The 72,089-nt window shown below is 37.3% G+C and overlaps 2 protein-coding genes and 1 long non-coding RNA gene across 3 annotated transcripts; 2 read left to right on the top strand and 1 right to left on the bottom strand.

The window, feature by feature from the left end:
• Positions 1–14,184: 14,184 nt before the first annotated feature.
• LOC104111624 (uncharacterized) lies at positions 14,185–15,928 on the bottom strand. Its single transcript, XR_689831.4, has 2 exons — positions 15,352–15,928; positions 14,185–14,890 (listed from the first exon to the last, which is right to left on the bottom strand). It is a non-coding gene; the product is annotated as an uncharacterized lncRNA (long non-coding RNA).
• A 31,836-nt stretch (positions 15,929–47,764) lies between these two features.
• On the top strand, positions 47,765–48,160 carry LOC138909184 (uncharacterized). Its single transcript, XM_070200369.1, has one exon. The coding sequence runs from the start codon at positions 47,765–47,767 to the stop codon at positions 48,158–48,160; it is 396 nt and encodes a 131-aa protein (XP_070056470.1).
• Positions 48,161–57,611: 9,451 nt separating this feature from the next.
• LOC104112131 (villin-3) lies at positions 57,612–71,792 on the top strand. Its single transcript, XM_009622297.3, has 23 exons — positions 57,612–57,762; positions 59,733–59,883; positions 60,073–60,172; positions 60,311–60,379; positions 60,458–60,694; positions 60,777–60,954; positions 63,961–64,093; positions 64,323–64,479; positions 64,553–64,700; positions 64,780–64,880; positions 64,957–65,115; positions 65,887–65,955; positions 66,031–66,099; positions 66,202–66,339; positions 67,851–67,979; positions 68,364–68,511; positions 68,623–68,633; positions 68,720–68,860; positions 68,945–69,070; positions 69,641–69,703; positions 70,260–70,551; positions 70,956–71,170; positions 71,253–71,792. Exons 2-23 carry the CDS (start codon positions 59,828–59,830, stop codon positions 71,364–71,366), a joined length of 2,853 nt encoding a protein of 950 aa, XP_009620592.1. The 5' UTR covers positions 57,612–57,762; positions 59,733–59,827; the 3' UTR covers positions 71,367–71,792.
• Positions 71,793–72,089: the final 297 nt, after the last annotated feature.

The raw sequence follows: 72,089 nt of genomic DNA, 5'->3' as shown, positions 1-72,089 counted from the left end.
TTGCCCATTCACCAATGCCCCGATTAGTGAAACTGAATTGTTATCACAGTCAACCAAAATATTTCATCATGCTAATATTTCTCTTTGTTTAAATGTCTTAAGGCTACCAAAGTTTGAGTCAGAAAATTGTAGAGGCATAACATCAGCTAATTGAGTCAAGAGTGGATTGAGGCCATGTTTAATGAGATTCAAAATGCAACATGTTTAGAAAGCTAAAGTAAACAGTTCAAAATACCAAACAGAGTCCGTAGGACCAGTAGAACGGACATTGTTACCCCTTTCCTAAACCAACTTCCTAGGAGCAAAAGCAATATATATATATATATATATATATATATATCACAAAGTTTCCCTAATTATTAACATTTTTTGAAGTTGCACAATCATGCCTTCGCGATTGAAATTCCATTTAATCTATTGATGGGCATGAAGAAAGAGGACGAAAATCAAATTACTACCTGAAGAAATCCATATATGTGTAAAACAAATTGGGAAAAACTAAGGCCAAATAAACATAAAATAAGGAGAGAATAAAACTCACCAGATAATTGTAGCAACGAATTTAGCGAATTTCGTACTACAAATGGAGGCCAAGGTACCCTCCGCATATGGATCTCGACTTTGTAATGCTGATGTTGCTCACTCCGATAAGATGGATGGGGAATTAGACACTTCCCCTAGCTACTTCATTTGTATCATATAATTAATATCATCTTTTTGAAAGGTATGCACGCAGTTGTGTCAGAGCCATTACTTGGTATATACCATGGCTGATTACTATTTACAACCAAGGAGTACTTTACAAGGATTCGGGAAGCATATGTAGCTACTATTGCTACAACTTACTTTTTAGGTTATTTACTCTATGCCTAACTTCTAAATTGGCAAGTTGTACCATCACAGTCATGAAATCTTTAGGAAAAGAAATAGTATGACATAAAAGATCTGCTTCACATACATCATTATATTGCAAACTGCACCTCACCACCTCTAAGCAGAGACAGGCACAAAAAAAAGTGATGATGTGTGTTTTCCTATACTCCCACTTCTTACATCATCAACTGATATCTTCTTGGGCATTAGCAAAGTCCTCAAAGTTTGTCATATTTATGACAACACAAAAACAATATACGTTCAGCTTATAGAAACAAATTGAAGTGCGATTAGAGAAAGCGAGTAGCAATTAAAAATACTACAAATTTAAGCTTATTTCAAATAAATAACCAACAACATAAAAATAAAAATAAAAGAGAAAAGACAATATACAGTGCAGGAAAAGCAGTTCACAGGTGTAGTGAGAGAAGAATCCAATAAAAAGATAAAATCTAAGTAAAGTTAGAGAAATACAAAATCTCAACTCAAAATATGAAGAGCAGTTTCATTCAAGATCAACAGAAACCAAAAGTTTGTGATCCTGACATTTATTAGATTTTGTTTATTTATTATCCTACATAAAGCTAATTAAAACAAAAGGCTAGCATTTTAAACATCCAATACGAAAAATCTATTTTATATGTGTCACATATACATGAGCATAGTCTGAAGCAGATAGACATGTATTCAACAAAGTTCAAGATTCATTGCTCCCGAGCTTTAATCACCACAATTCGAGGGTTGTCTTAAAGGACGACAATTGTCACAAATTGTCTAAGCTTCAAAATTTCAAAGCAAAGGGGGTCTAATGAGCCCTATCAATGGCAATAATTATCTCAAATTAAAATAAATTAGAGATACACAGTGATCGTATAAAAGAAGGATTACCTCCTACAAGCATAAATCTTACATTCTTGTGAGTTCTTCAGCCATGAGTCAAATTTAATGTTACATCTAATCTGATCTCACATCTAAGCCAAAACTAATCCCTTTACCTACAACCATCAATCAACCAAGTCAATACACACACAAAAAAATAGAGAACATTAATCCATTAATTTCACCTCAATCTTAACTCAACTAATTAAAATAATAATATAATTCAGGAAACAGAAGCATTTTGAATCGCAATTTGTTAATTACAGGCAATAACAAAAATTACTTAGTTCGTGCAAACCTTGAATAGAAATTGAATTGCAGAACTCACAATGAAACTTAGCAAAAGTTACATAAAATAAATTATTAACCTAGAAAAGAGCCAATCACGATCACCCAGAAATGCTTAGGGCTGCCGGAACCACCAAAAATCAAACTGGGAACGACATGCATTGTAAAAATTAGAAACCCAAAAACATAACAAAAACATGAAACATGGAAAATAATAAGATCAACATGCATTAATTAAGAAAAATATTCTCTGATTGAATTGAAGAAAGTCAAGAAAACAAAAAAGAGTCAAAGAGGTATATAAATGCATATATTCCAAGCACACAAGAAAAAAACTTTTGTTCAATACAGTTTCATTCTAGTAGGGCAAGCAAGGAATATGAAGAGTGCGAATAAAGAAGGACAAAGGGAAAAAACTTACCGCAACTCAGGTATACAACAACACAAGACAATCTCGAACCAAATAAGAGAAATTTGAAAACTATGACCAGTTAGTGAGTCGCGAAGGCTATAAGCAGATAAGGGAAGGAAACAAAATGACGTTTGTGTGAGAGAGATAATAGAGCTCTGGAATGTGTTCTACAATTAATCGATATGAAGTATGAACGAAGAAAACATATTTACAGGATAGGTGTAATTTTAGTAACTAATTTGCCCCAAATAAATATTGAAATTACAGGTTTGCCATTGTTCGTCCTTTGTTCGTCCTTCTCAACTTCCATTTCTAAATAGTAGTAATAAGGGGTCTTTACACGTACGGGTTATAGATATATTATAATTTGTTGGTTATTTTTGTTTAACCAGTTGACAACAACAACAACAACGACCCAGCGAAATTTTATTAGTGGGGTCTGGGAGGGTAATGTGTACGCAGACCTTACCCCTACCCCGATCAGTAGAGAGGTTGTTTCAGATAGACCCTCAGTTCAAGAAGGCGAAAAGAATACGAAAAGAGGCAATATATCAGTACAATCAATAGAAAACATAGAAAAAATAGCAGCATCACAAGACCCAGCAAATAGATTAAAAGCAAAACAATAACTAGTAGATAAGGCCCGACACTATAAAAAACGGAAGAATAGTGTGAACACAACATTAACCACTAGCAGTCTAAGATAAAATCCTATCAGACTAGCCTCACACTGGTGCGAAGTAGAAATATGCACAACTACCTCCTAATCTACAACCTTAATGCTTGACCTCCACAATTTCTATCAAGGACCATGTCCTCGATAATCTGAAGTCACGACATATCCTGCCTGATCAGCTCTCCCCAATAATTCTTAGGCCGACCTCTACATCTCCTCGTACCCATCAAAGCCAGCTGCTTATACCTCCTTTACGAGGCATATGGGCTTCTCCACTAAACGTGCCCGAATCATCTGAGTCTCACTTCTCACAGCTTGTCATCCATGGGGTCACACACACCTTCTCCCGAATATCCTCATTCCTAATCTTATCCATCATAGTTTGCTCCACATCCACCTCAACACCTTCTTGTTTAAACGGTTGAGTGAACGATTATTAAGGTTAATTCTTTTATTAATTTTGACTCTGCTCCTGGACCATCACGCGCAAGACCTATTTAACGAAGTCAAAAGTTGACACAATTTGCAAGGTTTAAGAGGGCAAATTGATTGATATAACTAAATGAGACGGTCATTTTGCCGGTAAAACAAAACATTGTGTGTATCGATAATAACTGCACTCAAAAGTACAAAGGTATGATGTCTTAATTTCTACTACTTGATAAAGTATGATTTTGTTTGGATAAAATTTAAGGGAAACTATTAGCTATGTTCATTAATAAGTAGTTTATTATAAAATTGACAAATTTATTAAATATTATTAATATCAGTTAAATGTTATCAATATTAGCCAATAAGCTATTTGTAATAAAAAGGGGTCAATTCCTTTTGATTTCATTTAATAGGTGTTATTAGAATAGATTAGGTACATCTTAAGGAGTTTGAATCTCAGTTTTGGGATGATTTGGTGGAGATTTGAGGTGGTTTGAATTGAAAATTTAATGTAGAAGATGAAATATGAAAAAAAATAATATGTGTATCACATTGTATATCATTTATGTATTACATATGTATCATATTTGTATCATATGTATATCCATATATACATGTGTGTGTGATACATGCGTGATACATGTTTGATACATGTATCGCAAAAGAATACTTTTAACTAGATTCAACTACGAATTTTGATACCAAATCACCTCCAATCTTTCTCAAAAATTTTATATTGACTCATCTATATGTTTTCAATAAATTTCAACTTACTCATTGAAAAAAATCCTTTTTTTGCTTAGATTTTTGGAATCTTGTATATATATATATATATATTTTTTGTATTTCATCACCTTGTTTTCTACCTTATCCATGAAATTTTCTTTCCATCTTGCATCTAATGTTGCTGATTATATGGAAGGATATCTTTGCGTGTGATTCTTGGAGAAAAAGAACCTTATTTATTTGAATTTTAAATTTTTATATGTGCTTGACTAGTTTTAGTAAGTGTAACGACCCGACTTGTCATTTTGAGTAATTACTCTCCTTTCTACTATTTGAAGTCTTGAATAGTTTCAAATGATGTATTATGAGTGTGAATCGTTGGTTTTTATTTTCAGGTGTTTCGAGATTAGTTCGGAAGAATGAATTTCATGTTGGAAGCTTAAATGAAAAGGGTTGACCGGGGAGTTGACTTTCTGATATCGAGGTCGGAATCATATTTTGGAAATTGGAATAGCTTTTTTATGTAATTTATGACTTGTACGCAAAATTTGAGTTTATTCCGACTTGATTTGATAAGTTTTGTCATCGAACCTAGAATGTTCGATGTCGATTTTTCAAGAATACGTGGTATCACATTAGTATGATATGCTCCAAATTTGGTTTTGATTGAAGCATTAGATCCGTATTGAAATTACGGAGCCATAGCCAAAAAGAATCGTCGAATTCGGACATCGTATGAGAGAGTTATGCCCATTTTCGTGTCAAGAACGATTTTTTATCGCCGTCAACGCCCAGGGTAGCGTGGGGTGTTATCCATGGCGTTGGGACTGCTGGAAGTACTGTAAAGGGCACCACAGGCAGCGCCCCACACCACATGTGGCGCCACAGACGTAAAACCCCCATAAAACGGGAAGTTTTACTATTTTTACTCATTTTTTAGTTTGGGGAGCTCGGTGTAGGCGAGGTTTGGGCGATTTTCACGGAAAAACATTGGGGTAAGTGTTCCTTATCCTATATTGATTATATTTCATGATTCCATATTCATTTACATCATGAATCCGTAAATTTATGGAAGAAAAATCAGATTTTTATAAAATCTTCCAAAAATGTAAAATGAAGATTTGAAGGTCAATCCGATGTCGGAATTTGATAATTTTTGTATGGTTAGACTCGTATCGAAATGGGTATTCGGATTTTGTGAGTTTTGTAGGATTCTGAGACATGGGCCCCACTGTCGATTTTTCGAGTGGAGTTGGGAATTTTTGTAAATTGTTAAATTGTAAGCATTAGAGTAAGTTGTGATTAATTTGCACGTTGTTTGAATAGATACGAGGTGTTAGGCTTGAATTGAGAAGATAGGAAGGCGTATGTAGGTTGATACGCGCGGAATGGAATTTTCGGAGTATTATACATCTTGCTCGGTATTGGATTTGGCTTGCTCGAGGTAAGTAACTCGTCCACTCTTGGAGCTGAGGGTATAAACCTTGAATTATACGTGTTATGTGTTTGGTGTTGAGGTAACGCACATGCTAGGTGACGAGCGTGTGGGCGTGCACCGAGGGGATTATGACTTGGTTTGTCCCGGAAAACTATAAAGTTGAATAATTTGTTGTTAGCTATATGCCCTCTATGTGTTGATAAAATTTGACTGTAAATCATGTTAGAAATCATGCTTAGGCTATGTGATAGTACTGTTGGGACCCACAGAGGTCGTGTACTTGTTGAATTGCCTGCTAAATGCTATATTTACTCAGTCTTAGTTTTTACTTGCACATTTTATCTCAGTCTCTGTTATTATTATTGATACATCATATCATTGTTGTTTCAGTTGATTCATGATTATTTAGAGCCCGAGAGACTGGAGAGATTTATGACTGAGGGAGGCCGAGGGCCTGATTATGAGGATATTTTATGGATCGGGATTGCCCGCCTGCAGCAAGCCTTATTGGCTTATTATTGCACGTGAGTTGGCCGTACGGATACTTATATTATTATTGCACGTGAGTTGGCCGTGCAGCACGTGAGTTGGCCGTGCGGATCCAGATATTTATATTATGGCACGTGAGTTGTCCGTGCAGCACCTGAGTTGTCTGTGCTTATAGATCATGTTGTGTTTTGGACTCTTGTTCCAAACAACCATAAAGATGTATGTATTTTAAAACTTAACAATGATGTAACAAAATGAAATGACATAGTGATGTGTGTGTGTGTGTATATATATATTTGAGGTTGGGGCATGACAATATATACACACACACACATCACTATGTCATTTCATTTTGTTACATCATTGTTAAGTTTCAAAATACATACATCTTTATGGTTGTTTGGAACAAGAGTCCAAAACATAACATGATATATATATATATATATATATATATATATGATCTCTATATTGTTTAATCAGTGAAAACATGCCTTCTCGTGATCATAAGTGCGTCAGGTAGAAAGTGTCTAACAGACTTGCTCGACCGTTCCACTCGGTTGAGCGCCGGTAGCGCTCCCTGAGGTTGGGGCATGACAATATTTGAGTTTTAACATCAAAATAGTGAGAATCAAAGTGAAAAATTAGGGATTTTGTCTAATTTTCAAAAATATGAAATTTCTTGATTTGAGAGTCAAATTGAACTCCGACTTGAAAATAAATCACGTATTTGAACTCGTAGGGCTATGGGTAATCGAAATCTACCTCTCGACTCAGGTTTTGATAGGGCGGGCCCACGGTTGACTTTTGTTGACTTTTTGAAAATTGTATAAAGATCATAGCTTTGTTAATTGAAATTATTTTCTCTTGCATTGTTTGACGAATTTAAGTCGTCTTTGACTAGATTGAGCTGAGCAGAAGTGAAATTGTAAAGGAAAAGCTAATTTGAGTTTTGATTTGGCCGAATTGAGGTAAGTATCTTTCCTAACTTTGTGTAGGGAAAACCACCCCTTAGGATTTGAGATGATTGTGTTATTCGTGTTGTGTTAATCCGTGTACGCGAGGTGATGAGTGGGTACATGGTGTATATGTGGTATTTGACCGATTTCTAGTATCTAAACACTTTCCATGCCTTTAATTGAAGTGTCATAACCTATAATATCTTTCATTGTTAATCTACTCTTACATGCTCTACTTGACGTTATTAGAACTTGTTCTTCCTCTTACTTGGTATTTTGCACTTATATGCTTAATTGAAGTTGATGCCTTCCTTATTGTCTTGTGCCCTCGTATTTCTTGCGTTCCTTGATTTTTACGTGATTCCTTCATTACCGTATACTCATATCCTATGATTGTAGAAATTCTTGTAAATTGAGTATTAGATTGTTAATGTTATTGATTTATTTATGGATCGGGTTGCACGCCGCAACAGTTGGAATAAGGGAGGTTTTATATTGATATAGTGGGATCGGGTTGCGCGCCGCAACAGGTGAAATAAGGGTGGATTGATATGGTAAAATAAGGGAGAATTATGATATTGACTCTGGTTATATATATATATATATATATATATATATGTGTGTGTGTGTGTGTGTGTGTGTGTGTGTATACATACATACTCATTACTATTAATATTTACATGGTGGAATAACGGAGGATCATGTTTGTATGGTGGGATCGGGTTGCACGCCGCAACAGTTTATGTATTTTGTATTTCATGTTGTATTGTGTTGGCTTCGATTCTTTCGTACGAGACTTTGAGGGATCTATTAATATATAATATTGTAAAATTATAGCTTCTGAACCAAATAGGAAATCAATGAGAAAATGAGTTTACTTTGGAAAATATTTGGGTGAAGAGAATAACATTTTCAAATAAAACTAAGGCGTGATAAGCTACTGATTTGAATATAGAATTTAAGCAATTAAAACATAATAGCGATTCCTTTTTAAAGTAAAGTAGAAACATCAGATAGGGTAAGGAGATTAAGTTGAGAAATCGATTAAAGGAAAATATGACGACTATTAAAAATAGTAAGGTACCGAATGAAACGATGAGTTTTAACTTAAGAGTCACATAAGATAAGCATGTAATTAATTCTTTTATTAAAAACCGTTATGTTACTAACAACTCGACAGGGTATGAGATAAGGACTCAGTGTAGTAAATTCATCTTGAAAATCAATTCACCAAAATAATAGTAATAGGAAAGGAAAACAGGAAATGACGGCAAAGCAGTAAACTAATGAAAATAACTCAATCCTCGAAAACCAGTAAAAACCGGAAATACCAATCCTCAAAGTCTCGTACGAAAGAATCGAAGCCAACACAATACAACATGAAATACAAAATACATAAATTGTTGCGGCGCGCAACCCGATCCCACCGTACAACATGATCCTCCGTTATATATATACTCATTACTATTGATATTTACATGGTGGAATAACGGAGGATCATGTTGTACGGTGGAATCGGGTTGCACGCCGCAACAGTTTATGCGTTTTGTATTTCATGTTGTATTGTGTTGGCTTCGATTCTCTCGTACGAGACTTTGAGGATTGGTATTTCCGGTTTTTACTGGTTTTCGAGGATTAAGCTGTTTTCATTAGTTTACTGTTTTGCCGTCATTTCCTGTTTTCCTTTCCTATTACTATTATTTTGGTGAATTGATTTTCAAGATGAATTTACTACGCTGAGTCCTTATCTCATACCCTGCCGAGTTGTTAGTAACATAACGATTTTTAATAAAAGAATTAATTACATGCTTATCTTATGTGACTCTTAAGTTAAAACTTGTCGTTTCATTCGGTACCTTACTATTTTTAATAGTCGTCATATTTCCCTTTAATCGATTTCTCAACTTAATCTCCTTACCCTATCTGATATTTCTACTTTACTTTAAAAAGGAATCGCTATTATGTTTTAATTTCTTAAATTCTATATTCAAATCAGTAGCTTATCACGCCTTAGTTTTATTTGAAAATGTTATTCTCTTCACCCAAATGTTTTCCAAAGTAAACTCATTTTCTCATTGATTTCCTATTTGGTCTTGCGAATCGGTACGGAGACGTTTGTTCTTATCTTTGAGATGCTACAGAACTATTTGGAAATTCCACTTCTTTCATTCTTTATCGTGCGATATTGATTCAGCTTGAAACATATATCTTATATTCCTTTGCATCCACTCGTGTATGATATTGTGCACTCAGTATCAGCTATGCACCAACGGCTTGTGATACTGTGGATGGGCTACGAGGGAGCCAGGGATGCTCAAACATTGTCTCAACATGTCGTCTAGACTGAGGATACAGAGGTATTGAGAGACTATTCAGTTGTTCACGTGGGGATGCAGTGGGTTCTGACATCAGGTTGATAAGTACGAGCTTGGGAAGGTTTAATTGGTTGACTAGTCGTCGTGACCGTGGTAAGGTCATGAGGTGGATGTTGATTTGAGGATAGTTGGTGGTATTAGAGACTATGTGGTTCGTATGGAATTTCTACTCAATGGAAGATACATATTATCATTCAAGGCACTGGAGGAAGCGAGTTTGACTGTCATGAGGATGGACATGCGCTTAGTAGATGACTTGGGGTATCTTATGATTGGTGTTGTACGAGCTGTGAAGGTTAGTTTTTGTGGATCATCGGATGGTGTTTCCTATAGCTTCGTGCCAAGTGTGGAGTCTACTATCGGCGATCAGATTGCAGGGTCAGGTATTATATCAGTTTTGGCCTGAGATGTGTATATATGTGGTATTGAAAGTTTCCCTGAAATTTGTATATGATTAAATTCGAGATTTGCATGGGATGATGTTGGGAATAGTGGTATTTCTATGTCATTAATGAATCTACATTTTAGTGTTAGAAGGGTCAGAGAAGAGACTTCAGATTCACAGTAGGTCTATTCAGCATGGGCATCTCGGTTGCGGCATTATGGGGTGCCTCAGAAAAAACACAGTGGTTTGTGGGCTTCTGCACTACGTGGTTTGTGCTAGGGTATTCTGCATTGAGCTTTGGTTTTGAGATCACTGTGTACTGACAGGGAGGAACAACCCTGAAGGAAAGTCGGAGAGGATCCGAAGAAGTGGATCGGTTCGGTGGTGTTGGACCAGCATGGCAATAGGGGTAATTGGTCTTTTTGGGGTGTTAATTATCTACCGGTGTTTGTGGAAGTACTCTTGGGTGAGACAATTTGCGTGACTCGGTTGAGTTGGGAAGATTAGGTCTTGATGGCTTAGTTATGTATGGACGGGTTTCAGAGAGTTATCGATGGTGTCGATCACGCCTTGAGTTGGTTATCCGCTGCGGACATAAGGAATATGTTGTGCATTATGGTTTTTCCTGGATGGATATCAGAAGTTAATAAAATGTTGGCATTATTGGATATCGCATGTGAAGAGCGTGCATTTGAGGAAAATCACCATGTGATTTGGGTTGCGGATGCTTGGGTAGTGGTACAGTGATTGTCGAGTTTTTAGGCTTTTAAGGTTCATGTTTTGCTACTCGGTATGGAAGATCTATGTGGGTGTTTTCGTAAGATGATAGAGTGTGAGTGATGTATCAGCCATTTGAGTAGTGTAGTTGAGATCGGGTATGGAAGTTCTGGTATTCATGAGGTTTCAGGACTGGATGTCCTCGTAGGCAGACTATTCCTTGATTGCGGATTGTAAAGAAATGTTGATAATGGGATAACTAATGGCGTATATTATGGATAGATTGCTATAGACTGTTGGAAGGTAATTTACCTGCTTGGGAATGATCGGAATTGGTTTGGGGGCTATTTGAAAGCCCAATGAGAATGTGTATTTTATATCGGATCAGGTTTGGGTACTCTTGTGAAGGTGATATCACGATTATGTTACCGGGAAGAATGGATATTATTTGTGCCCCAGTTTATGTTATGTGCTCCTCTCTTATTCTATGATGGGCTGTGAGGTTGTACGATTATTTGCCACGCATGTTGTAATTCCATTCATGCCTTATGGCGATATGGGCAAGATAGCCCTCATGATGTTGATTTGCTCATTGCACCTTAGTTGTGCTCTTTTTCCTCCATGTTGTATTATCTCTACTCATTTTTCCACAGTTATATTTGAGCACCCTATCGTGCTTGATATCGGCATTCATGTAATCAGTGAACCCGAGCACTTTGGATCGATGGGTATCTCTATGTGGCTTGATATATTTGGGATCGGGTTGCACGCCGCAACAGATGTAATGTGGAATACCCTTCCTTGTGTTATTTTGTGTTACCATTTCCCCTATGTGGAATAAGTTGATGAAACTGTACTTTGTTGTTATATTTGTTGCACTTGTTAGATAATCCCCATACCTTGCTTTCCTTCAATTTTGTTGCATGTATGAGTTATTGCTTGCTTGGTGTTCGAACCATGTCATGTGAGAATTCGTGTGGTTCTGTGATGAGTTGTCAATTGGGCTGCTTGTATTGGCTGAGATGAGGTTTCTAGACCTAAGAGTTGTACTATTGTGTCGAAATGAGGAGTGTTTGGAGGGACGATGCTATTTCTGCTTAGAATTGGGCATTGGCCCTTGACGGACGAGAGGATACATGGATTTTTGATTTCATGGGTGGTTATGAGATTTTTCAAGTTTCTTTTATCATGGACAACATTGCGGAGGTTCGGAATAAGGTTTTATTCGACTTGAAGTGTATTCTCGGTACCCAGGTTGTTATTGGGCAACTGTGGTGGTCGGAAGCTATTACTACGGACATTTGAGTTGTGTGGAACATCATGTGATTGTACCTTGGGTTGGGATTGTGGCTCGATTCAGCCTGTTCAGGTTTATACAGTGTATTGATGCTAAATTTGGGTCATGTGATGAGTTTCAGATGTTGAGGGATGGGTTCTGTCCTAAGGTTATGGACTAGGGATAAAGTGAGATCTTCAGTAAGTTGTGTTGTCAGGCCTACAGGAATTGGGGTGACATGGAATCACCCCCGGGTGTATGTATGGTGAGCTTATGTAGTGATTTGATAGCTTTGGAATGACTCCTGGCACGTTCGAGGACGAACGTTTGTTTAAGAAGGGGAGAATGTAACGAACTGACTGGTCGTTTTGAGAATTAGCATCCCTTTCGGTGGCTTAACATCTCGAGCAGATTCGTATTATGTGTCATGACTTGCGTGTGTGGTCGAGTTCGATTTTCGGATGATTCGGGATCGATTTGGAAGAAGAATTCTTGTTTTAGAAGCTTAAGCGATAAGAGTTTACCAGAATTTGACTTTTGTGTAGACGACTCCGAAATGGCATTTTGATGATTACAATAACTTCGTATGGTGATTTTGGACTTAGGCATGCGTCCGGATTTGGATTTGGAGGTCCGTAGGCTAATTTGAAGCATTTTGGCGAAAATTGAAAAGTAGAAGTTTTGGAAGGTTGAGAGGTTTGACCAGGAGTTGACTCAGTTGATATTGGGCTCGGATTTCGATTCCGGGAGTTGAATTAGCTTTGTTATGTCATTTTGGGACTTGCATGTAAAATTTGTGGCCATTCTAGATTGATTTGATATGTTTCGGCACGAGTTTGGAAGTTGGAAGATTTGGAAATTTATAAGTTCGATTCGAGGTGCGATTCGTAGTTCGACGTTGTTTGATATGATTTAAGGCCTCGATCAGGTCCATATTATATTTTGGGACATATTGGTATGTTCGCACGGGGTCATGAGGGGGCTTGGGTGAGTTTCGGATAGGTTTAGGTTGTGTTGCGCTTGTTTTTTATATTTCGACGTCGTTTCTTCAAGCATTAATAGTACCACATTAAGAAAATGAGCTCCAAATTCAGTTTTTATTGAAGTGTTAGATCTGTATTGTAATTACAAAGCCATATCAAAAAGAATCGTCGAATTCAAACATCGTATGAAAGAGTTATGCCCATTTGAATGTCGGGAACACTACTGGTTTCTAGTGTAGTATCCCAGGGCTCACAAATGCGAACATGTGATGGCATTTGCGACTTCTGCCCTGTACCATGTCACAATTGCGAATATTTTATCGTTGTCACACCCTTTTTCAACCCCAAAAAGATATATATATGTTATGGATTGTTAATTAAAGAGTTTTTTCAATTAAAGTGACAATTTTGAAATAGGGATTATTTTTGTTATTCAAAATCGCCACTTGGAATTGATTTTTGGGTGTTCCAAGTCACCTTTTATTTGAATTCCTAGTCAAAGGAAGGTTTGACTCTTTTATTATTGGTCTGCAAAAATAAAGTCCGGATAAGAAATTTTGTTGATCGGGGAGAAGGTGTAAGGCATTCCTCGTGCCCCGTGGTTCTAGCACGGTCGCTTTATTGACTTAAATTTGGCTTGAATTAATTTTGGATGAACTGTGATTTATTGATTTTCATGCTTTGCCTATATCCATTTTTATTTATTAAAATTGTTAAATAATGATTTGAATAATATTAAATTTTTCTAACCGCACTACGCAAGCGAATGTGTGACCGAGATGAATTTTATTAATTTTTTCATAACAGCTTTACGCAAGCGAATCCGCAGTCATGACAAATGATTATTAGCGCGCTATTACTTTCAGAAAAAATACTGTATTTGTGCTTTGAGAAAAATTGATTTTTTGAAAATTATTAAAAAGTTAGTATCTCGCTACGCAAGCGAATCCGCGATTATGGGGATTAAATAAATTAAAAATTAACTAAAACTAATGAATATGGTATTAGATTATTTAGTTAATTTATTTAATAACATCACGCTACGCAAGTGAGTCCGTGAAGAAAAAGTCAAAACGCGCCTATTAGTTGCCTAGCAGTTAAACTAATTACATTAGAAGCGATTGAGTTATTTAATTAAGAAAATTGATTTTTGGATCTTATTATGGAAGAGAGCATGTCAGATTGATACGAGACAGCCATGGTATTTAAAGGTTGGGCCAGCTTCTATCAATTTAGAGAATGGTTTGCTTTGTCATTAATGAAAAATGGGACAGCTGAATCATTATAAAAATGGGCCTGCTTTATTAGTTTATTGCTTCCACACTAATTACAAAAGAAAAAATATAAATAATGGATCAAGCTCATCCGACACTTAATGTAGGAAGCACTGTTTCCCCGAGAGGTTTGAACACATGAATAATTCCAGTACATTTGGAATACAAAAATAAAAACTATATATATATATATATATATACACTGAACCAAGATATAAACATATTCACAAATTAAGTTTTCTTTGACATTGTGCCTCAAGTTCTTCTTAACTTAGGGGGCCATATCTTGACATCACATACTCAACTTTTAATGAACATTAAATTCATACAATGAACCATCACAAAGATGGATCAAGATAGCATCTTTAAACCTAAGGAGAAGAAACTCAAACAAAACTATTATGATTGTGACTGAAACTATTTCATTGCAATTCTCGTGAATATGTTAAAGAACTTTCAACAATCAAAACTCTCATTGAAAAATTGAAAACCAAAAGCACTTATGCCACAGCTAATATCCGAACATGAACGCGTAAAGTTATCATTCATAAAAATAAACCAAAACCAACAAATGAAATTAAGTTAAAGCTTTGGACTTCATGCTTCATTCAAAGAGATCGGGAAAAAAAACTACATTACAAAGTTAAGAAGAATACCTAGGCCGCGGATTCGAAAGCAAACAAAAGTGATGAACTTTATCCAAACTCGCAGCTATCAAACACAGCTCAAAACCAACAGCAACATCAGCAAACGAACCAGTAAAACCAAAACAGAAACCGGCAAGAAAGAAACCGAAGCAAAAGTTTTCTTTTTCGCCCGAGGAAGACTATTAAAAAGTGATGTTTTTGCTCAGAAGAATTCTTTTTCTTTTTGCTCTCAGCTTTATGCTCTCTTTGTTGTGTTTACTTAGAGTGAAAGATGTCTCCTTAGTGTGTGTAGATTGTGTGTCCATGAAGTGAGGAAAGAGCTTTTTGGGACAGATTTTGGTTCACTAAAGATCATGTTTAATCAATATCAATCTAACAAACAACTAAACTAAATAGAGATAACTAATTAAATAAACCTAACTTGAAACTGTAATTAACAAGAAACAACCAAAATAAAAAAAATCAAAAATCAGAAACTAATCTACTAAAAAAATCAGAAATTAATTAAAGAGATGACGATTATACCTAACGAGTGTGCTTGAAGTTGTTCGAGCCACGAGAAGACGTCGGAGATGCCAAGAAGTGGTTGCCCGACCATGGAACACTTATTTCATTTCCGTAGACACCAAATTCAATTATCTTTGTGTCATGCCAAAAGGAAATGAGTGTTCTTGGGTCAGAATTAGGCTAAAATAGAGGAGAAGTGATGCGTCAGTAGCGGTGCGGCAGCGGCAGTGGCAGTGGTGCGTCGAAATTCCGGCCGCCGGAGTTTTGGGTCAAGATCAATATGAAAAGATAGTCCCCGCTGAGCTCTATCTATGTATGTGAAAATTAGGTGGAAAGGGTGGCTCAATCTTCATGATTTTAAGAAAAGGGTGGCGGGTGTGATTTCTTAGATCTACTATTCGTGGAGTTTGAGGGGGTTTTGAAAGATTTGGTTTGAAGATATGGAAAGAGGAGGTATTGGAGATTACATATTTGGGGTCATTTGGAGGTTAGCCGCCGCCGGTGGCGAATTCCGGCGGCGCCGCCGCCGTGGACGGCTTGCAGCATCAGAGAGGAAGCGAGAGAGTGAGGAGAGGAGTTTAGGGTTTGGGTTCGGTGTAAATGAGGGCAAAAAATCTGATTTTTGGTCTTATATTCAAAATAAGGAATTGAATCAGGGCCATTGGATCAATAAAAATGGAGGGATGCGATTTGATCCCACCTTTACTAATCAAAACGACGTAGTTTAGGTCCGAAACTACGCTGTTTCGTTATCTTTTCCTGGCAGCCCCTTTATGGATTGACCATTGCACTTTCGGCCACTTAAATCATTTCAATGTTGGCCTATTTCCATTAATCATACTTATTAAACTAAATTTACATAAATAAATTAATTAATTAATTAATTAACTTATTCAAATAATCAATTAACTAGATTAATTCACCAATTGAATAGTTAGTTAATTCCTAAAATGCACAAATGAAGAAAGAACTATTTTTTGGTATTTATGATAGGAAATATGCAATCAAAGACACAAAAATTAAGAAAAATAATTAAAATAACAAAACACTAATGACTTTAGTATGTGTTAAAATAGTGCAAAAATTAAGTATTCACAATCGCAATTGCGACATTTTCCAGCCATGTTCTAATTCGCAATTGCGAAGGCTTCTTTGTTTTTGTGAGGGTTCGCAATTGCTAACCCTAGATCGCAAATGCGATATCTGCAGCTTGTTTTCAGCTGTGTAATTCGGGTTTTTGCTTCATTTTTTGATATTTTTGAACCCTAGGTCCGAGAGTGAGCGATTTTGAGGAAGAAATTTCATTTACAATCGTTGGGTAAGTGCTCTTGTTCAGTTTCTATGTATATTTCATGATTATATTTGAGTTTTAACATCAAAATAGTGAGAATCAAAGTGAAAAATACTCCGACTTGAAATCAAATCACATATTTGAACTCGTAGGGTTATGGGTAGTCGAAATCTATCCCTCGACCTAGGTTTTGACCGGGCGGGCCCGGTTTGACTTTTTGGAAATTGTATAAATATCATAGCTTTGTTAATTGAAATTATTTTCTCTTGCATTGTTTAACGAACTTAAGTCGTCTTTGGCTAAATTGAGCCGAGCGGAGGTGAAATTGTAAAGGAAAAGCTAATTTGAGTTTTGATTTGGCCGAATTGAGGTAAGTATCTTGCTTAACTTTGTGTGGGGGAAACCACCCCTTAGGATTTGAGATGATTGTGTTATTCGTGTTGTGTTAAAATCGTGTACGCGAGGTGACGAGTAGGTACACGGCTTATATGTGGCATTTGACCGATTTCGAGTATCTAAACATTTTCCATGCCTTTAATTGAAGTGTCATGACATGTGATATCTTTCATTGTTAATCTACTCTTACATGCTCTACTTGACGTTGTTAGCACTTGTTCTTCCTCTTACTTGGTATTTTGCACTTATATGCTTAGTTGAAGTTGATGCCTTCCTTATTGTCTTGTGCCCTCTTATTTGTTGCGTTCCTTGATTTTTACGTCATTCCTTCATTACCGTGTACTCGTATCTTATGATTGTAGAAATTCTTTTAAATTGAGTATTGGATTGTTGATGTTATTGATTTATTTATGGATCGAGTTGCACACTGCAACATGTGGAATAAGGGAGGATTTATATTGATTCGCTAGGATCGAGTTGTGCGCTGCAATATGTGAAATAAGGGTAGATTTATATGGTGAAATAAAGGAGAATTATGATATTGACTCTAATTATATGGTGGGATCGGGTTACGCGCCGCAACATATATATATTTACTTATTACTATTGATATTTACATGGTGGAATAAGGGATGATCGTGTTGTACGGAGGGACCGGGTTGCGTGCCGCAACATTTTATGTGTTTTGTATTCCTTGTTGTATTGTGTTGCTTTCGGTTCTTTCGTACGAGACTTTGAGGATTGGTATTTCTTGTTTTTACTGGTTTTCGAGGATTGAGTTGTTTTCGTTAGTTTACTTCTTTGCCATCATTTCCTGTTTTCTTTTCCTATTACTATTACTTTGGTAAATTGATTTTCAAAATGAATTTACTACGATGAGTCCTTATCTCATACCCTGCCGAGTTGTTAGTAACACAATGATTTTAAATAAAAGAATTAATAACATGCTTATCTTATGTGACTCTTAAGTTAAAACTCGTCGTTTCATTCGGTACCTTACTATTTTTAATAGTCGTCATATTTTCCTTAATCGATTTCTCAACTTAATCTCCTTACCCTATCTGATGTTTCTACTTTACTTTAAAAGGAATTGTTATTATATTTTAATTTATTAAATTCTATATTCAAATCAGTATCTTATCACGCCTTAGTTTTATTTGAAAATGTTGTTCTCTTCACCCAAATATTTTTCAAAGTAAACTCATTTTCTCATTGATTTCCTGTTTGGTTCAGAAATTATAATTTTACTTTATTTTATATGAATAGATCCCTATAATATTATTTTAGCATTTGTCACGGATACTATATACCTGGTAGCACGTGAATTGTACCGTGCGAAAAGTAATATGAAAAATGTGGGCACAAGGTGCCATGAATGTAATGTTTGGAAGATGTGATTTATGATCTGAGATTACGAGAAGTGGGATTATTGAAATTTGTATATGAGGAATAATTTGATTGGTTGAGATGTCATCATTTTTCCTACTTGAACACATTCATACTTCATTCATACCTCGACTATATTGTTGCTTAATTACTTGGTTATTTCTCGTTTCCATTCGTGTTCCCTTATCTTCACTGTTGATTATAATTTGAATTCTTTCTGCTATTGACCTTACATTGATATTCTTTCCTCGTTAGCTTCATGTCCTATCCTGTACAGGTTTATATGTCGGGTAGGTGTCTTGACTTAGATTCGTCACTACTCTACCGAGGTTAGGTTTGATACTTACTGGGTACCACTGTAGTGTACTCATGCTACGCTTTTGCACATTTTTGTCCAGAACCAGGTACTTCGGACCGATTTAGTTTGAGACTTATGCTTGTGCGACCGGAGACTTCAAGGTACACCTGGTGGATGTTTGCAGGCCCCGAAGTCACCTTCTGTTGTATTTATTTCTATTGTTTCCTATTACTCCGGAACAGTGATGTACTCATTATATATAGTTACTTTTAGAAAGGCTTATGACTTATAATACCTATTTTGGGGTTAGGTAACTGTTATTGGTCCAGCTATGTTGCTACAGATAGTATTTAAAGTATTGCAGTTAAGTTAGTTAAATTCCATTAATGATCAGCAAATGTTAGGCTTACCAAGTCTTAAATACTAGGTGCTATCACGATATCCTACGGAGAAAAATTGGGATCGTGACAATTATACATGATACACACACATATATATTCTCTGCCCATTTTAAATTAATTCTTCTTTCTAGATAAAGGACTCAAAAGCCCATGATAAATCATGATGAATGCTGCATGGTCTGAGCTAGCAACCTTTTGAGTTCAATCTCAGTGATAAGCAGTTTGTTGGGCCGAGCCTAGTTGGCCTGTGGATCATTACCTGTTCCTGGGCTTGACCGGTAGGAGGTATCTCTTTGGAAAGATGTCATTAGAAGTTAAAGAAAATGACAATGTATAGCCGCTTTTAAAATAATTAGTTTTTATGTACGTGTTTCACACGTAGCACCCCAACGAAAGAGAAATATGTAAAGTAAGAGAATAAAATTAAATGTGTACAATATAATTATACTTAGATTAATAGTGAACTAAGCAATTTTCATGCAACTTATATTTTATGATGATATTAAAGACATCATATTTGTAGCTAATTCATAATAGATATTTTTTATTATCACTATTACATTCAAAATGTTAGATTTTTAGTAGTAATCGATGACATCTCTAAAAGCAATTCATATTGAAATTTGATTCAAATCTATTATTTTCGCAATTTAACCAATCTAAAGTTACTTATTAGATTTAAATCTATGCTAAATAAAAAAAGATATAAGATAAAAGTAAATTTAAGAGGAACATGGCAGATTGAAATTTTCGTCGGGTAAAGCCTAACTGCATAATGGAAAAAAATAATGTCAGCTAGACCACAATTTTCATCACAAACATAAGGAGTGAGGACCTATGTCAATGATGATAATATATAGTAGGAAAAAAGGCCAAATATACCTCTCTACTTTTGTATATTACTCACATCTTCCCTCCGTTATACTATTGGTCACCTTTACCCTTACCATTAACCAAACCTTTTAAAAATACCCCCGACCTAACGGAAAGCTATCATATTAAAAAAAATGACCCAGTTTCTTTTTCAAAAAACTCATTAACCTCCACAACATCGCCCGTGCCAAAGTCAAAATCACTCGAGCTTTAGAAGAATGAAATATAAAACCAGATTTAAAAAAAATCACCTAATAGTTCTAGACTTTCTCCTTAAAATCCATAATCTTGTCCATTCAAAAAGAAAAAATAAAGCAAAGGAGATACATGATAACTTATGCATAACCAAAACTAAATCTTCACAAAACTCATTAATAGTGTAGGAGCTGACAATAACGCTGGACAACATGATAAATTTGTATCGACCTTAAGTTCTAATTTTTAATGAAAATACAAATCAACTTGGGTGAAAGATATAATGAATATTTGAGAATATATAAGTTTCGTAAAATTAGGATGTGCTTTTCTAATTAGATGATTAGTAGCACATCTTTAGATACCAAAATCAAGAAGCAGTACTTATAATTAGAACTCTATTTCTATCCTGTTTTTACCAAAATAACCTAATATTTTATGTATTTTAGGGCTATTTTGGTCAACTAACATCGTATTCGTGCTTTTATAATATTAAAATAATAGTCGAAAAATATGTATTTTTTATATTTTTTTGTATATAAATATATTTTGTATGTTATATGCAAAATTTATATATTTTTCGGCTATCGAATATAAATAATTTTTGGTACGGACTAAAAGTGATATTTATCCTAAAAGTTACGTAACTTCTGCATTTGTTTTGAAAAATGAGAAAGTGTAACTCGTAATTGTTAAATTTTAATTAGACAAATCATATATTTAAAGACTATGACTAGCCACCTTCCAATATATTGAGAAATGTTGTATTCAGTTACCTTCCACTTTCCCAAACTATGAAGAGTGCGCGATATTGCTGTTCAAGCAAAACTTTGGTGAAAGAATTATTTGTTTTCTTATTATTATAGAATTTTTAGTTTGTTTAATGTATTTATTAAATGCTATATGAGACATATAGAACAAGAGACAATTCTCTCTTTTTTTTTTATGTCAATAAGAAATAAGGATACAAAACTTAACTTGGAAAATAAACAACTAGCAGCGCCGCCCCTCCCCCGACCTTCAGCATTTTTTTGCCGAATCACACAAAAGAGTTTAAATTCTCTGCAATGATAGAATTAAAAAATATGGACAGAATTAGATTACTTATATGATATATAAATTTCTATGTTAAATATTAATTGATAACAAGATAAAAATGATAACTAACATACTATAATATGTCAAACACTATAATGTCAAAATGTATACACATTAACCAAAGTTGATTAAATTCTTATCCAAAAAAATCCTTTTTGTGTATTGCTTCAATGAATATGGTTGTGGTTGTACTCTTTTATTGAAATTGATGGTTGTGTATTGTACTTGTCAGCCTAGTGTGCCGTGGCCTGTAGGGCATGGTAGGACAAAAGGCAGGTGTGGATACACTTTGTCCAAAACGGCGTCCCGTGACACTGTTTTATCATATATTTTTACGAAATATATATACGTAAATAATATATAAAATAAAAATATCAAGTATAAAAATAAAAATAATATCACTTGTTCTTATAATTATTAATTTTTATTTCTTCAAATATTAGCCCTTTTTTTTATTTTTCCTGAGCTAAATGTCCATTGAAAATAATTTCTTTGCCTTCTTAAAGGTAGGAGTGATGTATGCGTACACACTATCCTCCTCGTACCTCACTTGTAGAATTATGGTGAATTAATTATTGTTGTTATTGTATTTTTCAAATATTAGCACCGCTATTAAAAATCCTACGTCACAGCAGAGGGGGTCCTCAGTTACTTTATTATTTTTTTTGAGATAGGGTCTACCGAAAGCAGTATCTCTGCCTTCTTAAAGGCAAGGAATAAGGTCTGCGTATAGCCGTATACATTATCCTTCTCAGACTTTACTTACGCGATTACACTCAATTTATTATTATTGTTGTTGTATTTCTTCGAATATTAACAACGCTTATTAAAAATTTTGTGATACGGCAAAAAGGGGTGGGGGTCCTCAGTTGCTTTTTTATCTTTATTGCTGCCTTTTTGGGACAATAAACATGCTCTATAAAGCCTTCTTGGCTGCCATTCCAATACTGAATTTCTCTAAAGTCCATATTTGGTTCCCCTATTGCGCCAATACGTAATGTCTTTGCACCACTTTAAAAAGAAAAGGAAAAAAAGGGAAACAAATTGAACAATTTTTTTGGTGTTTTTCAAATAAATTACAAAAAACTTTACAACAAACAAATTTCAAAGCGAAAATAAATTTTCTTGCATTAATTTTTTCAAGCAAGTTTCAACCAAACACCTAAATGCGTTGTAATGTTAGGGGAGAGAACCTTTCATCTAATTAATTACATATCTTAACACAATCTCTTCTGTGAATACCTAATTCTTTTTTATGATCATGTGTGTACGTGAAAATACTTTTCAATAATGCATGACAATGTATTTCATAAGTAATTACTACATATATTTTCATATATCATATTGAAATGTATGATAACATCATCTAACTATTAGAAATGAGATATTTTTATTTGTTAATTAAGTCTTAATGGCGAAAAGGTATTCTCTAGATTAAAAAAGAATTTTGGATAGAAAAATTAATAAAATCTTGATTAGCAAGTAGGGGGAAGCTAGCCCTTCCGATACGGGTTCGACTGAACTCAATAACTTTTGTCCAAACACTGTATTTAACTTTAAAAAGTCATTAAATTACGTATGAATTATCAATTTAGAATCCAATAACTTCATTGCTTAGTACTCCTTGAAATGTCATAATCAACACTAGAATACCAAGAAGAATGCCTGAGTTTTTTATTAGCAATTTAAATCCAATCAGTTACACTTGGAGGTTAAGTTTTATATCCCTTTAATTTAATAAATTGATTTTTTTTAATTTTTGAAATGTCATTTTCAGTCATTTGCGGTCCGCAACCGGCCGAGCCGTCCACTTCGTTTGGACTTTATATTATTGAAATGGCTAATCATATGAAAGCTTTGTGATGATTATCTAAAATTTCTAATTGAAATTTAAAATATAACTAGTAAGATAATTGTCTATTTTTAATTGATTTATGATGATGTAAAGATGTTAGTCTTTCTTTTCTAATATTTTAGATAACATATAATTTTTCGGGCATTAATATTCGAAACTCATTAATTCGATTAATTTAAATTTGAGTCGAATAGGTCCACTAAAATGGTAGAGCGCTCCTAATTAGTTTATACCAAAAAAATTCTAGTTTTAAAGTTAAAACTTGAGACCTTTTGTAAGCATTTAAATTTTATCGAATTTAAATCGATAAAATAATATGGACTATATTTTAAATATATTAGTCTAACTAAATATTATGGGCTAATATAATTGAATTAATTATAAAAGTCCTATATATATGGGTTAAATAAATAGATTCAAAATTATTGGGCTAGCCCAGATACTCAGACTACAAGTGATGAGTCCACTTTATTGAGCACAAGATGTCATCTTCATAAAGGCCATGTTTGGTGCCACGTGTTGAATGACGTGGCACGTCAAGTCAAACAGAAGAGCCAATGGGATCATGCCACGTGTCAAAATGACAAAGCATGCCAAGCCAAATTAAAAGACCAATGAAACCGCGCCACGTGTGCAAGTGACATGTTCTGACCAATCAAATGTGGCCTTGTCACACTTCAATTTGATTGGTCGGAAATAGTTTATTCTTATCATAACTCTTCCCTTCTACAACTATAAATAGGGATCTTCATATCCCAAAAAAGACACCAAAAATTATAACAAGAAGCAAGAGAGAGAGCTCATGGATCAAACGTCGCAAAATTCTCTACAAGTTTCAAGCTTCAAGCAATCAAGTTCAAGTTCAAGAACAAATCAAGTTCAAGTTCAAGAACAAATCAAGTTCAAGCTCAAGAACGAAGAACAAATCAAGCTCAAGCTCAAGAACGAAGAACAAATCAAGATTCAAGAAGTACGAGTTTAAATCAAGGTTCGTGCTAGTTGAATCCAAGATCAACGTCCATGGCAACAAATATAGATTCAAGATCAAGCTCAAGGGCCCTTGAATTTATTTACTATTAGAAAGAAGAATCAGAGGATTCATAGAGATTGTACACTCAAATTATTTGAAATCAAATACTACGATTGGTGCAATATTTTTCGGCCTTGATTTTATTTTTCTTGACGCAAATTTATTGTCTACAAATTCTGGCACTCTTAATGGGGTAATTTCTACCTATCATCTAAACTTTTCAATCACCAAAGTCCAAGAACATCGAAATGGCTTTAAAGAAAATAAACTCCAGATCAACATTGTAAAGACCCGTCCGGTCGTTATGAGTATATTAGCCCCGATCCCCTATTTACTGCTTTCTCCGTATCCGTTTCTGCTTATGTGACTTGTCGGGAGGTCTTGTTCTTTGTTTCAGAGTGTTTTGAGATACTTAGTCCTTAAAACGGAAGCTTAAGTTTTAAAATTTTAACCGTAGTCAGAATTGTATGAAGACGATTTCGGAATGGAGTTTCATCAGTTCCGTTAGCTCCATTGGGTGATTTTGGACTTAGAAGCGTGTCCGAACTGTGAATTTGAGGGCTGTAGCTAATTTAGGCTTGAAATGGCGAAAGTCGAATTTTTGGAAAGTTTGACCGGGGGGTTGACTTTTTGATATCAGGGTCGAATTTTGATTCTGGAAGTTGGAGTAGGCCCATAATATTGAAGGTGACTTGTGTGCAAAATTGGAGGTCAATCGGATGTTGTTTGGTATGGTTCGACATCGTTTGTAGAATTTAGAGTTCCAAGTTCATTAAGTTTGGATTGGAGAGTGATTCATGTTTTTGTTGTTGTTTGACGTGTTTTGAGGGCTCGACTAAGTTCGTATGATATTTTAGGACTTGTTGGTATATTTGGTTGGGGTCCCGGGGGGCCTCGGGTGAGTTTCGACTGGTTAACAGATCATTTTTGGACCTTGGTTGATGTTTGCTGCTGTGTTTTTCTGGTTTCCTCTTACGCGTTCGCGAAGGTATGGTATGTATGTGTATCGCGAACGTGGGAGTGGTGTCGCATTCGCGAAGAGGAGTGAGGTAGCTGGGGACCCCAGGCCCTTGGTCTACGCGTTTGTGGGGCAGGGGTCGCGTTCACGAAGGGTGATGTTGGTAAAGCTTCGCGTTCGCGAAGAGTTAAGTTGAGGGGCAGGCAGATTGGTCCACGCAAACGCGAGAGGGTGGTCGCGTTCGCGATGAAGGTGCATCTGGGCAGATTTAAAAGATTAGAAACTAGGGTTTCAAGTTCATATCATAAAATTGAAGTGGGAGTTCGGTAGAAGGCGATATTTGTAGAGATTCTTGTGTGGGTGTTTGGGGTAAGTGATTCCTATCCAATTTTGGTCAAATCCCATGATTATGCCTTTAATTCCACCGTATAATTTGTGATTTGGGGTGAAGAATTTGGGAAAAAGAGGAAGAATTCTTGAGTTAGATTTTTGAGGTTTTGAATGGGGTTTTGTTAGCGGATTTGGGTAAATTTGATATGGTTAAACTCGTGAGTGAATGGGCTTTCGGGTTTTGTGACTTTTGTCGGATTTCGAGACGTGGGCTCGGGGGACGGTTTGAGTTTACTTTGGATTTTGGCTTATAATTTCGTATTTTTCTTGTGGAATTGATTCTTTTAGCCTATATTAATTATATTGTACTGCTTGTGGGTAGATTCAGGGCATTTGGAGATTGATTCGAGGGTCAAAGGCATTGCAAAGTAGGATTTTGCACAGTTTGAGGTAAGTAATGTTTTAAATTTGGTCCTAAGGGTATGAAACCCCGGATTATTGGATTATATGAGTATTTTGGAGGTGACGCACATGCTAGGTGATGGGCGTGTGGGCGTGCACCGTAGGAATTGCGACTTGGTCCATTCCGTGATACTGTAAGTTGAATAACTTGTTGCTAGCTATATGCTCTGCCTGTGTTATAGAAATTTGACTGCAAATCATATTAGAAATCATGCTTAGGCTATATGATGGTACTGTTGGGACCCGCAGAGGCCGTGTACTTGTTGAATTACTTGCTAATTGATGTCTTGTACTCAGTCATGGTTTTACTCGAGTATCATATCTCAGCCTCTTCTTGATTCTTGTTGATACACTATTTTATCTTTGTTTGGGCCGATCTTTGTGATTTTTGAGAGCCCGAGAGACTAGAGAGGTTGATACCTGAGTGAGGCCAAAGGCCTGTCTGTGAGGTATTGATACTATGGCACGTGAGTTGTCCGTGCAGATGTGAGTTGTCAGTGCGGATCCATATATTGATACTATAGCACGTGAGTTGTCTGTGCAACACGTGAGTTGTCCGTGCAGATATAACGCTTGGTCTGAAAGAAGCTCCTCCGGAGTCTTCACACCCCCAGTGAGCGCAGGTACCTATTGAGTGTGAGTACTAAGGGCTGCGAGCCAAGTGAATTGAGTTGTTGTAACGAGTTAAGTGATTATTACCCTGAGAGGCTGTACTTGCCTTTTCATTTGTTGATGCACCTAGTTACTATCTGTCATTGTTGTGAAATTTCTGAAAGATTCTATATCTGTATTACCTAAACTTTAACTGTATAAAATTGATTTGACTTAAACTGCCGGATGTGAAATTATGTCTATTCTTTGCTAGAATTATTGAAAATGAACTGTAATTGTATAGCTCGTCACTACCTTCTCAGCTCCTTATTTATTTTTGTTACTTACTGAGTTGGTTGTACTCACGCTACACCCTGTAATTCATGTGCAGATCCAGGTGTTCCCAGTCGTAGCAGGAATTGATATTTGAGCAGCTGATTCTGGAGACTATCGAGGTAGCTGTATGGCGTTCGCAGGCCTTGGCTCTCCTTTATTATCTTATTCTCATTTCAGTTATTATTCCTTTGATGTTGTATTAGACTGCTCCTGGTATAGATGCTCATGTACTCAGTGGCACCCCGATGTCGGGCTATTTTTTCGCACTTATGCTTTGGGTTTTACCCCATTTTTATGAAAGAATCCTGTTATTTTAAATATATTAATTCATTTCTATTAAATGTTGAAAGTGTTCTGGAGATGTCGGCTTGCCTAGTATCACGATAGGGGCCATCACGACGGGTTAGGTTTTGGGTCGTAACAAGTTAGTATCAGAGCCTAGGTTACATAGGTGTCATGAGTCATGAGCAGGTTTAGTAGAGTCTTGCGGATCGGTACGAAGACATCTGTACTTATCTTCGAGAGGTTGCTGAAACCTTAGGAAATTTCACATTCTTGAATTCTTGTCGTGCGAATCTTTTGATTCTGGTAACTAAATTTATGTTGTTCTAATTCTCTCACATATGGTGAGGACGCGTACTACGGGGCAGGATGGACATCCATCGGTACCACCAGTCAGGGCCGCGAGAGGCCTAGGTCGTGGTAGAGGCCACGGTATGGGCAGAGGTGCAGCTCGCAGTGCAGCTAGGGCAGCACCTGCAGATCCGCCAGTTGTCTCAGTTCAGGAGCAGGCTCCAGTTGTGGATGAGCCTGTGGGACCAGCTTAGGCACCACCTGTGCCTATTGTGATTCCAGGCCTTCAGGAGGCCTTAGCTCAGATCCTGACCGCGTGTACTAGTCTTGCTCAGGCGGTCTCTGTTCCGGCCATAGCAGCCACTTCTCAGGCAGGGGGAGGTGATCAGACTCCCGCCGCCCGCACACCAGAGCAGGTGGTATAGGGATTCCAGACACCGGGGCCACCACCAGCCCAGCCGGTTGTAGCTGCTCAGGACTATGTATTTCCTGTCATGCCTGATGATGAGCAGCGTAGATTGGAGATATTTGGGAGACTACAACCTCCATCTTTCAGTGGTACCGAGGGAGATGATGAACAGGGCTTCTTGGATAGGTGTTAGAGGATACTCCATACAGCAGGTATTCTAGAGACCAGTGGGGTCTCGTTCACTACTTTTTAGTTCTCTGGGGCTGCCTTCAGTTGGTGGGAGGCTTACGAGAGGCGTCAGTCGGTCGGTGCAGCACCCCTTACCTGGTAGCGCAGTTCTCCGATCTATTCCTGGAGAAATTCGTGCCTCAGTCCCGTAGAGAGGAGCTACGCAGGCAGTTCGAGCAGCTTCGTCAGGGTGATATGTCTGTGACGCAGTATGAGATGAGATTTTCAGAGTTGGCCCGTCATGCTATCTGGTTGGTTCCCACAGACAAGGAGAGGATCAGGAGGTTCATCGATGGCCTCACTTTTCAGCTGTGATTGCTTATGACTAGAGAGAGTGTGTCTGGTGCTACTTTCGACGAGGTTGTCGACATTGCTCGTCAAATTGAGATGGTTCATAGCCAGGAGCGGGTTGATAGGGAGGCCAAGAAGCCTCGTGGTCAGGGTGGATTTAGCGGTGTTCCTTCTGGGGGTCAGTTCCACTACGATGGAGGTCGTCCTTTCAGACATGCTCAGACGGCTCGCCCAGTTTACCGTGATGCATCATCTGGCCATGGTTCACACAGCTATCAGTAGGGCCAGTCTTCATTCAGTGTACTACCAGCGCAGAGTTCTCACCCTGCCTCGTCAACTCAGGTGTCTACGGGTAGTTCTTCGGGGCATCAGTAGCAGTAGTTCCATCAGAGAAGGGGTTGTTTTAAGTGCAGAGATTTTGGTCATATTAAGAGAGATTGCCCTAGTTTATTAGGTGAGACTCCATGGTAGAGTTCTCGGCCGATGGCACCAGCACCAATAGCTTCACCACCCGCCCAGCCAGCTAGGGGTCGCCCTAGAGGGGGAGGCCGATCAGGGGGCGGCCAACCCTTTTCTATGCTCTTCCTGCCAGACCAGATGCCATTAGTTCGGATACTGTGATTACATGTATTATCTCAGTTTGCCATAGAGATGCCTCTGTATTATTTGACCCTGGTTCCACTTATTCATATATGTCTTCGTATTTTGCTCATTTTCTGGATATGCCCCGTGAGTCTCTAGTTTTATCTGTTTATGTATCTACTCCGGTGGATGATACTATTATTGTGGACCGTGTATATCGGTCATGTATGGTGTCTATTAGGGGCCCGGAGACCAGAGTAGATCTTTTGCTGCTTAGTATGGTCGATTTTGATGTGATATTGGGTATGGATTGGTTGTCTCCATGTCATGTTGTTTTAGATTATCACGCTAAGATCGTGACGTTAGCGATGTTGGGGTTTCCGAGAGTTGAGTGTAGCGGTTCTATAGACTATGTTCCCAGTAGAGTGATTTCATACTTAAAGGCTCAGCGAATGGTTGAAAAGGGTTCTCTATCCTATTTGGCTTTTGTGAAGGATGTTAGTGCAGAGGTCCCTACTATTGATTTTGCTCCTCTGGTGTGTAATTTCTCGGATGTGTTTCCTGCAGACCTGCCGGGCATGCCGTATGACAGGGACATTGACTTCGGTATTGATTTGGTGTCAGGCACTCAGCCCATTTCTATTCCACTGTATCGTATGGCACCGACAAAGTTGAAGGAGTTGAAGGAACAGCTTTAGGAACTCCTTGATAAGGGGTATATTCGTCCTAGCGTGTCACCTTGAGGTGCACCAATTCTATTTATAAGGAAGAAGGATGGTACTATGAGGATGTGCATTGATTATAGGCAGTTGAACAAGGTCACAGTCAAGAACAAGTATCCTTTGCCACGTATTGATGATCTATTTGACCAGCTTCAGGGAGCGAGGGTGTTCACCAAGATTGATTTGAGGTCAGGGTATCACCAGCTGAAGATTCAGAATTCGGATATTCTTAAGACAGCTTTCAGGACCCTATATGGCCATTATGAGTTCCTTGTGATGTCTTTTGGGCGAACCAACGCCCCAGCAGCGTTCATGCATTTGATGAACAGTGTGTTTCAGCCTTATCTTTACTCGTTCGTTATTGTATTTATTGATGACATCCTGGTGTACTCTCATAGCCAGGAGGATCATGCTCAGCATCTGAGGATTGTGTTACAGCGATTGAGGGAGGAGAAGCTTTATGCAAAGTTCTCCAAGTGTGAGTTTTGGCTCAGTTCAGTGGCGCTCTTGGGGCACGTGGTGTCCAGTAAGGGTATTCAGGTCGATCTGAAGAAGATAGATGCGATGCATAGTTGGCCCAGACCGTCCTCAGCCACGGATATTCGGAGCTTTCTTGGATTGGTGGGCTATTACCATCATTTTGTGGTGGGTTTCTCATCTATTGCATTGCCCTTGACTAAATTGACCCAAAAGAGTGCTCCTTTCAGATGGTCGGAGGAGTGCGAGGAGAGCTTTCAGAAGCTCAAGACTGCTTTGACCATGGTTTTGGTTCTAGTTCTACCATCAGCTTATGGTTCTTACACAGTGTATTGTGATGCCTCGTGGATCGCCATTGGGTGTGTTCTAAAGCAAGAGGGTAGAGTGATTGCTTATGCTTCGCACAAGTTGAAGCCCCATGAGAAGAACTATCCGGTCCATGACCTTGAGTTAGCAGCTATTGTTCACGCCTTAAAAATTTGGCGACACTATTTGTACGACGTCCATTATGAGATTTACACTGATCATCGGAGTTTGTAGCATCTGTTCAAACAGAAGGATCTTAACTTGCGTCAACGGAGGTGATTGGAGCTTCTTAAGGACTATGATATCACCATTTTGTACCATTCCGGAAAGGCCAATGTGGTGGTCGATGCCTTGAGTCGCCGGGCGGAGAGTTTGGGGAGCTTAGCATATCTTCCAGCAGCAGAGAGGCCATTGGCATTGGATGTTCAGGCCTTAGCTAGCTAGTTTGTTAGATTGGATATTTTTGAGCCGAGTCGAGTATTGGCTTGTGTGGTCTCTCGGTCTTCTCTTTATGATCGTATCAGGGAGCGTCAGTATGATGACCCTCATCTGCTTATCCTTAAGGACATGGTCCAGCACGGTTATGCTAAAGAGGTCACTATTGGGGTTGATGGTGCATTGAGAATGTAGGGCAGGCTATGTGTGCCTAATGTAGATGGTTTGCGTGAGTTGATTCTCCAAGAGGCTCACAGTTCGCGATATTCTATTCGCCTGGGTGCCGCGAAGATGTATCAGGACTTGAGACAATATTACTGGTGGAGGAGAATGAAGAAGGACATAGTGGAGTGTGTGGCCCGGTGCCTAAATTGCCAGCAGGTGAAGTATGAGCATTAGCGACCAGGTGGGATGCTTCGGAAGTTAGAGATTCCAGAGTGGAATGGGAGCAGATCACTATGGATTTTGTTGTTGGGCTTTCACAGACTCAACGGAAGTTTGATGCAGTTTGGGTGATTGTGGACCGACTGACCAAGTCAGCTCATTTCATTCATGTGATGACTACCTATTCTTCCGAGCAGCTGGCTCAAGTGTATATCCGCGATATAGTCAGGCTTCATGGCGTACCGGTATCTATCATCTCAGATCGGGGTAAGCAGTTTACATCACGGTTCTGGAGGGTCGTACAACATGAGTTGGGGACTCGAGTGGAGTTGAGCACAACAGTTCACCCTCAGACGAACAGACAGTCCGAGCGCACTATTCAGATATTAGAGGATATGCTTCGTGCATGTGTGATGGAGTTTGGGGGTTCGTGGGATCAGTTCTTGCCTCTAGCGGAGTTTGCTTACAACAACAGCTACCAGTCGAGCATCCAGATGGCACCATATGAGGCTCTGTATGGTAGGCGGTGTAGGTCTCCAGTAGGTTGGTTCGAGCCGGGCGAGTCTAGATTATTGGGTACATACTTGGTTAAGGATGCTCTGGAAAAGGTTAAGGTGATTCAGGATAGACTACGAACAGCCCAGTCCAGACAGAAGAGTTATGCGGATCGGAAGGTTCGAGATGTTGCATTCATGGTTGGAGAGTGGGTCTTGCTCCAAGTGTTACCCATGAAGGGTGTTATGAGGTTCGAAAAGAAGGGCAAGCTGAGTCTGAAGTTTATCGGCCCATTTGTGGTATTGCGACGTGTTGGGGAGGTTGTTTATGAGCTTGCCTTGCCTCCCAGTATAGTAGGAGTTTATCCAGTATTCCATGTTTCTATGCTCCGGAAGTATCACGGTGATCCGTCTCACGTGTTAGATTTCAGCTTAGTCCAGTTGGATAAGGATATATCTTATGTTGAGGAGCCAGTTGCTATTTTGGTCAGGTAGGTCAGAAAGCTAACGTCAAAGAACATTGCTTCCGTAAAGGTTCAGTGAAAAGGTCAGCCGGCCGAGGAGGCGACTTAGGAGACCGAGCATGATATCCGCAGCCGTTATCCTCATCTTTTCACCACTTCAGGTATGTCTCTATGCTCGTTCGAGGACGAACGATTATTTTAAGAGGGGAAGGATGTAACGGCCAGGCCGGTCATTTTGAGTGTATTAGCCCTGATCCCCTATTTCCTGCATCTCCCGAATCTGTTTCTGCTTATGTGACTTGCTGGGAAGTCTTGTTTTTGGTTTCGGAGTATTTTTGGGACACTTAGTCCTTAAAACGGAAGCTTAAGTCTTAGAATTTTGACCATAGTCAGAATTGTTAGAAGACGACTCTGAAATGGAGTTTCGTCGGTTCTGTTAGCTCTGTTGGGTGATTTTGGACTTAGGAGCGTGTCCGGACTGTGAATTTGAGGGCTGTAGCTAATTTAGGCTTGAAATGGCGAAAGTCGAATTTTTGGAAAGTTTGACCGGGGAGTGACTTTTTGATATCTAGGTCGGATTCTGATTCCGCAAGTTGGAGTAGGCCCGTAATATTGAAGGACACTTGTGTGCAAAATTGGAGGTCAATCGGACGTTGTTTGGTATGGTTCAGCATCATTTGTAGAATTTGGAGTTTCAAGTTCATTAAGTTTGGATTGGAAGGTGATTCGTGTTTTTGTTGTTGCTTGACATGTTTTGAGGGCTCGACTAACTTCGTATGGTGTTTTAGGACTTGTTGGTATGTTTGGTTGGGGTCCCGGGGGGCCTCGGTTGAGTTTCGGTTGGTTAACGGATCATTTTTGGACCTTGGTTGATGTCTGTTGCTGTGTTTTTCTGCTTTCCTCTTACGCGTTCAGGAAGGTGTGGTATGTGTGTGCATCGCGAACGCGGGAGTGGTGTCACGTTCGCGAAGAGGAGTGAGGTAGTTGGGGACCCCAGGCCCTTAGTCTATGCGTTCGCGGGGCAGGGGTCGCGTTCGCGAAGGGTGATGTTGGTAAAGCTTCGCGTTCGCGAAGAGTTAAGTTGAGGGGCAGGTAGATTGGTCCATGCGAACGTGAGAGGGTGGTCGCGTTCGCGATGAAAGTGCATATGGGCAGATTTAAAAGATTAAAAACGAGGGTTTCGAGTTCATATCATAAAATTGAAGTGGGAGCTCGGTAAAAGGCGATATTTGGAGAGATTCTTGCGTGGGTGTTTGGGGTAAGTGATTCCTATCCAATTTTGGTCAAATCCCATGATTATTCCTTTAATTCCATCGTATAATTTGTGATTTGGTGTGAACAATTTGGGAAAAAGAGGAAGAATTCTTGAGTTAGATTTTTGAGGTTTTGAATGGGGTTTTGTTAGCAGATTTGGGTAAATTTGATATGGTTAGACTCGTGAGTGAATGGGTTTTTGGATTTTGTGACTTTTGTCGGATTTCGAGACGTGGGCCCGGGGGCCGGTTTGAGTTTATTTTGGATTTTGGCTTATAATTTCGTGTTTTTTTGTGGAATTGATTCTTTTGGCCTATATTAATTATATTGTACTGCTTGTGGCTAGATTCAGGGCGTTTGGAGATTGATTCGAGGGTCAAAGGCATTGCGGAGTAGGATTTTGCGCGGTTTGAGGTAAGTAATAGTTTTAAATCTGGTCCTAAGGGTATGAAACCCCGGATTATTGGATTATGTGAGTATTTTGGAGGTGACGCACATGCTAGGTGATGGGCGTGTGGGCGTGCACCGTAGGAATTGGGACTTGGTCTATTCCGTGATACTATAAGTTGAATAACTTGTTGCTAGCTATATGCTCTCCTTGTGTTATAAAAATTTGATTGCAAATCATGTTAGAAATCATGCCTAGGCTATATGATGGTACTGTTGGGACCCGCAGAGGTCGCGTACTTGTTGAATTACTTGCTAATTGTTGCCTTGTACTCAGTCATAGTTTTACTTGCGTATCATATCCCAGCCTCTTCTTGATTCTTGTTGATACACTATGTTATCTTTGTTTGGGCCGATCTTTGTGATTTCCGAGAGCCCGGAAGACTAGAGAGGTTGATGAATGAGTGAGGTAGAGGGCCTGTCTGTGAGGTATTGATACTATGGCACGTGAGTTGTCGGTGCAACACATAAGTTATCCGTGCGGATCCACATATTGATACTATAGCACGTGAGTTGTCCGTGCAACACGTGAGTTGTCCGTGCTGTTATAGTGCTTGGGCTGAAAGGAGCCCCTCCGGAGTCTTCACACCCCAGTGAACGCAGGTACCTATTGAGTATGAGTACTAAGGGCTGAGAGCCGAGTGAATTGAGTTGTTGTGACGAGTTGAGTGACTGTTGCCCTGAGAGGTTGTACTTGCTTTTTCATTTGTTGATGCACCTAGTTGCTATCTGTCATTGTTGTAAAATTCCTGAAAGATTCTATATCTGGATTACCTGAACTTTAACTGTATAAAATTGATTTGACTTAAACTGTCGGATGTGAAAACATGTCTATTCTTTGCTGGAATTATTGAAAATGAACTGTAATTGTATAGCTCGTCACTACCTTCTCAGCTCCTTAGTTATTTTTGTTACTTACTGAGTTGATTGTACTCACGCTACACCCTACACTTCATATGCAGATCCAGGTGTTCCCAGTCGTAGCGGGTGTTGATATTTGAGCAGCTGATTCCGGATACTATCGAGGTAGTTGCATAGCGTTTGCAAGCCTTGGCTCTTCTTCATTATCTTATTCTCATTTCAGTTCTTATTCCTTAGATGTAGTATTAGACTTTTCCTAGTATAGATGCTCATGTACTCAGTGGCACCCCGATGTCGGGCTATTTTTCCGCATTTAACAATAAACCGAAGTAAGAGTTATGGTATAGTATGACCTACTTAGATTTAGTAAAGCCATAGACGCCCAGAGGGATAACTTGTCATAATTTTGCATATGTTCACAAAGTGAGGCATATATATTGGCTAAAAACTGGATGGAAAATGAGAGAAGAGTTGCATAGGCATACATACAAGGACATAGTCGTACAGACAACATGATAGAAGGTAGAAATTGTTACGAGATTGGAAAAATTCCGACCACAAGTCGTGGTGTGAGAAAGAATCCTAAAGGGGGAATGCCCTAGCCTTTGGATTTATTCACATAACAATTTCTGAGATGGTAAGGATAGTATTAAGGTATTTGCAAGAGCTATAGGTTATGAGATGATAAGTGCATCAGTCAACATTCGAGGACGATTGTTCCAAAGGGGGGAATGATCTTATACCCCATATTTTTGTACATGAAAGTACGCCGTAAGTCAATTGACGTAAGCTCATAAATGAGATTCTCTTTGAAAGTATATAAAGTGATCTAATAATATTACATCTCGTATTTCCGTTCAACATACAAACGATTAGGTTGAGGACGAATGCACTTAAACGTGAGAAAGGAGAATTTGGACAAATAAAAACGAGTTGCTTGCTTACCCGACGTGCCTGCTTCACCAACTTACTTTCCGTCCTACTTGCTTGAGCTACTCGACACATGTCTAAATTATTTAATGAGGATGAGACACATGTTTCAAAATGAAAAAAAGACCAACATGAATCACCTACTTGATTAAGTAAGTGACAAGTAGGTGCATCACTTACTTGGAGCTTGTGGATCAAATTAAAAGGGAATGGAAAAGGATAGAGATGGGCAAGTCTTGGGTCAGCCCAAGACCCATCTTCTCAAGCCCATTAGTGGGGCCATATAAGCATAGATATATCTCAATTTCACTTAAAAAAATAATTCATAACCCCTCTCTCTCTCTCTCTCTATCGCAACGTGAGGAGCTCCAAAATATCAGCCCAAGATCTCTCTCAAAGTTATCCTAGGGTTCAAGACCATATCCACAAGTTGGTACGGTAAATTCTCTCTTGGAAGATCACGATCACCTAGTTATCTCTCTACTTTGTTGTTTGGGGTAAAGAGCTTATTTGAGCTTGAAGTAAAGCTTAGCTGGATGAGTATTCTTATTGCCAAGGTAAGGTTTAACTTCTCCTATATGTATTTAAGATCATCTATGTATATCTAGTTGATTTGATAAAGGAAACTTGTGAAGTAAGTTGAACTTCATGTTGAAGTAATGTAGCTGGTCCTATTTTGGAGTTGAATTCTTGATGTTTTATGGCTGGAAATCAGTAGAAATAACTTAAAAATACTATTAGTATTGTGGTTGATGTGTTTGGAAGAAGAGAAGGCTTGGAAAGTGCAAGTTAGAACTTGGTTGTTGGGTGAGATGGTGTGGATTGTTTTGTTGATGTATTGTAATCAATATGAGATTAGATATTGATATAGATATATATATGTTTGTTGACATTCTGGATATGTTTGTATTGTTTGTGGATTTGAGGAAAATGAAAAGAATAAGGGGAGGTGTTGTCCAAAATTTTGTAGATGAGCTAGTCGCTCATTTGTGTCGAGTTCTAGCTTCCGTATGCTTAACATGATCCCTTGTTGTTTGTTGTATATTGAAGTACTAACGGGCTGAACTGACATCATGTGGTTAGGTAAACGACAAAGGTATGTTAAGGCTATCCCTTCTTTTTTTTTTAGCATGATCCATATGATACAAACGAAATGAGCAAACACGCAACTTTTACAAATGACACTATTATTAAAAGTACTAGGAGTTCCTATGTTCTTGATTCCCCATGTGTCCTATTATTATATCATCTGTTCATGGGTGCCAAAAAATACGTAAGTTGATAAAGTTTATTTCATGATATTAATCAAAGGCATAATGATTTTATGACATTCCGAGAGATCTTATTGACTTACTTCTCATGCATTGCATTCATTTATACATGTACATTGACCCATGATCAAATTGTGTTATATACGCATATATTATATGTATATGGGGTATGGGGAAAGGTTATGGCGTTATATACGCATCACCACCTTATCAGCAGGTATACGTTGATGATTTCGCTGACAGAGGCCGGATGATATGACGGGATATCCTCAGAGGCTTGATGATGTTATGTACTCATATACCTATGCATGATATGACATTTACACGCATATGCATGACATTATAAATGTTTCACGATTCACATAGATATTCAGACTTACATGTTGAGTTCTTTACACCATGTTTCTTTCATGCCTTACATACTTGGTTCTTTATTTGTACTGACGTCCCTTTTACCTGAGGACGCTGCGTTTTATGCCCACAGGTCCTGATAGACAAGTTGACAGTCCTCCTAGTAGGCTATCAGCTTAGTGGAAGGTATTGGTGCACTCCACTTACTCCGAAGTTGCCTATTTGGTCAATATGATTTGGACATGTATTGATTGGTATGGTGAGGCCATGTCCCAACCTTTATGACATTTATATATTCTTACAGGTTTGCAGACAGATGTCATGTATATGGATACTTGTATGGATTTATCGGCCTATGTTTTGAGTGTACAAATGATCATGTCGACCTTATAGGCCCGTATGTCACGTGTATAAGTTTCTATATCATGTTGGGTCGTCATATGTCTAGTATTCCCTTATGTTTTTTTCTAGTAATCTCATGATGGCCTTTCTGGCCTATTTACCTATGATGATGTGATAAGAAATATATGTTACGTTAGTACTCGGTTGAGTAAGGCACCGGGTGCCTGTCGCGGCCCTCCGATTTGGGTCGTGACACCAGATCTATCACTTTTATAGCACAAGGCGCATTGTGAGCATGGTGGAACTTACAAATACTCGTCAACGGAAGGGCGAACCAGTTATCAACTTTATCAATCGTTGGAGGAATGCAAGCCTCAACTGTAAAGACATGCTTAGTGAAGCTTCTGGCATAGAGATGTGAATCCAAGGCATGCATTGGGGATTGCGCTACATCTTGCAAGGTATCAAGCCTAACACATTTGAAGAACTTTTGATTCATGCCCATGACATGGAGTTAAGCATGGCCTCCGCTGGAAACAAAAGGCTGCTTATCTATGAGCCTTGCAAAGGGAACGACAAGCACGAAGTCAGGAAATGGAGCAAGTTTGCACCCAAGTCTGAAAATAAAGAAGCTATGAATGTCAACATATCACCTGTGAAGTTCACAACGAAGGTGAGCAAGTAGCAGAGTACGAAATCCACTTCTTTTCGAAATAAACTGATGGTAGGCTATAATTACGTGTTTTAGTCAATTATTTCACTCTAATTTACTGTACATTAATTGAGTTTGAGCTTTAATCACTAGTGTTTTGCACTAATTTGTATTTTATGTATTGTAGGAGTGATTTCGGGCGTTGTAGATGTTATGGAATGAATTCAAACTATTCTGGAGCTTTGAAGTCTGAGTAAAAGCCCAAGGATATAGTTGGGATCGTGTTCGGGGATCCATGGACAATAGTGCACTTAACGATAGAAATGAAGAATTGAGCAGGAGGCCACCCAGGTGCGCGATCGCGCACTAGGCGCACAAGTAGAGCAGTACATTGGTCAAGGTGTGTGGCCGCGCACGTCCAACTCCGAAAACTCCTCCCAGGCCTATTTTTGTAATTTTGGAGATGACTTTTTTGGATCTATATGAAGCCCAACTTGCCTAAAAATTGGGGATCTGAACTTTTAGGGGAGAATTTTGGATCTAGAGTGGCTAAATAGGAATTGGAAGAACACAAGCACAAGGAATCCATTATTCCTTCCTCACTCAAGATCCGGGTTTGGATTGAATTTATGTTTTTCTATACTTTAGTTTCAATTGTGAAGAACTTCTCCATGTCTATAGATCCTTGGGTTTTGACTAGATTTTGTGTATTGATGATTGTTTGTGGATCATAACTCTATTTTTATGTATTTGAATCGTTTTTGGAAGATTTAATTGATGCATCTATATTCACTTATTCTTATAATCGAAAGAGGCATAACTTGTGATATCTTTGCATTATATTATTGGTTGAGTTAATAGATTCTTCTAAGTAATCGAAAGAGGTTGGTTGAATCATTGATTAGACTTAGTTAGAAAAATAATCGAAAGAGGTTTTCCAAAAGATCGATCCACTACGCATTCTTGCACATCTTCATAGTACTTAAATTGGTTCATCTCGTGAGGTTAAGACTTAATCGAGAGAGGAGTTCTTGCTGAACGTTTGAACTAATACTAAGGTGAATTCTAGAGATTCACTTGGTCATTGAAAGTGAATTATCTAGAGTTACATCCTGAATAATTATCTTGCACCTATCTTATCAAGACCCTATTTTCTCCCACTTATAACTTTAGTTATTTATTCTTTGTTTCGATAGTCACTAGTCAATAGCCTTAGATTCTTAATTAATTTCAATCCTTAGGCATATAAATCTCAATTGTCGATCCTCCTGGATAGCAATCAAGCTGGAAACTACAAGAATATTGTTTAAATCCAATCTTTGTGGATACGATAATACACTATATTATCTTTGACTAGCGAGCACAAATTAAGTGTGTGTTTTGTGCTCGTCATAAACCAAGTAGAAAGTTGACTCTAAAATAAATGCAAGAGAAGGAGTACCCATTTTTAGATTCTGATGTGCCAGCAATTTTTGAAGAACTCCTCGAGTAAAATCTCATTGAGCTTCCGGAGATGAAGTGGCCAAATGAAGCTGGTAAAACGAATGACCCTAATTACTGCAAATACCATCGACTCGTGAGCCACCCTCTGGAGAAGCGATTTTTCTTCAAGGACAAAGTTATGGACTTGGCCCGTGAAAAGAAGATCGTGCTTGAAGATGATAAGGCAAGTGCGAACCAAGTCTCTATCACCTTTGGCTCATTCAGTTTAGATGAGCTATGCAGTTTAAAAGAAATCAAAGATGAAGAATTACTGGAGAATAACAAAGTTGAAGTAGACGACCATGATGATGATAAGGGTTGGACGTTGGTGACTCACCGTAGGCTCTACAAAAGGAGCCCGCAAAAAGAATCAATAGAACAACAAACAGGGAAAATGATCGTAAAAAGACCATGGAGATGGAATCCAGTTAAGCATTTGAAAAAAGTAAAAGTGGAGGTGCACCATCCTCAAAAGCCACGACATCCAGTGACCTTGGAGGAGTTCTTACCAAATTGGTTACGCACGAAGATTTCCCATGAGGCTATTGATGCCTCTTGTTGCCATGCTGATAAAGGGGAAGAAAAGAGTAATGACCTACCATCAACACCATCTTCAGAAAAGCTCATCGAGTCCATTCCTCAAGAAGTTAATGCATGTGAAGAAAATGTTACGTTCACAAATGATGATCTTCTACTAGGTGACACTTCTCATAATCGCCCGTTGTACCTGGTTGGCTATATGCGCGATGAAAGGGTAAATCGAATTTTGGTTAATGGAGGATGTTGATACCCAATTTTCCCCTCACATTTTTCCAAATATATATATACCTTCAAAATAGCGCATATGCATCATCATTTGAGGTACAAGCATACACAAATATTTTCATGATTTTTAAAGACTTTAAACCAATTTATTTCTGCATTTTTATTGTATAAATATCCAATAATTATCCTCCAAATTATTTTATGATGATTTAATCATATAAACTTATCATTTATACCAATATGAGGTTTAAATATTTTCAGGGCATTTCTTATAATTACATTTGCATTTTTAGGGCCAAATTGCACACTTTGCACTAATAGCCCATAGGAATGTATAATTATATTATTTATGCAGAAAATAATATTTTATATTTTTATAATGTTAAATAATTATTTCTAGTCATTTTTATGCATAAATAATATTTTTGTTATTTATCTATTATTTTTTATAAATTATTTATTGGTTAAATTTGGGTATTTAAAATCTGGCCTAATTTTTTAATTGATTTCGGACCTAAGACTACCCAAACCAACCCAATTTTCCTAAGACCAATACCCTGGCCCAACTACCCTTACCCGTTTAATAACCCAACTCAGGCCGCTCAAATCTCAGTCGTTGATCAAAAATGATCAACGACTCACAGATAACCACCCCTCTTCCTTATATCTCCACACCCCAAACCCTATCCCTCATTTACCTAATCCCTCCGCTTATGTTTCCCCCTCTAATGAACCCTAATTCCGCCGCCTTACTAAAATCCCCCCCAAAAATCCCGTTCCTAATGGGATTCTTTCCCCATTCACTTACCATTTTAGTGTTTTTCCTTTATTTAGTGATTCTCTACATAATAACTTAAGTACTTGCCTAAACATAGCAAGTACCCCACTTTGATTTTGTCCAGATCTATGTTTACCTCTTGAATCTGGACGATTTTGAGTCCAAACGCGTTATTTTGTACCAATTTTCTCATATCTCGTTGATTCGCACTTAGCCCTAAAGGTTAGGGTTTCAGATTCTCTTTTGATTTGAACCTAAACTGGTTAAAACTCTGATTTTTAGCATCATTCCGTCTATATTCACTCTATTACTTGTGAATCTGCCTATTTTGTCGATTTCTTTACTTACCTGAATTAGGGTTTCAAATCCTCTTAATTGAACCAAATCTGATTCGATTTTATGTTTATTTAAATAATCTCATATCTATGTTTATTTTATTATGCTAATACGTGATTCTTTGCCATTATTCTCTGCTGATTTTAGGATTTACCTAAATTAGGGTTTCAGATCCTTTTTACTTGAACCAAATCTGGTTCGATTCAGTATTCCTTTTTTTTAAAATAATCTCTTGTCTATGTTCATTATATGCTTTATGTGATTCTTTACCTTATTTTTATTGATTTTTGTGTATCTTCACCTAAAATTTAGGGTTTTCAATTTTACTGATTTAAGTACTTGCCTTTTAGTATTTAAATTAGCTATATTTATGTTCTAATCTCGGCACTATTAAAACCCCTCCCCACTCCCCTTTAAAAGGAAGAGAGGTTCTGAGTTCGAAAAATCTTTTCACTACTATAAACAAAAGTTGTGTACCCCTACTCTCTTGAGTAATCTTACTCTATTTTGATTCCTGGTCGGTTGAAAGTCAAGGCCAGAAATCTCTAAGTTCTTACTTTTGTTTGGTGATATTTGCTACACTGTTGGATTTCTTTCTTCTCTGTTTCATCTTAACTGGTGAGTTATTAGACCCTCTGCCATTTCATTATGATTTTTTTCTCAATGTGGTATTGCAATTAGACTATGTTACTACTGGTAGTTTGAGACATGATGGAACTTATCCTGAGTTGATTAATGAAATCTGCCTAACTATGTGCTATTGATGACTATCTTTTAGAGTTAAGGTTGTTATAAACATGCTTTCATACCTTTTTCTAAGGACTGGTTAACCATGTGTAGATGTATGCCTCAACAGACTTGTAAGTCTGTTTGTTGAACCTGTCATAATATGGCCTGCTTGACTTTGTTCTTACTATACTATGATACCTCTTAGTCAGTTTTTAACCTGTCCTGATCTGTTGCTAATCAATGTGATTTCGTTCTATGACTTAATCTGATCTAAACTCTTTGTTACTACTATGAACCTGCTTATGAACTAGCCTTATTAGCATGTGACTGATTTTTAATTCCTAAAACCTAATTAAGTATGCTTAGGTTGAAACATGTCTATTATTTGTTCATATATGCTCAATATGTGATTTTGTCCTTCTGTAGATTCCCTAATCCCATTCTACTCCCCTGATCCTTCCGGATTCTTACTCCTAGCCGGCTGAAATCCAAGGCTACTTAGGTTCTGTCCTCTGATCTCTCTAGTATGAGCACCGCATTGGGTTCTTGAAGCCCTTGGAAACTCTGACACACTAGGGATTTGGGGTCTGTATGTTTAACCTTGATATATGAGTGAATCACTCAACAACTGGTTACTTTGTATCTATGAACATGGGTTTTGGAGCTATTGTGAGTGGAAGGCTTGGTTTGTGCAAGTGTATTTGGGCTTGTTGTAAGCTCCCTATAGTTACACTTACTTTGTAATTCATTCATTAAATTCTGATCTGTAATAATTATTTGTAATAATAATTCTGAGGTATTAGTGAAATAGGAAGGGGTACTTATTTTACATTTGCAATGAAGTGGGGTAGAAATCCTGCCTATAGGGTTAATGCTATGTTATTAAATATTATATGTTAGAAATCATGCCTCTAGTTGTCTTATTGTGTTCAGTCATTATGTGCTAGCAGCCATGCCCATAGGCTCAATGTTTGGTTCAATTATGTTCTGTTATAGACTATGCCTATAGGAAATGGTATGATATAATATGTGTGTGAATTTCTGCTTACATACTATTTTGTTAAGATTATAGAAATCATGTCTATAGGGTCTAAAACTGTTTAAGTCTAAAACTGATTAGATTATAGAAATCATGCCTATAGGATCTAAAACTGGATCAAATCATAGAATGTGCGCCTGAATCTGTTTAATTGTTATTTATGCCCGTTTATTGTGTTGTTACCTTCATTAGAAAATATGCCTATAGGATTAAAACAAATAATTCTAGGTCTGTTTCTAGGACTTGCTGCTATTTACCATCACACAAAACACCTAGATACCATGTTCATAGGCTTAAGTGAATTATGCTAAAATCAGTAGGCAAACTTATAGGTTCGATTAATCACATTAAGAAACTGGTTCTTTTATGACTTCCTGCTCGTTCATTCAATATCACATAGGTATCCTGCCTATAGGATCCTGTAATTACTAAAATCTATCAATGCTAATCAGTTTATGTCAAAATACGGAGGCTAACTTGAGCCCATCCTTGTTTCTATTTGAAAGTCTTAACTGTTTTTGTATGTCGCCTAGTTTTCTCTTTTTGAGCAACCTAGGTTAAGGTCTGAAACCATCCTGAAATAGAGATCCAAATGCCTCCTGGATCATAGGCATGAGACGGGTAGTGCACGCATAGAGTACGACTTAGAATTGACTAGTGCGCTTTAGGTAAACAACTTAAAGATAGTAATCGGGTAGCAGGAGATGATAGTCTGTGCCCGCTGAATAATATGAGTAACACCCCATCTCGAGGGAGTTGCGAAGTATTATTTATGTTGCACGAGGTGATCCTTTAGGCTAAAAAACTTAGGACCCCCCCACCTTTGTTTAAAGTCAATTACTTTATTTGTCCAAATTGCTTCCCTTCTCTTAGACTAATTCATATAACTCGAGTTCGGCCGGGAACCACTGTTGTGGACCTCGAGGAGTGCCTAACACCTTCTCCTCAAGGTAATTTGAGCCCTTATCTGATCTTTGGTGACGCAAACTAGTTAAATCAGAGTTATCTGCAAAAATAGGTGCCCTAACGCACCTTAATCTATTAGATAGCGACTCTCTTTTAGTACCCTTCCATTTAAAGAGTTGTCACGACGTCGAAGCTCGATCTTCGCGAGAAAAATGGGGCGCGACAGAGGATCCTCAGTGAATATCTTGCCAATTCGCACTGTGAAATAACTTGGTATTCCCATGAACGAACTCTCGGAAAGTCGTGTAATGATTCAAGGATTCAATAGGGGGAAATGGCCATAGGTGCTATCAGGTTGGGAATCACCATTGAAGATATGCAATCAAGTGCATGACTGCATGTGATCGATGTAAAGACTTCATACAACGTCTTGCTTGGAAGGCCACGGATACATGAGAATAAAGTGGTTTCATCTACCTACCATCAATGTTTGAAATACTATGAGGGTGAAGTCGAGAAAAAGATAGTTGCTGATGATGAGCCATTCACTGAGGTTGAGTCACATTTCGCCGATGCAAAGTTCTACTTGAAGAACCGCATTGTGAAGGAGCTAAAAGTTGATGATGTCATGAAAATCAAGAATGACGAGCCCACAACTAAAAGAGCTAAGGTGACTACTGGTAAAGCCAAAGCTGTTATTGAGGAGGTATAACCTAACTCGAATAAATCCTATAGAGGGGATATTGCGTCTTATGGCAAGAAAGTAAATCTCATACTCCAATATGTCCCTAAAAGGAAGAAAGATGAAGGTGAATCATCTAATCTCCAAACTAATATGCTAAAGGAGTTAACTCTTCCGGTAAAACGAATTGAGGCAGTAAAGTTGTCCTCAAAGCCAATTGCAAGGTTTGTGTCCCATAATCGTTTGTAGAATGTCTCACTCCCAACAAAGCGAACAGATGAAGATTTTGATCCTAATGCTTACATGCTATTTGCAAAAGCTGGATACAATCCCAATGAGATGTCAAAGTTAGGGAAGCTCCCATCAGAAGTTGCTACGAGGAAATCACGTGAAGGTTTGGGATACAAGCAACTGTCACCAGCGCGCATCTCCATAAGAAGGACGAGTATAAATTATATCATTGTAGAAGATGAATCTGCCGCTTCTAACAAGCCTTATGTATTTGATTGGCTTGGAAAATCAACTGTGAGGACTTTCGTGTTTAATAGATTGGGTCCATTAAAGAAAGGTAATAAGTTCCAGAGAAATTATCGAAATACAAGAACACCCGCTTCGCCCAAAATTCAGAAGATCTCGAAGAATTTCCAAAGTCTGGTTCCTTTTAGAATGAGGCGACAAATAAAAGTCATGATTTCGTGTGGTTAGGTACTAAAGGTGAAGCCATACACTGTGGTCTACACTAAAGAACATGATAAAGACGGAGAAAGTGTGGGCTCTACGTATCATGTCATTGCACAAGGCGAGCACGGTGTTTCATCTCTAATGGAGGATGACGAGAAATTGGAGGATGTTTCACCGTGTTATCACATATTCTTCGATGATGGGGACCCTCAAGAAGATGAAGATGCGAAAGATGCTCTCCCGGAACTTGAAGAAGTGGTGAAGACAATGATTGATGCCTTAAAAGAAGTTAACCTTGGCACAGATGAAGAACCAAGGCCCACATACCTAAGTGCTTTACTAGCAATCGATGAAAAAAACACTTATATCGAGTTACTCAAGGAGTTCAAGGATGTCTTTGCTTGGAGTTACAAAGAGATGCTTGGCTTGGACCCTAAAATAGCAGTTCATCCCCTTGTAGTCAAGAATGAAGCTCGTCCTATTAAGCAAGCCCAAAGGCGCTTTAGGCCGGCCTTGGTTCCCTTGATCAAAAGTGAAGTTAACAAACTCATTAAAGTTGGCTTTATTCGTGAAGTTAAATACCCAACATGGGTCTCAAGTATTATCCCTGTAAGGAAGAAGAATGACCAGATTCTGGTGTGCCTTGACTTCAGAGATATCAACAATGTGTGTCCCAAAGATGAATTTTCGCTTCCTATTCCAGAGTTGATGATCGATGCTACTATTGGGTACGAGGCAATGTCATTTATGGACGGTTCGTTGGGCTATAACCAAATTCGCATGGCACCAAAAGATGAAGAGCTTACTGCATTCCGTAACCCCAAGGGTATTTATTGCTACAAGGTAATACCTTTTGGCTTGAAGAACACTGTGCTACTTACCAAAGGGTTATGCAGAATATTTTTGATGATCTTCTCCACAAGAATGTCGAATGCTATGTTGATGACTTGGTGGTAAAATCAAGAGAGAAGAGCGACCACTTGAAAGACTTGAGAATGGTGTTTGAGTTGCTCCGGAGGTACCAACTTAGGATGAATCCATTGAAATGTGCCTTTGGAGTTACTTCTGGAAAGTTCCTTGGTTTCATTGTCCGACATCGAGGGATCGAAATTGATCAAGCCAAAGTGGATGCCATTTTGAAGATGCCTGAGCCACATGATATTCATGAATTGTAAAGTCTGCAAGGAAAGCTAGCATACCTTAGGAGATTCATCTCAAACCTAGCTGGGAGGTGCCAACCATTCAGTCGCCTCATGAAGAAAGGCGTTCCTTTCAAGTGGGACCAAGCTTGTAGCAATGCCTTTGAAAGCATCAAAACTTACTTGATGAAGCCTCCGATTTTGGCAGCCCCTATACTTGGAAAGTCGTTGATACTTTATATTTCAGTACAAGAAAGGTTTATTGGAGCGTTGTTTGCCCAAGAAAATAGTAAAGGGAAAGAAAACTCTCTTTACTACTTGAGCAGGATGATGACACCAAATGAGCTGAATTATTCGCCAATCGAAAAGTTATGTTTGGCACTAGTCTTCTCAATCCAAAAGTTGAAGCACTACTTTCAAGCTCATATCGTTCGTCTTATTTCTAGAGAAAATCCCATCAAGTTTGTGATGTCAAAACTTGACCTTAGTGATCGACTAGCAAGGTGGTACCTCCAGTTTCAACAATTTGAAATTGTATACATCCCTCAAAAGGCTATAAAAGGACAAGCATTAACAGACTTCTTGACAGATCACCATATACTTGATGATTGGGAGCTAATTGACGAACTACCTGATGAGGACGCAATGGTCATTGAAGTTCAACCTCCATGGAAGATCTACCTTGTATTGGCGTAGTATTTGTCACCTCTCAAAGAGAAGTTCTGCCCTACTCTTTTACGTTGACACAACTCAGCTCTAACAACATTGCTGAGTATCAAGCATTAATACTTTGATGTCGAAATGAAGTGGTTGCAGTTGCAAGTATTTGGTGACTCTCAGTTAGTGATCAACTAGCTTTTAGGTAGTTACGAGGTCAAGAAACTTGAACTATGCCCATATCATGATTACGCTAAAAAATTAATGGGGTGGCTCGGTGACGTGACTATTCAACATGTGCTTAGGAAAGAAAATAAGAAGGCTGATACTTTAGCGGCCCTAGCTTCGTCGTTAACCTTGCCAGATCGGGCGCAAGTTACTATCTGCCAAAAATGGGTAGTACCACCGCCAAATGAGGGTGAAAGTGAACAAAATGAACTCGAGCATCTTGTCGCCATTTCTGAAATTGAGAAGGAAGAATGGAGACAACCCATCATCGACTACTTAAGCTATGGGATACTTCCAGAAAATCCAAGGAGAAGGATTGAAATTCGTCGTCGTGCACCTCGCTTCCTTTACTGCAAAGATACTCTATACAGAAGGTCATTCGAGGGAGTACTCTTGCGATGCTTAGGGGAAGATGAAACAGTACCAGTCTAGACCAAAGCTTCACTTTCATATAAAAAGGATGGGATATTATTGGCCAACGATGTAAAAGATTGCTTGGACTACGCTCGAAGATGCAAGGCTTGTTAATTCCATGCGAATTGTATCCACTAACCTCCTGAAGTATTGCACCCGATTGTTGCATCCTGGACGTTTGACACTTGGGGATTGGATGTTGTTGGACCACTACGAAAGTCCTCTGGTGGCCACCTATACATCTTAGCGCAACTTACTACTTATCAAAATAGGTTGAAGTTGTTGCTCTTAAGGAAGTAAAAAAGAAAAATGTCGCAAGTTTCATCCGAGTAAACATTATCTATCACTTTGGCATTCCTCATTACATAATAACGGATAATAGAAAGTCGTTCGACAATAAGTTGATGAACAAAATTTGTGAACTCTTTGTCTTCAAGCAACGTAACTCTTCTATGTACAATGTTACCGCCAATGGTCTAGCTCAGGCATTCAACAAGACTCTATATACAACTTGTTAAAGAAAGTTGTCTCCAAATCCAAACAATATTGGCATGACTGTATGGCAGAAGCTCTGTGGGCATACAGGACAAATCATCGCACACCAACACAAGCGACCCCTTATTCACTTGTCTATGGAGTCTAAGTCATTTTGCCACTTAAGTGTCAAATACCTTCATTACGATTAGTTATTCAAGAAGGGATCACTGATGAAGAAAATGCTCAACTTCGACTAGAAGAGTTGGAGGTTCTTGATGAGAAGAGGTTCGAAGCTCAACAAAGTCTTGAATGTTACCAAGCTCGATTATCTCGTGCTTTCAATAAAAGAGTTCGCCCAAGATCCTTTCAAGCAGGAGATCAAGTCCTTACCGTACGAAGACCCATTATTACATCCCATAAACATGTAGGGAAGTTCACTTTAAAATAGGATGGGTCATATATTGTACAAGAAGCTTACTCAAGTGGGGCTTACAAGCGGGTTGATGCAGACAGCATGAGAATCGGCCCTATCAAAGGTAAGTTTTTGAAGAAGTATTATCCTTGAACTTGCAACGCTCCTTGACGCATGAGCCTAAACTGCATATTTCTATACTCATGGCCTGCATGAGTATAAACTGTGTACGGCCCAAAAACAAAGTCCGCTAGGTTAAAAAAATCGAAAGAGGCGGCCTAGGCAAAAGTTAGGACAAAAAAAAACTCACCCATTCTGAACTACGGTATGACTTAATCCTCTTAACTGAGGTACGTAGGCAACTTAGAGTTCCATTAATTCGCATAAGTTCAAAAGATACATATTGCCCCAATCGTTGTCCAAATGAATTATAATGGAAGTAATTCATTCAACCAACACTTGAAAATCGAGCTGAAATATTATTCTTCTGTTGAACTTTGGATATCATATGACTTATAGGGGCCAATCCTCCATGGTAAACATGTGACTTCAATGGGACGATTATAGTCTTTTAGGAGGCTACCAAGTATTTGCACTAAAGTTAAGGGATTCAATATGTCTTCATGTTCGCCAAATCTTTAAATCCGCCGATCTTCAAGTTTGCCACTCTTCAAGTTGAAATATTTAAGCCCTCCAAGTTGAAGTCTCCAAATTGAAATCTTAAAGTCCATCAGTCTTCAAGTTGAAGTCTTAATATTCTCCGCTCTTCAAGTTTGCCGCTCTTCAAGTTGAAATATTTAAGCCCTCCAAGTCTCCAAGTTAAAGTCCTCAAGTCCGTCGGTCTTCAAGTTGAAGTATTCAAATTCGCCAGTCTTAAAGTTAAATTGTTTAAGCCCTCCAAATCTTCAAGTTGGAGTCCGCTAGTTTTTCAAGTTGAATTTTTAAAGTCCACCACTCTTCAAGTTGAAATCTGCAAAGTTCGCAAAATCTTCAAAGTTTCCAAATGTTCAAGTCAATGTCATCAAGTCCACGAAGTTTTCGAGTTGAAGCTTTCTAATTTTCCAATCTTAAGGTGGATATTTAAGTCCCTTTACACCTTAAGTTGGCCTCTTCGTGGGCTTGTCCTTAAAAGGAACTATAATTTTCCAATCTTAAGGTGGACATTTAAGTCCCCTTGCACCTTAAGTTGGCCTCTTCGTGGGTTTGTCCTTAAAAGAAATTATAACTTTCCAATCTTAAGGTGGACATATAAGTCCCTTTGCACCTTAAGTTGGCATCTTCGTGGATTTGTCCTTAAAAGGAACTATACTTTTCAATCTTAAAGTGGACATGTAAGTCTCTCTGACATCCGGGTCACATTGAGAGTAATTTCTCCGATAGTCGGGCCACCTTGAGAGTAATCTCTTCGATTGTCGGGTCACCTTGATAGTAATCTCTCCAATAGTCGGATCACTTTGAAAGTAATCTCTCCGATAGGCAGGCCATATTGAGAGTAATCTCTCTGGTAGTCGGGTCATCTTGAGAGTAATCTCTCCGATAGTCAGGTCGTCTTGAGATTAATCTCTCCGATAGTCGGGCCACATTGAGAGTAATCTCTCCGATAGTCGGATCACCTTGAAAGTAATCTATCCAATATTTGGGCCACCTTGAGAGTAATCTCTCCGATATTCCATCGGGATGAGTGTCCATCGATATCCCTTCAAACTCTAAGATTACCATCCTCATGCAAGAACTTGTACTTATCTTCTTGGCCTACAAAAAAAAAAGAGGAAAAATAAAAGCAAAGGGAAATATGCAGAAGAAGAAATTACCTTCTAGTATTTTGATTTTCCAATTGCCGAAAGCAAACCTAAAATGGGGCTGTGCAGCTAATTGATGCTCGTAAATTGGAGAGCACACATCCTTATATGGATAATTAAAGGTGGCTTGTGAGAAGTAATTTTCGATGTGGGAGGCAGATCAATCGCTATAATTGGAGTTCTAAAAGGATTTGGTTTGTTAAGGCGGCAGGAGAATCCTAACTTATAGTGGGAATTTTGCTGGAAAATAAAGAGGCTAAACCAAAACATATAATAAATATCTTTGTGTAGCCATGTTAGAGTTGGAGACAGTAAATTTCTTAAAGTAAGATAAGTTTCCATTCAAATGTATTCACAAATAGGAATACTACGTGGGCACATTGCAACACATTAAATCAAAAATAATTATTACAATGAGAAGAAAATCTATAATCTGACAATCTTTGGCAAAGCTGAAATTAATGTGCTTTTGTCCTTATTCAAGTACGAATTGCCATTGAAAGTTTCGAAGGATGAACATGTTGTTCGCAAGTACGTTGCATTTTACAAGTGACTGGTCTGGCTACCGTTTAAATTCGAAATTGATTTAAGGTCCACATTTCATATCTTTATGATATTTCAATATTTTGTCTTTTAAATTTTGAGGAGCCTTTAAGTATGAGCCATTTGTAAGTATTTAAATTTTATCGATTTTAAATATATTAGTTTAACTAAATATTATAGGTTAATTTAATTGAATTAATTATATAAGTATGATATATATGGGTTAAATAAATAAATTCAAATTTATTGGGCTAGCCCAGATAATCAGGTTACAAGTGATGGGCCAACTTTATTGAGCTCAAGATGTCATCTTCCTAGAGGTTCAGTTTGGTGTCACGTGTCGAATGACGTAGCACGCCAAGTCAAACAGAAGAGCTAATGGGATCATGCCACGTGTCAAAATGACAAAGCATGTCAAGTCAAATTAAAATGTCAATAAAACTGCGCCACGTGTGCAAGTGACATGTTCTGACCAATCAAATGCGCCATTATCACACTTCAATTTGATTGATCGGAAAGAGTTTGTTCTTATCATAACTCTTCTCATCCACAACTATATAGGGGTCTTCATAACTCAGAAAAGACACAAAGAAGTTATAACAAGAAGCAAGAGAGAGCTCACGGATCAAACGCCACAAATTTCTCTACAAGTTTCAAGCTTCAAACAATCAAGTTCAAGTTCAAGCTCAAGAACGAAGAACAAATCAAGCTCAAGCTCAAGAACGAAGAACAAATCAAGTTCAAGCTCAAGAACGAAGAATAAATCAAGATTCAAGGAGTACGAGTTCAAATAAAAGTTCGTGCTAGTTGAATCCAAGATCAACGTCCGTGGCAACAAATAAGATTCAAGATCAAGCTCAAGGGCCCTTGAATTTATTTACTATTGGAAAGAAGAATCAAATGATTCATATAGATTGTACACTCAAATTATTTGAAATCAAATATTAAGATTGTTACAATATTTTTTAATCTTGATTTTATTTTTCTTAACGTAAATTTATTGTCTACGCCTTTATTAGAAATTTCAACTCTCTTTGTCACGTTTCTTGAGACCATATTTCATCGGAACAATTTTTCCAATAATAAATGATAACTTTCATTACGTGTTCTTATTAACTTCTAAATAAGATTAAATAATTGGGAAAATTGTTCTGATGAAATATTAGCAAAAAGAGTATATTCCGAGGCAGATGCCAATTAAGGGTGATTAAGCAACCCAAGAATGTAGTATAATTATTCGTGGAAGTTAAGAATTTTCAAGACTTTGGACGTTACATCATTTTGTTAATGTTCTTCTAAAATATCTCCAAATGTATAATTTTTAGTTTTTTCCCATGTTTTACTGTTTTTTTTATTTATAAGGAAAAAAAACAAGCGTTTTTACGATTGAGTAAAGAGAATGGAAAAGAAAAGAAAAGAGAAGAGCACTGAAGAACACGTTTAGATGGATGAGACGTTTTCTCGCCTTGGGCCCTATTTGACACGAATTTGGATTTAACGGGTCAGTAAATCTCGGATACCGTATGACCATGCCCAAAAAAAAAGTATTCTTAAGAGTACAACTGTACTGTCCGAACTCATTATCTATATATAAATTACACAAAAATAATTTTAGCGTTGCTCCAAAACTCCCGTTCAGAACGTCAAATCCTATCAAAACTAAAAATAAAAGTCTCAAATAAAACTGCATTTTATATAGAGAAAATGTAACTTTGTGATGCCTTTGTGCTGAGTGGAAGGCCTATGGGTAAAGTTTAGTTTGACCAGTTGGAATGATTGAGAAATGAGGTGAATGCTTTCTGCAGGGGATGGAGTCAAACTGAATCATTTGTTATAAAGGAACTCTTTCATTTGACAACAACAATAACAACAACCCAGTATAATTTCATTAGTGGGGTCTGGGAAGAGTAGTGTGTACGCAGACCTTACCCCTACCCTGGGATAGAGATGCTGTTTCCAAATGACCCTCAGCATCCTTCTCTCCAAGAACTCCCTACCTTGCTCTTGGGTCTAAAACAGAACTCTTTCATTTGAAAATTTAATAAAAGCAGATTCAAGTGTTATCACTGCAAACTTTTAAAGTTCCCAACGAGTTCTAATTATCTTGCCTTTATATGACCCAATTTTTTTTTTTTACTACCATCTAATTTTATATACTAACCATGTAGAAATTGGAACATAGAAGGAATCTTGGAGCAATGGTAAAGTGTGACATACAGGTCATGAATTCGAACCGTACAAATGGTTACTAATGCTTGCGTTTAGAGGCGCATGCAATGTATCGGCACTGGGTTCAATTGAACTCAATATTTTTGGTACGAAGCATAAATTTATGTGTAAAAATTCATTAATATTGTAGTAATATATAGCAAGATGAACTCATAATTTCAAAAATACAATAGTTTCATACTAAAACCTTAAAGATTGAGCTTATAAAACTTAAATCCTAGATCCGCATTTGTTTGCATTACGGTAAGTTACATATATCATACCCCTAAGGTTCAGTATTTTCATAAACCCTAGGTGAACGCGAAATGCGTTATGGGTGGGTGTACTTTTTTATGCGGAAATTGGAGCATAATACTTAAAGTTTCTTATCGACTTTCAATTCCCACTTTAAGATTGTCTTTTTTCTTTTTTAATCCACGTAGATGGCCAAATGACGAAAAGTCGGTTGGATATCCGTTATTGGAGACCACCTTTGTTCAACATTTGGCCCACTCTAGGGTGTCTTCCAAACAATCAATCAAAAAGTGCAATACATACATTTGATAATGATAGGAATACAACTACTACTTAATTTTGTGTGAAAAAAAATTTGAGTATTCAATCAAGATTCAAGGCAATGAATGGAATGACTCGAGATATTATAAATAACAACCAATACCCAGTAAAATCCCATCAATGAGGTATGTTGAGGGTAGCGTATAGGCAGACCTTACCCCTATTCTAAAAGGTAGAGATGCTATTTTCGAAAGATACTCGGCTCAAGAAGACGAAAATAGACAATATCAGTACCACCAACAGATACCATAAGAAAAAATAACAACATCATGAAAATCAGAAAATAGATATAAAGCAAAAATGATAGCCAGTAAATAGACCCGACACTATAAAAAATGAAAGAGTAGTAAGACACAATATTGCCGCTCGATGTCTCAGACAAAAACCCTACTAAACTAGCCTCACAAAGGTACGAACTAAGACAAGACTCAACTATCTCCTAACCTACAACCCTAATACTCGACCTACATAACTTCCTATCAGGGGCCATGTCCTCAAAAATCTGAAGTCTCGCCATGTCCTGCCTGATCACCTCTCCCCAATACTTCTTAGCATACTCTCTACCTCTTCTCGTGCCCTTCAAAGCCAATCACTCACACCTCCTTACCGGAGCATCTGGGCTTCTCCTCTATACGTGCCCGAATCATCGGAGCCTCGCTTCCTGCATCTTGTCATTAATGGGAGTCACGCCCACCTTCTCCCGAATATCATCATTCTTAATCTTATCCATCCTAGTGTGCCCGCACATCCACCTCAACATTCTCATCTCTACTACTTTCATCTTCTGGATAACTCGAGACATTATAAACTCCTTTGTAAATTCTATTATAATGGACGTGGAACAAGTATAACCTCTAACAGTCTTTCGCACTCGATTTTTGGTTTACATGCATATTGGAATTTTTTCTTTATTTATTTATGTCTAGAGAGGGGAGGCGCAACAAGAGTGGATAGTAGAGGGAAATATACTAGGCTCAACAAACTAATGAATGAGTTTGAAGCAATGTCAATGGCTCGATGAACTAATTTGAGATAAGAAGTCTAATTCAACTTCATGAGTCGAGTCGAGATATATAGAGAAGCCCTAAAGCGATAAATATAAAAAGAAAAAGTAATTATGCAAACATATTTCACCAAAGATTGGTTTTAATACATGTAGACAAATTTAAACATCCAACTCAAATCTTAAATATAATGATTAGAATGACTCAAAACATTATAAGTACCATAAGAAACCCTTACAAAATAATGAGGGACAAGTATAATATTGACAATGTATTTTGTTCAAACAAAATACATTAACTATTAATATTATGCATTAAGTTTGAAATCCAACTATGAAAAAGAAAAAGAAGAAAAAGAGTACCAACACTATTGAAAGTTCAAAACTCACATGAAGCAGTGTGAGGTCCAATTTATTTTAGGAGTGAAGAAAAAGTATGTTTTGTGACATTGAAAGAGTTCATATTTTATTTAGAAAAAGAGAAATAGACATAAACCAATAAAGTTGTTTTTGTGCCTCTTTTTTCCTTCCCATTTTCATGAATTAAAAATCATAACAATATTCTTGAGAATTTTCAGATGTCAGATTTCAGATGTTGTATTGCTGATTTTGCAGTCCCAGAGAAGACTAAAGTTATTTACAATCTCTTTATTTTTTGGAGAGAATTATTCGATTTATGCACCGTAACAAAAATTCGATGATATAGTTGAGGTGTAGTCAAACTAATTCAGACAATATGATTGGGCACTCCGGTGCACGAAATATCCCGCATTCAGGCAGGGTTCGGAAAAGGATCGCACCCCAAGAGGTGTGATGCAGACAGTCTATCATGATGCAAGTATTAGTAACTAATTCTACGGCTCGAACATATGACTTGTAGGTCATACTGAGATAACTTTATCATTGCTCAAAGGTTTACCTTCCGATTCAAACAACATGGTTATATATTAACAGTTTGTTTGGATGGTTCTAATGTATCATTTCATAATGTATCATATATTATTGTATTGTATACAATGTTTGGATAAGTTGTATTGTATTATGTCGTTTCATGATGTCATGCAACAGTAATATGAAGAATAAACTTGCAATATTATAAAGAAAAGGTAAGGTACGAGGTAGAATTATGTTATAAAAATATAGGGTAAAGGATAAAATATGATTATTTAGTAATATGGAAAGGCAAGATGAGAGGAAAAAAAAAAAAGAAAATGACGCGGTCACACCAAATCGGTCGTTCCATGAAGTGACATTTTTTGTCGTTTACGTAATGATGAATTAAATGATACGATATAATAAAATTTAAACAACAATTAAAATAAATATTATATTTAAAGTAACAATACGATACAATACAACCGGCAAAAGAAAAGAAAAAAAAAGAAGACAACCATCTTTCTTTTCAACATCATACTGGGGGTCATTGTGAAGACCAATAATATTATAGATTAGATTTTCCAGATTATAGTCTGGGATATTAATAATTAAAAATACATCCTGATCTACTTCACATTTGCAAACTGTTGAGTTATTTATTATTTACCTGTCTAACAATATAGAGATTTTATTATTTTTAGTTTTACTTTTATTTTTGAGTTTACCAATGACATTGAGCAGTAAATTTTTAATTGCATTTGACTTAACAATGTTAAATATATTTCTCGATGTAGCCATATTTTGTTAATTTTTGGCTCGCATGAAATTGAAAAAAAAAAACACTGTTGTTATATTAAATTTACTATGATATTTCTGCGAATATAATAGTATGAAATTTAATTAACAATAAAATAAAAATATGAAATTTAATTAATTTAAAATATAAAAATAGTATTTGTTTGGGAAATAGTGCCACTATAAAATGAAAGGAAGGTACAACAACAACCCAATATAATATCACTAGTGGGATGTGAGGAGGTTAATGTGTACGCAGACCTTACCCCTACCATGAGATAGAGAGACGGTTTTCAATAGACCCTCGGCATCCTTCCCTCCAAGAACTCCCACCTTACTCTTGGGATTACTCGAACTCACAACCTCTCGGTTGGAAGTGGAGGTTAAGATAGTAATAAATTTTTCATATTTTGTTTACAAAATTAACAAAAAGAAAAATAAATCCTGAATATAAAATACTAGAAAAAAATCAAGGAAAAAAAAAAGAACAAGAAAAATCCAAAAAATACAAGGAAAAACTGAAGAAAAAGCCAGCATGGCCGGTGCCTCCCTTTCACCTGTCTTTGCAAAAACTCTCTCTTCATCATCCTTAACCTCTCTCTCTCTCCCACAATTTTATACATTTTCTTCTTCTTCTTCTTCTTCTCTGCCAAAAGAAAAAATTATTACAAAAATTTTCCAGCCAATCCCAAATCTCAAAAGCAACAAAGAAAACAGAAAAAAAGGGGAAAAAAGAGGAGGGGCCAAAATATACAATCTTGAAACCCCATTACTCCAATTATTCACTTCCTTTTTTCATATTTGGCCAGCTTTGCAATATACCCCCTTTTCTCTTTCTTTCATATTTGGCCAGCTTTACATACCCTTTTCGTTTTTCTTCTCTGCGGGAGGGAGAATTTTGTGCTTCATAGATCTCTCACTAGCAAAAAAGGTGCGATTTTTACAATCATTTTGAGGTTTTGATTTTTTGATCATATTTACCTCAGATCTTGATTTTGTGAATTGAATTGATATGTTTATTTTGACTTTATTGTAAAAGATCTGTTTTTTATTTAGTTTTCAGTTATATTTCAAATTTGATTAATTGGTATGCAGATATTTGTTTGATCTATGGGCGATTTTGGATGAACTCTTTGTTTAAATGTTTCAAATCGGTTCTGATTGTTTGATTTGAGTTTAGCTCTTTGTTTAAATTCATCAAAATGGATTCTGATTTTTTGATTAAAGTTGAGCTCTTTATTTAAATTTATCAATGGGTTCTGATTTTTTGATTATTGAGCTTTTTGTTTAAATTTGTCAAATGGGCACTTGAGAATTTGATTTTTTGTGGTTTAAGTTGAGCTCTTTGATTAAATTTGTCAAAATGAGTTCTTAATGATTTTGATTTTTTTGGTTAAATTTGTTGTCTTGTTGGTTGGTGCCTGAATTTTGGATCAGTATGTTTGATTATTGGGTACACTTACAATAGATCATTGGTTCTATAAGGTGTACATTATCTCCGAGGAATGTTAATTCCGATACTTACCATTAGTCTTATGTAGTTTAGAGATTTATATGTTAGTTGAAAGTGCAGAGAACGGTTAGTGTTAGAGTAACTCCTAGTATTATTTTTGACAAGTAAAGAACCCTGGTCCATTTTGTAGCAGCTGATCTGCTGGTGTTGCAGCGCTTCGCGAACGCGTAGGTAGTATCGCATTCACGTAGAGTACTATGGGGCAGTGGGATATTACCCTTCAGGTATCTGTATTAAAGGACAGATTGTTGAGTTTCTGAATGGAGCGAAATGGCTATTGTGGATTCATGTAGCTGACCCTAGCTCAATTTGGGATTGAGGCTTATTGTTGTTGCTTAGTTTGAGATATAATGCAGTTCATTTAAGAACCAGAAATGTCTGACGTAACGATGCATCTCTGCTTTCTTGATACTTTGACTCATTTTGAGCATAGAGTGTTTGATGAGCATAGAGGATGAAATGTGAATTGAGGATATTTGTTCTATAGCTTTCACTGCTTTCTCAATCTGTTGGAGTTTGATTGGTGTACTCGGAGAAAATATCAGTTGAAACCCTTTTCCAATCTTGTCGGCTCATGGCTGCTTACTTAATCGAGCTATCTATGATAACATGTCCAACTACTCTTCTGTCTGCTTTTGAAAGAAAAATTATTGGTTGTAGTTTTATCTTGTTAAGATTGGATTAAGTGACTGATATTGGCTTCTTGAATCTGCTGCAATTATATGCTTAATGTAAGTCTTTATGTTTTCTGGAGAAAGGGAGCTTGTCTAACATTTCACTTCATCTAACATGACCAAGGATATCATCTAAGAGAATTGCTTTGAAAGAACTATCCTTTATTGCATTTGCCATAACCAGTTTTAGAAAGATGACAAGATTTCATCGTCTTGAAGAATAAAATACTGCCTAGTCTTTAAAATTGAATGCCTCCTTAATTCGAATTAAGTTAGATTAACACTCTTTGTTGTTTAAAAGGGGATATCTCTCTTCTATTACACTGTTGTTTGCTTGATAGTGGATTTGGTGATTTAACCCTGCCCTATCTTGCTGCATCTTAGGGTGAGCTGATTCAAAAAATGCCACTTTAACCATCTCCATATTAGACGCTTATGATACTTAAGTGCTCAGAGATGGTGATAGAATTTACCGGTAGGATGATTTCTAGATTCTAAATAAGTTTTGCGGAAGGGAAGTTGGTAAAAGAAGCTGTATCGCACTTCAAATGTGATGAACTCTCTGTTGTAAAGATCGATTTGTTCTCATATATGTTCTTACGAAGATTCATTATGTTGTGCTACTGTGGATGTTAATGAATTTCCTAATTTTGTTGCATTTGTCAATATGTACTATATTCCATAAATACTGATGTTCTCATTTCCATTGTACAGTTGGTTTGCTCAGAATATTGAAATAGCTGAGGTTAGGACACTCGGCATTCTAGTTTCCTTTGTTGAAAGAAGTGTAACAAGAAGGAATTCGCACAATGTCTAGCTCTGCAAAAGCTTTGGATTCTGCATTTCAGGGTGCAGGTCAAAGAGTGTATCCTTATCTGAGTTTCGTATCATTGGTATTTCTTAAGTTCATTCTATTTGATGCATTATGTACAGGAAGCTGGAAGGTGTTTAGTTACTTCCTGACTGTTTGTGAGTGCTATATGTTAATTGTTTATGATGTAACTTGGTCTGTCAGAAAATTTTGAGGTTTAGATTTTAACTTAACTCTATTTAGAGGAACCGAAATTTGGAGAATTGAGGATTTCCAGCCAGTTCCTTTGCCAAAGTCCGATTATGGAAAATTTTACTCGGGTGATTCATACATCATCTTGCAGGTACATATTAATATATAAGTTTTTGGTTTATTTTATACTGAGCTATCTTTACAAAAATGTTTTATGCTTGTTGAATTCATTGATGGATAGTGATATTTATATAATCATAACCTGGAATACTTTCATTTTAAATTTCAGACAACTTCAGGAAAGGGAGGTGCTTACTTATATGATATACACTTCTGGCTTGGAAAGGATACTAGCCAGGTACAAGCTCAGTTTCATTATTCGTTCCATATCCAACTTATGTTGTTTTCCATTTTCTATAATTGGATGCTTTGTTAGGATGAAGCTGGAACTGCAGCTATCAAAACAGTGGAGCTTGATGCAGTTCTTGGAGGACGAGCAGTACAGCATCGGGAAATCCAAGGTCACGAATCTGACAAATTTTTGTCATACTTTAAACCATGTATTATACCTCTGGAAGGTGGTATTGCATCTGGATTCAAGAAGCCAGAGGAGGAAGAATTTGAAACAAGGCTGTATATTTGCAAGGGTAAAAGAGTTGTGAGGATGAAGCAGGTACATCTTCTTAACGACTTATGTGTGAGATCGTCAAATTGTGGTTGGATTTTGCTTATAACTGAGTTGAAAATGTTGTCAGGTCCCGTTCTCCCGGTCCTCTCTAAATCATGATGATGTGTTCATTCTGGATACTAAAGACAAGATATATCAGTTCAATGGTGCAAACTCCAATATCCAGGAAAGGGCCAAAGCATTAGAAGTTATTCAGTTTTTGAAGGAAAAATATCACGAGGGGTTGTGTGATGTTGCAATTGTTGGTACGTACAAGCCATGGAATATTAAAAGAGAAGCCCGTCTAGTCTTATATATTCCTACACTCCCTTTTATCCTAATTTACCTGTCGTTGTTTGAATCTGATTGTTGAAAAGGTTATCTGCTCCTTAATTCTGGATTTCTGGTCAATTTAGTTTCTACCCTTGCAACTAATACATTAAGCAGTTGGTAGCATTTCAAGGGTACTTTCATATGAAAAGTAACTGTCTAGTATCATTCTAAACTTTTAGTAATTTGACCATCAAAATCGAAGGACACTCATGTCAGGACAGATGGAGTAAGTAATATTGTTCATATAATGTTGAAAGTTTTCTCAAACGATAAAAAGGGAAAAGGGCCAAATATACCCCTCTACTTTGGTATATTGTTCACATCTACACTCCGTTATACTATCGGGACATATCTACCCTTACCGTTAACAAAACTTTTTAAAAATACCCCCCATCTAACGGAATCCACCAGATTAATAGAATAATCATTTTAAAAAAAAATCATTAACCCATAACCCGTTAAACCCATCATATAAAAATATGGAACCTAGATTTCTGAGACGTCTTAACACATTTTATTCATTTAGAGAGACCGAGAATAATGGTGAAAGTAGGATTAGTAAGAATTTATATTTTTGGTTCTTAGTTGTTCATGATGGCGTTAGGATGTCATGTTATCACTTTTAGTTGTATTTTTTGTGGTTATAATATGGCATCCCTTTGTCTAATGCAATGCACACTTTATAGTTAGTTTGTATGTTGCTAACAACTGATATATTTGTTGTTTCCAATATTTGTGTTTGGTTAATGCGTGAAGTTAGTGTACTTAGGTTGTTAAGTTACTTTCCAACTTGTTGGTGTACTTTCTTTCATTCTTGATGATATTCTTAGACTCTAGCTTAGTGTTTTGGATAGCGCGCGGCGACAAATAGCGACGAGGGCCCGCTTCACTGAGGCGAGAGGCTTGCAGCGAAGCGCTCACCTTTTTGATGTGAAGCGACAATTTATACGAAAGCATAAAATATTATCTTTATATATATATAACTAAAAACTCAATAACAATAATATATTAATAAATATATCAATTCAAAAATTAAAAACTCAATAGATAGTCATAGTAGATTCATAAACTAAAGTCTAAAAGTCTAAAACAAGCAACATCTATTCTTCTTCAAGATTTTCAAATTTTAGAACTTCATGAATGTTAGCATTATATTGGCTATCATCTTCTTCATCAGCGGAGTCTTCATCAGAGCAAAAAAAAATAGAGCCTAAAAAGAGACTCTACTGCCACTGCTGCTGGTCGAAAAACAGACCAAAAAAAAAAATAAGAGAAGAAGAAAGAGGAAGCGAAGAAAGAAAGAAAGAGCCCCTGCTCTGCCTCTGCTCCTGTCGAAAAACAGAGCACCAAAAATAAGACGAGAAGAAGAAAAAGGAAGAAAGAATGAAGGAGCTGATCACTGAAGAAAGAAGAAAGAAGAAAGAAGAAGAAAAAGAAAAAAAAGAAGAAGAAAAAGAAAAAAAAGAAGAAGACAACAATGGTCGAAAACGAAGTGTCGAAGGAAAAGAGAAAAAGACTTCTGAAATAGAAGAAGAAGAAAGGAGAAGAAGAAGAAAAGAAAAGAAAGTAACATACCTGGGTTACTATACTGATGTCTGATGATGGAGAAGATGAATCCCAAGCCCTAATTTTTGAAGTTGCTGAGAAACAGTCGCTAAAGGAGAAGAAGTGAAAACCCAAGCCCTAATTTTGTATTTTACTCATTGTCGCTGCCTTTTCTTCTTCTTTTTCCAAATAACGTCGCTACGTAGCACCTCTCGCCTCGCAGCGCCTCTCGCTACACAGGCAGAGGCGCACGCTTTTTCTGAATCGCAACGCAAGATACCAAATTAGCGCTATTGCCTCGTGTCGCGTCGCCACACGCTATTAGCAACATAACGCTTGCTATTTACAACACTGCTCTAGCTTGATATTAAATTGAATCTTCTCTAATTATTTTCTAATTTTTGTTCCTTATAAGTTCAGTTGTTACTAAGAATTATGAGTATCGCATCCCATAGCTTGAAATCTAACTTTGATTCTTAAGGCGTGATTTGGCGATAATTACTCGTTGCTCAAATGCTTAAAGCAGAATAAGAAAATATGGTGCGTTAATACTCGTCAACAAAGGCTCATTGTTGGAGGAAGAAATACCTCGGTAGCTGCCTTAAGACTTCATAATTGCCAACCTAATAAGATGCTATAAACATTCACGTCATGGTGGAAAAAAATCATGGTGAATACTCGGCACAATTCTGCATGGTGGGAAAAACAAAGAGAAGCTAGAAGAAAAAAATTTGAAAAGGTAGAATATAATAAACACACAATAAGGATATTAAAAGAATCGTGACTCAATATATAAATGAATATATGATTGTCGGTATTTTTATGTCTTTCACGTCTTAAGTTCAACAAATGACTACGAAGGAGATGACTAATCTGTAAGGAAGAAGTGCAGTAAATAAAAAAGATTTAACGGGTTATTAATGGGTTTTAAAAAAATAGGTATTTTTTTAATTTGGTGGCTTTCCGTTAGGTGGAGGGTATTTTTAAAAAGTTTGGCTAACGGTAAGGGTAGATGTGACCCGATAGTATAACGGAGGGTAGATATGAACAACATACTAAAGTAGAGGGGTATATTTGGCCCTTTTCCCTAAAAATAAATATCATGCTTATACTTCAGGTGGAAAATTTCGAAAAGTAGAGTTCGCCATTGAATGCTGCCATGCTTTTATGTATATTATCAACCAAGATAAGGAACAAACATTTAAAATTAGTAAGCTAATGGGTAAATGATCTTTATTGTGATGTCAATACCATATTGGACAGAGTCAGTGTTTATGTTTATCCGCCATGTACGGCATCTAGTGCAGCATACCGCTCTTTCTTTACTTTGCTAAATTTTATGTGACATACCTATGGGCTTGACTACTCCATACCTTTTCCACTGTACATCTCAGATGATGGAAATTTGCAAGCTGAGTCTGATTCTGGTTCATTCTGGGTTTTGTTTGGTGGATTTGCTCCAATTAGCAAAAAGGTTGTTACTGAAGATGATATTGTCCCCGAGAAGACACCTCCTAAACTTTACAGGTATTGTGGCCTTCTTTTGTCTTATGTTTGTTATTAGGTTGAGGTTAGCGACTCAATTGTTACTTTTTAACTAATTCATGTTGACAACTTTGATTCCCTTTCTTCTTCTTTTTTTTCCCATTTCTATGTCAATTGCAATGCCCTTATATTGCTACTTTCTCATCACTGGATTTTGTATATCAACATTTTGTTGATGTGGTGCTGAAGTTGATTGTCCCTCATTTTGCAGTATCAATGGTCAAGTTAGTCCTATGGATGGTGAACTTTCAAAGTCCAGCTTGGAAAACAACAAATGTTATCTTTTGGATTGCGGTGCTGAGGTATTTGTCTGGGTTGGTCGTGTAACTCAACTGGAGGAGAGGAAAGCTGCCATTCAAACAGCAGAGGTAGAATTGTTTAATCCACATGTTTCTTGTTTGATATGATTTCTTGTTTCTAAATGGCTCATAATATCCCCAGGAATATCTTGTCTCTCAAAATAGACCCAAGGCAACACGTGTAACCCGGGTTATTCAAGGTTATGAGCCACATTCTTTCAAGTCCAACTTTGACTCTTGGCCATCAGGATCCGCACCTGCGCCTGAAGAGGGGAGAGGAAAAGTAGCAGGTATATTTACTCTTAACTTGTGAAGAATTGTAATGTTGTTTGTCGTCAGTAGTTTTAAGAAGTTGTCGCGTCTTTACAGCTTTGCTGAAGCAACAAGGTGTCGGTGTCAAAGGTGCCAGCAAAAGTGCTCCTGTGATTGAGGAAGTACCTCCATTGCTTGAAGGGGGTGGAAAAGTAGAGGTTCGATCAGCACCCTTCTTTCCATTTCGTCAACAATGTTTGTGCTGATTTACCAGCTTGTTTAACTGAATATTAGGTTTGGCGCATCAATGGTAGTGCAAAGACACCCGTCCCAAAAGAAGATATTGGTAAATTCTACAGTGGAGATTGCTATATAGTTCTCTACAACTACCACTCTCATGATAGAAGAGAAGATTATTATCTATGCTGGTGGATTGGAAAGGATAGTATTGAGGTAATGCGGATTGTCACTGCAAATCAAGGGTGCATGCATCTTTTTTTCCCATAAATTTTGTTTGAATAATTAACTTGATATGCCATGCCTCAGAGAATTATAGTTTTCATTGTCTTAACTTGTTTGTGAGCTACATTGTGAAAATGGTGAAAAAAAGGAAATGTAACCATAAATTGTAATGGTTTACACCTAAGACTTCAATTGTTTAAATGATTCTCATATGTATGTACTTTCTTGTGAACTATTCTTCAATTAGGCCAGTATGGAGATTTTTATAAAAGAAAGTCTTACTGATAAAACATGATTTATTACATTAGAGTGAGGTAGATGCTATGTTGCTCTGACTCTCCAAAAAGGCTGCCTTGCCCGTGTTGGGTCCTCCAAAAATGCACCACTTTTGGAGGATCCAACACGCACTTGGTAGCAACTTTGAAAAGCCCGAGCAGCATGGGGCAGATGTGATCTTTATAAGAGATGAAGTGATTTAAAGTGAGGTGTGTAGTGTGTTATAGGAATGTCAATTCAAGGATTAAGTACTATAGTGCAATAATACTATCTGGCTTAGTTTGAAATGTTTGGAGGTTCTGATCTTCTCCACCAGGGAAGGGGCCAAATTAAATGTGAAGGGTCTAAAAAAACCAGCCTTGTGCTTTCATCTAGTACCCTTTCTTAGCTTGTGTTTCGTCTTTCTGCTTTGTTGGAGATATGTAATGAGTCTGAATGCTCGTTATCCAATTTCGTTACGTGATGAATTCATGTGCTTTGATACAGGAGGACCAAAGCATGGCTGCTCGATTGGCCAGTACAATGTGCAATTCTTTTAAAGGAAGACCTGTGCTGGTATTACTCATCACATATTGGTTCTCTCTCTCAAAAAGTCGGTGAGGTTTTAATTTGACATTTAACATTGTCCAGGGTCGGGTGTTTCAAGGGAAAGAACCTCCACAATTTGTTGCAATCTTCCAGCCCATGCTGGTCCTTAAGGTACGGTACCTCTTCATACAGCGTAATTCAGGCTGTTGTTGCTGCAGAACTTGATTTTACATTACATCTTCAATAACCCTGATGAATTTCTGTTTTCCTCAGGGTGGTTTGAGCTCTGGCTACAAAAATTATATTGCTGATAAAGGCTTGAATGATGAAACCTATGCTGCTGATTCAGTTGCACTTATTCGGTTATCTGGAACTTCTGTGCATAATAACAAAGCGGTTCAAGTTGATGCTGTAATCTTACAGACCTTCAACCTTTTTTTTTTGGCTACTAAAGTTGCAGATAATTATTTTAGAATTCTAAGCAGAAAATATCCTTTGCTCCTATGGTATATGTTCTCCTATCTGCGTTCTTGTTGGTCTTACTTCATACCGTTCTTTTAATTGTCGCAAACCACATTGTCAACCTGTTTTTAGCAGTGTTATCAAAGGCGCGCTTAAAGCGCGTTTAAGCCCTGAAGCGAGGCTCAAAACATGTTGAGCGCTTCGCCTCGCTTAGCGGGCGCTTCAGTGTTGTCATCAAGGCCCTAAGGCATACTTTTCCTTGCCAATGAGCGTAATCTTGAAGAGGCGACACTAAACAATTGATATTTCACTTTATCGTAAATTTTCTTTAATTTTTTTGTCCATATATTTGGTATTCATGCTTATAGATGTTAATCTTGGACTACACATATATTTGTAGCTTTTCTCCATTAGCGCCTTTCTTCATAAAAACCCATGCTTTTTTTGTGCTTTGCGCTTAAGGCCCCAATAGACTTTAGAGCTTTTTTGCGCTTTTCGCCTTTGATGACACTTGTTTTTTGATAGAGAGTAGCTACTCTCCAGGTTGATAGAATCTTTTTTTCGAGTGCGAACGCCTCCCTCTAGTGAAACTTATACCTCTATTCTATTGCTGGCTCAGTGTGGGCTTTCTACTACCTTATATGGTGATATGGTCGTCTGCTTTTGTCAAACGTGTTCTTTGCATGCGTTATAGTTGCAGCGATCAAGTTTGGGGGAAGGAAAGCTGAGTGCTAGTATGCTCCTTTTCTGGAAATAGTTCTATAATATATTCTTATGATAAATTATTAAGATTTCTTATGGTCTGCTTAGATACCTGGATAAAGCTCAGCATGTTTTTAATCAACTATGCTTCAATCCCAAACTAGTTGAGATCTGGTATGAACTCTCAGTGACCGCTCCGCTGTATATCCTGTCTTCAACATACCGTACAATCCCAGTTATAATCTTCTTTGTTTTGGTGTTCATAGTTCTAATAGTTTAATTTTGCTGTTAGTACTTACTTTCTTACTTGTGTTCTAGTATTATTATTACAAGAGGGTACGAGCTAGTTGCTTGTTTTGATTTGCTTTGGTGTTGAGGGGCAGATCTAGGAAGATAATAGTCCTAATTAAGCTCGAGTAATTTTCAACTCTACCTGAAATACTACTGTTGAAAAAGCTCAAAGTTATACTTGTTTGCTGTGATTATATTTAGTACTTTCTCTCTCTCTTTGTTATATGCATACCTGTGTATTTTTTTCAGTTATGATATCATTGAATTATACTCCCAATGCATTGCTTTTGGTGTCGAGAGCTCATTACTTCTAATTCAGGAGACTTGACTGGTTTAATCGATGACTGTAATCTGTGATTAGTTAATGTTGCAATTCTCATCTCATTACTGAAAATTGTGAACTTATGAAATTAAATTTTTCTACCAGGATTATTTATTGTTTTCTTTTCGTGTCTAAACTCTGTCAGGTGCCAGCTTCGCTGAACTCTAATGAGTGTTTTCTTCTGCAATCTGGCTCTTCAATATTCAGTTGGCACGGTAACCAGAGTACTTACGAGCAGCAGCAATTAGCAGCTAAGGTTGCAGAATTCTTGAAGGTGAGAAGGGCCCAATCTTTTAAGTACTCTTTGAGAAAGTGCTCATAATTTCACTTTGAAATTCCAAGGATTTCACTTTGAAATATCCAAAGACTAGGAGGGGAATTTAAATTTCTATTCTCAAGCAGATTCCACTTGAGTTTATGAGAGTTACCCTAGATATATAATTAATAATGAAAATAAAATATATCCATATCTACAGCGAGTGAGACAGTGAGTGAGTTTTTTCATGCTAAAAGTTGTTATCTGGCAATTCTCACTATTCGAGCTAGCATGGAAGGTGACAATCTACTCCAATTGGAAAAATATTAACACATTTTATCCTGTTTCGTCCTAGTGTGTGCTACACAGGACTAATTGAGTTAATTTTCTGTGCAACTTCAGCCAGGAGCGACAGTGAAACACACTAAAGAGGGAACAGAGAGCTCAGCTTTCTGGTTTGCTGTTGGAGGAAAACAAAGTTATACCAGCAAGAAAGTGGCTACAGAAGTCTCCCGGGATCCCCACTTGTTTGCTTATTCATTTAATAAAGGTGTATCCATTATCCTATAATTCATTTTATTTTGTATTTGCAATAAGGATATCTTTCAGCTGCTAACTATTTTTTTTCCAATGATTTCCATGTTATCACGTTGATATCCAGGAAAATTTGAGGTATGTCCTATAGTATTAATTTAAAATCTCTCAGTTTTATGTTCAGCTCCCTATCTTTTCTAATTTATTCTCTACTCACTTGTTAGGTTGAAGAAATCTACAACTTCTCTCAAGATGATTTATTAACTGAGGACGTCTTACTGCTCGATACACATGCTGAAGTGTTTGTTTGGATTGGTCAGTCAGCAGACTCCAAAGAAAAGCAGAGCGCTTTTGACGTTGGACAGGTAATTTGCTAGGTTATCATAGGCATTTATTGTTATGTAAGCGTGTCTTCTAATTTACATTTTAATCCATTAATATGATTACAGAAATACGTAGAGATGGCTGCATCTTTGGAAGGATTATCACCAAATGTTCCACTCTATAAAGTAACAGAAGGAAATGAGCCTTGCTTCTTTACAACATTTTTCTCATGGGATCCTGCGAAAGCTAGTGTACGTGACTAAACTTCTTGTCAATGTTGATTTGGAACTCATAAACCCTATGTTGATGTCATAGAAGCATTAGTCATCCTTTATTGGGTTTTCCATATAATTTTGGAGAGGAGGAACTGGAGAGATGGTGCAAGAGCTAATACTAATTGCTACAGATTAACTATGACAAGCACCGATAAATATTATCGGCTGAACTCAATAACCATTTTGATAAACAGCTTCTTCTTATGCTGAAAACCATTCAGCTTCCATAAACCAAAATCATGGACTTATTATAAACCGTCTTGTACAAGATATTAAATGATCTGTGTTAAAAAAGGGTTTCTGTCGATAGCTTTGTAATAGGGGTTAAACAAACACGTTGAAGCTTCTTCTTTCTCACTGCTGAAGACAAAGTTACTTTACTTGAGGGTGAATTTCTACATGGGTATTTTAACTGCAATTCTGGTACTCCACGATATCTGTAGTTGTAACATATTGATCTTATCAGTTATCTCAGAGTGTTTTTTCCCACCTCTAAGGAATAATATGATCTTTATTCTGCACTAAACTACCTACCTATTTAACCAGGCCCATGGAAACTCGTTCCAGAAGAAGGTTATGCTACTCTTTGGTGTTGGTCATGCTTCAGAGGTAATTACTAGATTTCATCGAAGCAAGAATCTATATATGCTCAATTTATTTTGTACTTGCAAATGTTTTTCCATTTCTGTGATCTCAAGACATCTGAAATCCGTGAATCGCATAGTTGATAATTCCTTTCAGAGACCAATCTAGCATGTGCAACATTGTACGTTTTCCTATCTAAGCTGGCCATACTAGAAGTGTAATGAAGAAAATCTTTTCGGTTGGCGCTCCCTGGCCCCAAGTTTCATATCTCTGTCTGGGTTTACATTAGGATCATATTAGAAAAGAAAAACAAGAAGAAAGTGATATAACAACAGAATTTGGAATAGGAGAAGGAACCATAATTGCAAATAAAAATGACATTCGGCTATTAAAATATTTCAGATTTAAAGGAAGGTTTTCTGAAAGAATGCACAGAAGTAAAGTAATCAGTGTCCTCATGGTTATTGATTGTGAAGACTTAAGGGTTGATTTTTGTCATTATCAACCAAACATCGAATGTGAAAAATCTCCGATGTTCAAAAATTTTCGAAGGTGCTTAATGGCCTGCTCTATATTTCAGAACCAGCAAAGATCAAATGGGTCAGGTGGGCCAACCCAAAGGGCGTCAGCCTTAGCTGCTTTGAACTCTGCTTTCAGCTCCCCATCTCCTCCAAAATCTAGTTCTGCAACAAGGCCTGCTGGAACAAGTTCGGCTTCACAAAGAGCAGCTGCCATTGCTGCATTATCTGGTGTTCTTACAGCTGAAAAAAAGCAGTCATCTGAGGGCGGTTCTCCTGTCCGATCAAACAGAAGCTCACCTGTCCGGTCAAGCAGAAGCTCTCCTGTCCGATCAGCAGACTCTGGCCCTACTGGTATAAAAATGTTTTTTGCTCTTCCTCTTGCTATTAGCTCTCAGTGCATTCTCCATTTTGTGTCTTGCGAATCTCTTCTATTATTGTATCAAGATATATTATGCTGACTTCAAAATCATTTTCTCCTTTATTCTCATGCTTTTAGTTCATACGTTTTAAGTACATGTGCATGCAATTATCTCGGTATACATGCATGCATAAATTATGTTGATGGTTCTATTTTATGCATGCATTATGTGCGTTTATTGTTCTTAAAGTGTTACAATAGCAAATTTTGTCAGTTAATGTCATTGAGGGAAACGTTGGCTCTATGGAAAATTGAATCATTTACTTTAAATTAACCTTTAAGTTTAGTTGTTGGAGTAGTTTGACATACCTCGATGCTTACTTTTCCGCCATAGCAGAAAATGATCTTTCTACTGCTGAGGTCCAAGATTCTGAAAAAGCTTCAGAACCTAAGGAGATAGTTGAGCCCGCAGAGTCTAATGGGTCAGAACCAAAGCCAGAAGCAGAGCAGGACGAGGGTGGAAATGAAAGTGGTCAGGCTATTTTTAGTTATGAACAGCTGAAGGCTAAATCTGACAACCCTGTCACTGGGATTGACTTTAAGCGGAGAGAGGTTTGCAACTCAAATACTGTTGACATTCCTATATTTGGATGAAACTCGATTCCTTCTCATGTTTCTTATGGTGTTCTTTCAGGCTTATCTTTCGGATGAGGAATTTGAGTCTGTACTTGGTATGAAAAAAGAAGCATTCTATAAGTTGCCTAAATGGAAGCAAGATATGCACAAAAGAAAGGTTGATCTCTTCTAGAATCTGCATTGGAAACCAAATGGCGTCCCACGCTTCCATCTCCATCTTGCAACTCTCAACATTTGTGACATGTTTCTCGCCAGAGCAACCTACTTTTATAGGTACATATTGCCTGGATTGTGTATGTAGCATTTTTTTTTCCCGTCTGCTTCTCTCAATGACCATAGCTCGTGATAGTTTTATTTTTAAGATTATGTGATGCCTGCTTGAAGTTTGGTTTTTGGTTGAAAGTCAGCAGCCAGATTGATTCTTTGATTTGATCAGTGTATTCGAGTTTGTGTTCATTGAAGTGTCGTCTCTTTCTAGTTATGTATTTGTTAATTAAAGGGTGTATACATTATATGTTGTAACCGATACAAAAGCAGTACAACATTTGGGGTTTGCCATCAAGAGACCTATTTGGTTATGTTATTCTTCGTTTTTCAATACCAGTGGTATCCAGGCCAGCTTGCATACAACTCGACTATTCTATCGGGTACCTGCTTTGGTTATGTTATTCTTCGTTTTTTTATATTACCGGTGGTATCCAGGCCAACTTGCATGCAACTCGACTATTCCACGAGTACATGTTTTGGTTATGTTATTCTTTTTAAGGCTTTGTTCACACATTGGCTATTGAGATTTCAATCACACGTATTTGAGTTTTTGGGTGCTAAACAAATGAACATTGGATCAAGAGTTTACTCTATTGGTGGTTTGCATTTCATTCTTGGATCTTTGTTT

The sequence above is a fragment of the Nicotiana tomentosiformis genome, chromosome 4 (genome assembly GCF_000390325.3).
Source record: "Nicotiana tomentosiformis chromosome 4, ASM39032v3, whole genome shotgun sequence".
NCBI classification, from domain to species: Eukaryota; Viridiplantae; Streptophyta; class Magnoliopsida; order Solanales; family Solanaceae; genus Nicotiana; species Nicotiana tomentosiformis.
This window is presented reverse-complemented; position numbering and strand designations above follow the sequence as displayed.

What these genes read in the sequence shown, in the direction of transcription:
- LOC104112131 (XM_009622297.3), top strand. Translation starts at nt 59,828, where the DNA reads ATGTCTAGCTCTGCAAAAGCTTTGGATTCTGCATTTCAGGGTGCAGGT. An exon ending in ACACCTCCTAAACTTTACAG is followed by an intron (nt 64,094 to 64,322) that starts GTATTGTGGCCT and finishes CTCATTTTGCAG; the next exon opens with TATCAATGGTCAAGTTAGTC. An exon ending in GCGCTTTTGACGTTGGACAG is followed by an intron (nt 68,861 to 68,944) that starts GTAATTTGCTAG and finishes ATATGATTACAG; the next exon opens with AAATACGTAGAGATGGCTGC.
- LOC138909184 (XM_070200369.1), top strand. Translation starts at nt 47,765, where the DNA reads ATGGGGTGGCTCGGTGACGTGACTATTCAACATGTGCTTAGGAAAGAA.